General features: G+C 46.7%; 1 protein-coding gene across 1 annotated transcript; it reads left to right on the top strand.

The window, feature by feature from the left end:
- The first annotated feature begins 47,613 nt into the window (after window positions 1-47,613).
- On the top strand, window positions 47,614-66,249 carry NCF4 (neutrophil cytosolic factor 4). Its single transcript, XM_006056976.4, has 10 exons — window positions 47,614-47,828; window positions 53,911-53,995; window positions 54,392-54,545; window positions 57,314-57,384; window positions 60,302-60,429; window positions 61,490-61,547; window positions 62,250-62,348; window positions 64,262-64,392; window positions 64,659-64,724; window positions 65,880-66,249. The coding sequence occupies exons 1-10, from the start codon at window positions 47,797-47,799 to the stop codon at window positions 66,073-66,075; spliced, it is 1,020 nt and encodes a 339-aa protein (XP_006057038.1). The 5' UTR covers window positions 47,614-47,796; the 3' UTR covers window positions 66,076-66,249.
- Window positions 66,250-71,860: the final 5,611 nt, after the last annotated feature.

Raw genomic sequence — 71,860 nt, 5'->3', positions numbered from 1 at the left:
GAGACAGACAGGAGACACCGCCTTCCTTCTGCCTTGAAGGATTTCCTCGTCCACCTTGACAGTAGCTTGTAGGAGTGACCAGAAGGGACAGTGTGCTCCCTTTCTGGATATTTTTCCGCCCTCTCCCTCCTGCAGGCCCATGACAACAGTCGCTCATCCCTCATGACTTAATTCAGGTGTCAACTCTTTCCGGAAGCCCTCTTTAATTGCTCCCCACCCCCAATTGCACTCCATGCTTACGTTCCCTGCATTTACCAGGACAGCTGCTGTGGAGCGATTATCCACTGACTTGTCTGCTCCCACCCTGTCTATGGGCCTGTTGAGATCAGGGACCTTTCAGAGGCAGAGTGGAAATGTAGATGTAGACCTTGATGCCACATCTACCTGGGTTCAAAGCCTGGCTTGGCCGACTTATTAGCTGGGTGACTTTGGGGCAAATTGCTTAGCCTTTGGGAACATCAGTTTCACATCTGGAGAATGAAGATGAGATTTCCATTATAGGGCTGTGTCAAGGCACCTTGATTATATAATCTTTTTCCCTGAGAGATTTTTATCTTTTTCTTCTTCTCCAGCTCCTCTTCCTTTTCCATTATGATTATTTTACTTTTGATTTTCCCTTAGTTTCAGCCCTTTCTGAATATTTTCAAACTGTCTCTCTGACCAGGTGAACAGCAGAATGGGTAACCTGGTGTCCATGGGGGCAGGCTGCAGTGGTGCAAGTGGGGCGAGCTGAGTGAGGTGGGTAAGTATCTGGGAACAGTGATGTCTGCTGCCATCGCCTAGGGGCAGGAAAGGACAGTATTAGCTTGGATTGCCAGCTCATCCTATGTGATGCAGCCAGAGAGTCACCCTCTCTGAGCCTTCACTTCTGGTTGTGTAAGTGGGGGTTCATGTGAGGACTTCCCTGGAGTGTAGTGAGGATGAAATACACACCAATGCAAAGGTCCATATAGTCAAAGCTATGGTCTTTCCAGTGGTCATTTTCAGATGTGACAGTTGGACCATAAGGAACCCTGAGCACCAGAATTGATGCTTTCAAACTGTGATGCTAGAGAAGACTGTTGAGAGTCCCTTGGGCAGCAAGGAGATCAAATCAGTCCATTCTAAAGGAAATCAGTCCGGACTATTCATTGGAAGGACTGATGCTGAAACTGAAGCTCCAATACTTTGGCCACCTGATACGAACAGCTGACTCATTGGAAAAGACCCTGATGCTGGGAAAGATTGAAGGCAGGAGGAGAAGGGGATGACAGGGGATGAGATACTTGGATGGCATCACTGACTTAATGGGCATAAATTTTGAGCAAACTCCGGGAGATAGTGAAGGACAAGGAAGCCTGGCATGCTGCAGTCCATGAGGTCGTGGAGTCAGACACAACTGAGTGACTGAAAAACAACATGGGAAGACCTGATGCAGACAGAGGTCATAGGAATGGAGCGTGTGCTCAATAGCTGCACATGCGCAGACATACTACCAGATGCCTTGCTTTTGTAGTATCCCTGCTAAATTGGAGGATGATGTCATGCACAGAAATAGAAATGTACTCAGCTATTTGCTGGGTTCTAAACAGATTCTTCCGTCAGTGAGCTTTCAGGAACTCCAAATTTCTACCCAAATTCTTAAAATGATTTGCAGACAAGTAAGAAAGGAGACAACTTGGCAAATGAACAACAATAACAAGGAAGGAATTCGGTTTCCCAGGTGGTTCAGCGTCTGCCAATACAGGAGATGTAAGAGATGTGGGTTTGATCCCTGGATTGAGAATATCTCCTGGAGGAGGGCAAGGCAACCCACTCCAGGATTCTTGCCTGGAGAATCCCATGGACAGAGGAGCCTGGCAGGCTACAGTCCATGGAGTCACAAAGAGTCAGAAATGACTGAAGCGACTTAGCACACACACAGAAAGGATACTTCTGTTCTTCTTTCTTTGCCTTTTTAAAATTGAAGTTAAAGTTGATTTACAATGTTGTATTGGTTTCTGGTGTCTGGCAAAGTTCAGTTTTATATATATGTGTGTATATCTGGATAAATTCTTTTGCATATTCTTCTCCATTGTAGTTTATTACAAGATTTTGAATATAGTTCCCTATACTATACAGTAGGACATTGTTCTTTATGTCTAGTAGTTTTCATCTGCTAATCCTAAACTCCTAATTTATCAATCCCCCATCTTTTCCCACTTTGGTAACCATAAATTTGTTTTCTCTGACAGTATGTTTCTGTTTTGTAAATAAGTTCATTTGTATCATCTGTTAAATTCCACATATAAGTGATATGATATGACATTTGTCTCTCTTGGACTCACTTCACTTAGTATGATAATCTGTAGGTCCATCCATGTTGCTGCAAATGGCATTATTTCACTCTTTTTATGGCTGAGTAATAGTCCATCACATATATGTATATATTTATATATCACATCTTCTTTATCTATTTATTTGTCGATGGACATATAGATTGCTTCCATGCCTTGGCTATTGTAAATAGTGCTGCTATGAACATTAGGGTGAATGTATCTGTTTGAATTAGAGTTTTGGGGGAGTTCCATTCTTGTTGTCACAGCTGGTGCCTGGTCTTGCAGGCTGAGAGGTGAGCAGGTAAGGGACCAGAGGCAGGAAGTGACACCCCCACTTGAATTTCCTCAGACCACAAGTGTGGGCTAAGGCCCCCCACTCTTGTTGGGTGAGGAGGGTTGAGAAACATGACCTGGACATGTGAAAGTCAAGTCCCAGTGTTGAGTGACTTTGGAGCAAGAAGGGAGACGGGGGTCCCACCCTCCAGGCTGAGTAGGCTATAACAAGCAGCTCCCTAAAGACTCTAAACTCCAGGGCAAGAGCCCAGTTGAAGTCTTAGATCCATAATTGGTAAAGAAACATCAGTAGGATGAATCAAAAACATGGGCTGGTCCCTGAATTCCCTCTTCTCACTTTCCTCCCTACTCAATGGAAGGAAATGTTCTGCAAATTCTAGACCACCTGGGAACTCAAGGAGGTGCTCTATCCACTTGAGCTCAGTTTCTCTATATGTCAAATGGGCACAGTCTACCCACTTCAGCAGATTCCTGTCTAAGATGCTACGTTAAGGCTCCCGTCCAGGGTGGGGTTTCACACAGGCTCAGCAGGGCTGTTCCTCTCTCTTCTCTCTTACACTATATGGAACCACTTAGCTCTCCAGACTTCTGTCTTCTCTGAAAAGTGGAGGAAGTATGCTGTCCCCGTTCCCACAAAGGGAAGCGTGTGAGCTGCAAAGGCAGTGGTTGGACTCCCCTTCCCCTCAGCCCAGGAAGTGCTGAGTGGGCAGTGCAGAAGGGCAGAGATGTCCCAGGAGCCAACGCTGCTCTGCAGCATGGTCCCTCCTTCCATGGACACCCTCCTGGTCTGTTCCCAGTTCTCCTTGACTCTCAAGCTCTGAAGAAACAAGATCCCTGTCTGGCTCCATCCTCATCTGTTTCCTGAGATTCCTTCAGAGGCTCATGGACTGACCGCCCATCCTGGGCTGAAGAAAGGAGTCTTCTGGGTCTTTCTTTAGGTCCACCTTATGGGCATTAGATGGGACAGACCTGAGAATCTTTCTCTTCATGATGTGAAATCAGTCAGTGGGTCCCTAACAGGTATTCTCTGAGCAAAACACCTAGGAAAATACTTCTGCCCTTAAAGAGGATGCACTTACAATACAGATTAATATATTAATATATCTACCATGGTACTTGAAATATATGTGGATACATGTAACTTTGTACATGCATGTAAATATGTATATATGCCTCCAAGCATTTCTTCACCAACTCTCTATGCCCTACAGTTCAAGCTGCTGTAAAGTCTTTCTTTGACCATCACAGTAAATATCCATATAGACATATACACAAGTAAGAGGTGATAATATTCCTACATGGTGTTAACTCTGGGCATAATTCCAGCCATTTTGCATTTTCCAACTCATCTATCATCTAAATGAGTTTGAGCAAACTCCAGGAGATATTGAAGGACAGGAAAGCCTGGCATGTTGCAGTCCACGGGGTCGTGGAGAGTCGGACATGACTTAGCAACTGAACAACAGCAATCCTCTAAAATTATCATTATTTCCATTTTACAAATGGAAAAACTAAGGCATCAGAGAGGCTAAGTATCTTGCCCAAAGTCACACAGCAGATAAGTAACAGAGCTGGGATTTGAACCCAGGCAGTCTGGCTCCAGACCCTGTGCTCGTCATTCTATAATCTCCTGACACTCACCAGCAGCAGCCTCTGATGTGCACATCATCTGCAGAATCAGCCCCTTCAACCACTCTTCACACACTCTGGAACCTACCTCCCTATTACCTAAAACCCTCCAGCTCACCCCTCACCCCCATCTTTGGGATAGCAGTGAAACCCCTTCAGCAGGTCCTAATGTCCTCCTCTGCCTCCTTTTTAGAAGTGGCTCTTTTGCAACATGCACTTGAGGATCAATATCTCTGTCTTTTTCAGTATGAAGCCTCCTTTATAATGTCAAAATAATTCTTGAACCAAGCATGGTAATAGTTCTACTTTTAGTATCTATTGATTTAGAAAACATCTACCAGCGAAGAGCTACCATGAATTCCGTAATACTTTAAAATATATTTGATGAATTGTGATATGTGATATATTACTTTTTCAGTTTATAAACCAGGCTGGATTCAGAGATAAATTTTCAGACTTATACTAAATCCCTGAACCCAGAGATTCTTATCCCTTAGCTAGGAAATCCCTGTTTTTCTCCACTCTTTCAAAATTTTGCAAGTTCCCAAGGCACATTTGAACATTCTGATAACTTGTCCTGGAGTGACCCTCCCTAATGACCCAGCTAAAGCACCACCTCCTCTGGGGAGCCCTTCCTGACTCATCTCATCACCCCATCATTGCCCAGCAAATAGCTCTGCTCCATTGTCTCTGCACCATGGCTCTTCTTTACCATTGCTCAGTCACATTGGCCCATCGTTATTTGTTTGCAAACACTAGTGTATAATTTGGCCAAGTACAGGAGCCTTGGCATCCATGAGACCCAGTTTTCTGTCTTGGCTGTAGCATCTTCTAGCTTTGTGTACTTGGGCAAGCTTGAGCAAATGCCTTCTCTATTTTTGAGCATCAGATTCTTCACCTGTAAAATGAGGATGCTTGTACCACCTGTCTTCCTAGCATCACCTGACACATTTCTGATAACAGAGCCATTCTTTCCTCTTTTCTTCATCTCTATTTTAAAATAGAGTCCATTCTATGTGGTTTGATGGGGCTGCAGTGGTGGTAGGTGTTCCAGACCTGGACAAAAGGAGGGCTCCATCTCCTACTCACAGTAATTGACTTGAAAGTAGGCATGTGGCTCCAAACAAGCTAATCCAGTCCTGTCTGGAACTTTCTGTAAGAAAATAAGGAGAGATTTTCTTGTCACTCAGGGGTTGCTATGCAGGTAAAATGTGGCTCTAGAGGGGTGGACAACTACCTTACCTATCACACAAAAAGAATCTAAGAAATGGAGCAGAAGATGAAACATTGACTACATCATACAAGTCTCTTGATCCAACCATTCCTGAAGACAGTGAACTCCTGGGTTTCTAATTACAAAAGCCAACAAATCCTTCCCCACCCCTTTCCTTATAAACTTAAATTAGCATAAGTCAAGTTTATTTCCTTTGTACCAAAAAGAATTCTATGGCAGTCTATTACGTTGGTGGTTCTTGATGAACCATGCTTTTTAGTATTCATGCCCCTGAGTTGTCAACGCCTATCGACTATGGGCGGAGCTTGAAAGTGATCAATGAAATGAGATGGAAGTCATGCTGTTCCTATTCTGGGCCTAAGTCTGAAGAAGGCTTGACAGCTTCTGTCCTCTTGGAAGGCCTGAGCGGCCCTGTAAGTTCAGGAGAGACCATGTGGAGATGCCACATGAAGAGGAAGACATCCATATGCCACATAGAGAGATAGAAGCTCAGTTTTCTGGTGTCCCAGCTGAGTCCAGTCCCCTGTCAACCTTCCAGCTGAATGTAGCCACATAAGAGATCACAGGCAAGACCAGATAAATCATCCAGTCTAGTCCTGTTCAGATTACAGTATTTGGAGTGATGATAAAATGATTGCTGTTTTAAGCCACTGTGATTTGGTGTAGCTTATCATATAGCAGTAAATAACAGGAGCACTGACTAATATACTTCTTCACAGGGTTGTTGTTAGAACTAAGTTACTGCATGTAAATTGCTTAGCATAGTGCCTGGCACATAGAAAATGCTCATTAAGTATCAACTATTCCTTTTCTTATCATTGTTATTATTATTGTTACCCAAATTTTGTTGTTATCCAAATGTTTGCTGCCCAAATTAGATTGTGATCTCATTGTATGATATACACTGCTATATCCCTGGGATCCAGCCCAGAACATAACATATGTTTAGCACTCTGTCAATGCTGCTTTCAATGAATGAATGAATGAATGAATGAATGAACAGCAAAAGAAGTGTTCACAAATGCAAAATTCAGTGCATCATGCATAGTTTATCCTTAGCGTGTATTTTTGATCTGTGTATATTTCAGATGGAATTCGATCCACAGTTGTCTAGACCACTGAGGGTCTAGAAGACTTTCCAGGACAGCTGATCTCCTTGTAGTAACTCAGTGATCCAGATTGAGGGAGATTTCAGAAGTCTGTGGCTATACCATCTAGAACATGGCCTCTGATTGGGTAGTATATCAGGTGAACACAGACATGGTGAACACCACATCGGCTCTTAAATTCTTTCCAGTAGAAGGGCACACCATACTTCCTGTTACACTTCATTGGCCAAAGCTAGTCACATGGCCCCATCTAATTTCATATGTGACAGAGGGCTGTTCTCAGGAAGAGGGAATTCCTTAAACCTTCCCCCCCTCCAAGCAGGTGCTTATGCTTTATGGGCAAGATGGTCAACAGCTCTACCACTAGATTAGCCCTGGTATAGTGAAAAACAAAGATAATACTCTGTGCATCTCATTTTACAGAGAGAAAATCAAGACTAATAAGCAAAGTGACTTCCTTAGACCCCCAAGACTGATCAATTTTTAATTTAAAAAATTTAATATATATGAGATAATGCTAGTCTAGCAAAATGTTAAGAGTAATTTTCTGCAGTGGAGACATGGTGTTCAGTAGAATTCCTTCAATTTTTCTGTACATTTGACATTTTCTATAATGTTGGAAATTTAAATTTACTTTTAAAATAGTTAACATTAATACATTTACATTATTCAAAATTCAGAAGGTATCAAAAGTTAAATATTATAAAGTCTTCCTTCTCCCCTGTCCCAGGTTTCCAGGTTCTTTCCCAAAGGGAACCAATGTTATCAGCTTCTTATGATTCCTTCAAGATATATTCTGTGTCTGGGCAACCACAATTGCAAACAGATGCAGTCTTCTCCATTTTTTAAAAAAATTATTATTAGGTAGCAGAGTTTTGCCAAGGGAACACACTAGTCACAGCAAACACCCTCTTCCAACAACACAAGAGACGACTCTACCCATGGACATCACCAGATGGTCAATACCAAAATCAGACAGATTATATTCTTTGCAGCCATAGACGGCGAAGCTCTATACAGTCAGTATAAACAAGACCAGGAGCTGACTGTGACTCAGATCATGAACTCCTTATTGCCAAATTCAGACTTAAATTGAAGAAAGTAGGGAAAACCATTAGACCATCCAGGTATGACCTAAATCAAATCCCTTATGATTATACAGTGAAAGTGACAAATAGATTCAAGGAATTAGATCTGATAAACAGAGTGCCTGAAGAACTATGGACAGAGGTTCGTGACATTGTATGGGAGGTGGTGATCAAGGCCATCCCCAAGAAAAAGAAATGCAAAAAGGCAAAATGGTTGTCTGAGGAGGCCTTACAAATAGCTAAGAAAAGAAGAGAAGCTAAAGACAAAGGAGAAAAGGAAAGATATACCCATCTGAATGCAGAGTTCCAAAGAATAGCAAGGAGAGATAAGAAAGCTTTCCTCAGTGATCAGTGCAAAGAAATAGAAGAAAAAAATAGAATGGGAGACTAGAGATCTCTTCAAGAAAATCAGAGATACCAAGGGAATATTTCATGCAAAGATGGGCACACTAAAGGACAGAAATAGTATGGATCTAACAGAAGTAGAAGATATTAAGAAAAGGTGGCAAGAATACACAGAAGAACTATACAAAGAAGATCTTCATGAACCAAATAACCATGGTGGTGTGATCCCTCACCTAGAGCCAGACATCCTGGAATGCAAAGTCAAGTGGACCTCAGGAAGCATCACTACGAATAAAGCTAGTGGAGGTGATAGAATTCCAGCTGAGCTATTTCATGTCCTAAAAGATGATGCTGTGAAAGTGCTGCACTCAATATGCCAGCAAATTTGGAAAACTTAACAGTGGCCACAGGACTGGAAAAGGTCAGTTTTCATTCCAATCCCAAAGAAAGCTCAAAGTGAAAGTGAAAGTGAAGTCGCTCAGTCTTGTCCGACCCTCAGCGACCCCATGGACTGCAGCCTACCAGGCTCCTCCGTCCATGGGATTTTCCAGGCAAGAGTACTGGAGTGGGATGCCATTGCCTTCTCCAAGAATGCTCAAACTACTGTACAATTACACTCATTTCACACACTAGCAAAGTAATGCTCAAAATTCTCCAAGCGAGGCTTCAACAGTGTGTGAACGGTGAATTTTCAGATGTTCAAGCTGGATTTAGAAAAGGCAGAGGAACCAGAGATCAAATTGCCAACATCCATTGGATCGTCGAAACAGCAAGCGAGTTCCAGAAAAACATCTACTTCTGCTTTATTGACTATGTCAAAGCCTTTGACTGTGTGGATTACAGCAAACTGGAAAATTCTTAAAGAGGTGGGAATACCAGATCACCTTATCTGTGTCCTGAGAAATCTGTATGCAGGTCAAGAAGCAACAGTTAGAACCACACATGGAACAATGGACTCGTTTCAAATTGGGAAAGGAATATGTCAAGGCTATATATTGTCACCCTGCTTATTTAACTTATATGCAGAGTACATCATGTGAAATGCTGGGCTGGATGAAACACAAGTTGGAATCAAGATTTCTGGGAGAAATATCAATAACCTCAGATATGCAGATGGCACCACTCTTATGGCAGAAAGTGAAGAGGAACTGAAGAGCCTCTTGATGAGAATGCAAAAGCTGGCTTAAAATGCAACATTCAAAAAGTGAAGATCGTGACATCTGGTTCCACTACTTCATGGCAAATAGATGGGGAAACAATGGAAACAGTGACAGATTTTATTTTCTTGGGCTCCAGAATCACTGCAGATAGTGACTGTAACCATGAAATTAAAAGACACTTACTCCTTGGAAGAAAAGTTATCACCATATTAAAAAGCAGAGACATTACTTTGCTGACAGTTCTGTCTAGTCAAAGCTATGGTTTTTCCAGTAGTCATGTACTGATATTAGAATTGGACCATAAAGAAAGCTGAGTGCTGAAGAATTGATGCTTTTGAACTGTGGTGTTGAAGAAGACTCTTGTGAGTCCCTTGGACTGCAAAGAGATCAAATTAGTCAATCCCAAAGGAAATCAGTCCTGAATATTCATTGGAAGGACTGATGTTGAGGCTGAAACTCCAATACTTTGGCCACCTGATGTGAAGAACTGACTTATTTGAAAAGACCCTGATGCTGGGAAAAATTAAAGGCAGGAAGAGAAGGGGACAACAGAGGATTAGATGGTTGGATGGCATCACTGACTTGATGGACATGAGTTTGAGCAGACTCCAGGAATTGGTGGTGGACAGGGAAACCTGGCATGCTGCAGTCCATGGGGGTCACAGAGTTGGACACAACTGAGCAACTCAACTGAACCCACTGCACACATAGCTATACATTGACAATGTCTCTTGCACTAGCTAAATGCTTTGTACCCAGTATCACTTTAATCCTCATAGCAAGCCTGTGAGGGAATTGTGATGTCCCCATTTCATGGATGAGAAAACTGAACTACAGAGAAATTAAGTGAATTGTTCCAAATCCCATGAATAATAAGTGGCAGCATTAAGATGCTAATCTAGACTTTCTGACCCCAAATTCCAGGCTATGAGCTGCCACCTGCAGCACAGGCATGGAGGATCAGGGGGATGTTCTGGTATTTTGTACACAAAGATGGCATTGAAACACACTCCTTCTGATGGGACTCAAACCCAGCCATGCCTCAGACTAGGACTTGAACCACAGTTCTTGGCTTAGAGGGGAAGCAAACACACTGTCTTTTAGTTGAAACATCTCGTTTGATCTCAGGACTTACTGGAGCTCAGGTTCTTTTGTCGTGATGCAGAAAGGATTCAGCGTGAGGCAAAGTGATGGACAAAGAGTGAATTTATCAGCATAAGATGCTTGTGAGAGATATAAGCAGGCAGGCGAGGGAGCGCAGCCCTGAGAACAAAGAGGGCTACATTTTTATAATTAAAGAAAAAGTGGGGAGCGAAGAAGACCATCTTCTTTCCCCAAAGGGTAGACGTCAAGGCTTACATCATTAGTTCCTCCTTTGAGCCTATATGGTCTAACCGGAACTGTTGTGATGCTATTTAAATAACTAGTATGTTGGCACAGGGTGGTAACATATACTAACATATGGTGATTCAACTCAGGTTTCAAGGTAATATCCACCTTCCCCTAGTTTTTTCACCTTTCACCTATATTCCTGTATTAACTACATGCAGAAATGCTAGTCTTCAAGGCCCATTAACACCTTGACTTCATGTAACAAGATTCAAACTCCATAGCTCTTGTCTTGTGTTTTAACTATCAGGATTGATGGCTTGAGTGTGCCTGGTGCTTGAATGTGCCTGGTCTTCCTTCAAGGCAGAGTAGATTGTTGCCAGGTTACTGGATTCTTCTCTTCCATGGTCATTAGCTTACAACAATCTCCCAGACTTCCTGCAACTTCTGTCTTCGATCCCCTAGCATGGTATAGAGTTTTCTAAATGAAGCTAGAAATGAGAACAGGTATATCGCTGTGTGAACTAAGTCCCATTCGAGTGTCAATGAGACTCCAGTGCATCCTGCTAATTTTCACTGAGTCTTACCCAAGCAGTGTCTCCTGGGATGGAAATAGATTTACAGCTGTCGCAGTGACTAAGCAGGTATAACCAGAAGCAATTTTGTCTCTTCTGTCCCACCCCAGTGCTATGGGGCTTGTTCCTGCTCTGATCCTGTAAGCAATTGTCTCACTCTTTAGGTAATTAAAAGTGCTTTCATGCTGGTAGACACCCCAGGTATATCAGTTCAGTAACTAGCATGTCGAGTTTTATTTAATGGTTGAAATTCCAAATTTTATTCAGAGATAAAGCTTCAGCCCTCCTCTGGCTGCCAGAGAAGGAGCCTGCAATGGGAAAAGGGAACGGGGCCACATTTCTTGATTCTCTGTATTTCACTCTAATTACTCATCCTCTAGCTTGCTAAGAATTGATGTTAAGAGGGCAGGAGGTTCTTGCCTCTGTGGCACTCTTGGGAAGGGGTGTAGGCTCTTTCTGGGTTTGAAAGTGAAAGTGTTAGTCACTCTGTCAGGTCCCACTCTTTGCAACCCCATGGACTGTAGCCTGCCAGGCTCCTCTGTCCGTAGAATTCTCCAGGCAAGATTACTGGAGTGGGTGACCATTTCCTTCTCCAGAGGATCTTTCCAACCCAGGAATCGAACCTGAATCTCCCACATTGCAGGCAGATTCTTTACCGTCTGAGCCACCAGGGATCAGATGTTTAAAGTTGAGTGTTTCAGGAGACCACTTATGTGGATTCTTTGGAGATTCTCATTGCTAAGAACTTTTCCCTCCTTTGTGGGTGACATTTCTCAGAAAGATCACTGGAGAATCTTCTCTTGATCCCTGGGCATCCACCTTCAGCTTTCCAGCAATTTTCTGCTGAGGTCTCTTCATTTATCTAGGCAGCGGTCAAGTGCAGGATCTGAGACCTTCTTTTGCTAGCTTGTTCTCTTCTGTGATTATGTCTACAGAAGATAAGCTCCCCAGACAGCATGAGACTCTCTGTAGCTAGGAGTACTGTCATTTGTCAGTCAGAGTTACGTACTCTGCTGCCCCTGACCACTTCATCAGACAACAATCTATGAGGCCTTAAGTATCCAGAATACCTGAGTCAGCTTTTTGCTTTGGCCTGCTTGGAGCTTCTCAAGCACTCCCTGGTGGATTAATCTGCAAAGATGGCCACCAACAATTCCTCTCATCTGTATGTACACTCCACCGATCTCAGCAAGAGGTAGTCTTTCCTCCTCTCTTTTGATGGGTGGAGATGACCTCATGACGTATTTGACCAACTGAAAAGGTACTAGTGATTTGTGCAAGTTCTGAAACCTGGACTTCAAGATACTGTGTAGCGTCCACTTTTGCTTTTTTGGGATCCAGTTGCCATGTAGAGAAGCTTAGGCTAGACTTCTGAATGATGAGAAACCAGATGAAAAGAGACAGACCTGTCCAGTCCTCCACCATTCAAGCTAGTCCAGCTTTCAGCTAAATGCAGTCACATGAGTGACCCCAAGGGACATCATGTGGAAGAAGAGCTGCCCAGAAAAACCCAGTTGACCTACAGAATCATGAGACATAATGCATTGTTGCTTTAAACCACTAATCATGACCACAGAAAATTGAAATTAAATTTGGTACTTAGAAGTTGGTGCTGCTAAGACCTAAAAGACATGGCATTGTCTTTGAGACTTCATGGAGGGTGCAGTAGGAGGGTATGGAGGAGATTGTTAGTGAGGCTGCAAGAGCATTGAGAAAATTTCTCCTAGAGGCTGTAGGAAGGTGGACTCCTTCATATAATATCAGAACTTTTAACAACACTCTTATCTACAATAATGCAGATGATAGAAAACTACATCATGTATTTATGGATATTCTAAGAAGATGTTTCAGGCCAAATGTTGAAATGACAGTTAGCTTATTTTACTGATATGTAATAGGTATCTCAAAAGAAAATTAAATTGAAGAAGGAAATTTATAGGTAGAATTTTGAGACAACAGAGGACCCAGAACAATTTCTCTAGTCAGCAAAAAAAATTCTCAAAATAAGAAATAGTCTCAGGGCAAAGATAAAACATAAGGGCCAGTAAAATATGGCCTCAGGATAAAGATCATATCAAAGCTGTAAGATTTCTTTTAAAGGCTTTTAAAACCATTTAAGGTTTTTCTTTATAGACCCTCTCAGATAGACAAAGCTTCCAAAAATCTTAAGGGAGTGTTCCCACACAGCCTGCCATGCTCAAAGGAGAAAGAAATCTATCTTGGATAAAATTATGGGTGGGTCTTTTGGGACACAGAGTAAACACCAATAAGATTCATGTGAAAGTGAAAGTCGCTCAGTCATGTCCAACTCTTTGCAACCCCATGGACTATACAGTCCATGGAATTCTCCAGGCCAGAATACAGGAGTGTGTTGCCTTTGACTTCTCCAGGGGATCTTCCTAACCCAGGGATTGAACCCAGGTCTCTCACATTGCAGGCAGATTCTTTACCAGCTGAGCTATGAGGGAAGCCCGATAAGATTCATGGGAAACATAAAATTTTTAAGGAAAGTGATTGGTGAAAGGATCATTAGGCTGGACTCAAAGAGAGACAATTCAAATTGAAAAGAGGTCTTTGGGATCCCAACTTTCTACAGTTAGGAAGCAACTTGAGAAAGCTGTTCTGCTGCAGAAGAGAGGCCATTTCTTATGGAAAAGATGACTCAGAAGGTGGAGCAAAGAGCCAAGAATAGTGGATTAAGGAATTACTCCCTAGTGAAGCAGCTTTTCCTGCCCTAGAGTAGGGGACAATGGTAACATGTACTCAGCTGGATTTCCAGATTTTCTATGGACCAGTGACTGCTATGTGCTCCCCTTTCCTCCTCGTTTTGTATAGGCCTCATCATTGTATGCTGGGTACATAGGGGCAGAAAACTTGTCTTTTGGTTCATGAATCTCTGAATCAAGAGGAAACTGAACTTGAGGAGTTGCATCTGAGGAGCCTCATTTGTGCCTGGATGATGGAAATAGAGTTTTGCCAAGAAAATGCACTGGTCATAGCAAACACCCTCTTCCAACAACACAAGAGAAGACTCTACACATGGACATCACCAGATGGTCAACACCGAAATGAGATTGATTATATTCTTTACAGCCAAAGATGGAGAATCTCTATACAGTCAAAAAAAAACAAGACCAGGAGCTGACTGTGGCTCAGATCATGAACTCGTTATTGCCAAAATCAGACTTAAATTGAAGAAAGTAGGGAAAACCACTAGACCATTCAGGTATGACCTAAATCAAATCCCTTATGATTCTACAGTGGAAGTGAGAAATAGATTTAAGGGACTAGATCTGATAGAGTACCTGATAAACTATGAACAGAGGTTCATGACATTGTACAGGAGACAGGGATCAAGACCATTCTTATGGAAAAGAAATGCAAAAAGGCAAAATGGCTGTCTGGGGAGGCCTTACAAATAGCTGTGAAAAGAAGAGAAGTGAAAAGCAAAGGAGAAAAGGAAAGATATAAGCATTTGAATGCAGAGTTCCAAAGAATACCAAGAAGAGATAATAAAGCCTTCCTCAGCGATCAATGCAAAGAAATAGAGGAAAACAACAGAATGGGAAAGACTAGAGATCTCTTCAAGAAAATTAGAGATACCAAGGGAACATTTCATGTGAAGATGGGCTCAATAAAGGACAGAAATGGTATGGACCTAACAGAAGCAGAAGATATTAAGAAGAGATGGCAGGAATACTCAGAAGAACTATACAAAAAAGATCTTCACGACAAAGATAATCATGATGGCGTGATCACTCACCTAGAGCCAGACATCCTGGAATGTGAAGTCAAGTGGGCCTTAGAAAGCATAACTACAAACAAAGCTAGGGGAAGTGATGGAATTCCAGTTGAGCTATTTCAAATCCTGAAAGATGATGCTGTGAAAGTGCTGCACTCAATATGTCAGCAAATTTGGAAAACTCAGCAGTGGCCACAGGACTGGAAAAGGTCAGTTTTCATTCCAATCCCAAAGAAAGGCAATGCCAAAGAATGCTCAAACTACCACACAATTGCACTCATCTCACACGCTAGTAAAGTAATGCTCAAATTCTCCAAGCCAGGCTTCAGCAATATGTGAACTGTGAACTTCCTGATGTTCAAGCTGGTTTTAGAAAAGGCAGAGGAACCCGAGATCAAATTGCCAACATCTGCTGGATCATGGAAAAAGCAAGAGAGTTCCAGAAAAACATCTATTTCTGTTTTCTTGACTATGCCAAAGCCTTTGACTGTGTGGATCACAATAAACTGTGGAAAATTCTGAAAGAGATGAGAATACCAGACCACCTGATCTGCCTCTTGAGGAATTTGTATGTAGGTCAGGAAGCAACAGTTAGAACTGGACATGGAACAACAGACTGGTTCCAAATAGGAAAAGGAGTTTGTCAAGGCTGTATACTGTCACCCTGCTTATTTAACTTCTATACAGAGTACATCATGAGAAATGCTGGACTGGAAGAAGCACAAGCTGGAATCAAGATTGCTGGGAGAAATATCAATAACCTCAGATATGCAGATGACACCACCCTTATGGCAGAAAGTGAAGAGGAACTCAAAAGCCTCTTGATGAAGGTGAAAGTGGAGAGTGAAAAAGTTGGCTTAAAGCTCAACATTCAGAAAACGAAGACCATGGCATCTGGTCCCATCACTTCAAGGGAAATAGATGAGGAAACAGTGTCAGACTTTATTTTCTGGACTCCAAAATCACTGTAGATGGTGACTGCAGCCATGAAATTAAAAGACGCTTACTCCTTGGAAGGAAAGTTATGACCAACCTAGATAGCATAATAAAAAGCAGAGACATTACTTTACCAACAAAGGTCCATCTAGTCAAGGCTATGGTTTTTCCTGTGGTCATGTATGGATGTGAGATTTGGACTGTGAAGAAAGCTGAGTGCCGAAGAATTGATGCTTTTGAGCTGTGGTGTTGGAGAAGACTCTTGAGAGTCCCTTGGACTGCAAGGAGATCCAACCAATCCATTCTGAAGGAGATCAGCCCTGGGATTTCTTTGGAAGGAATGATGCTAAAGCTGAAACTCTAGTACTTTGGCCACCTCATGCAAAGAGTTGACTCATTGGAAAAGACTCTGATGCTGGGAGGGATTGGGGGCAGGAGGAGAATGGACGTGAGTCTGAGTGAACTCTGAGAGTTGGTGATGGACAGGGAGGCCTGGCGGCTGGGATTCATGGGGTCACAAAGAGTTGGACATGACTGAGCGACTGAACTGAACTGAACTGATGGAAATGATGAGATCCTGGACCTTGATTTTGCTATCAAACTGAGAAGAGACTTTGGGGATCTTGGGACAGTGAAATGTGTCTTATATGTTTGATATCTGTGGCCAAAGGGCAGACTGGAGTGAATTAACAATAGTTGTGAGTTCTTTGCATTCTCTCTCATCAAAAGTGCAGTGTCTATCATCCTCTTTGAGTTTGGGCTGCTCTGTGACTTGCTTTGACTGATACAATGCAGCAGAAAGCCAGCTACCACATAAAGACATCTGAACACTGTCAGAGAGAGAAGTCCTGGAGGATAAATGACAACAAAGAGTAAGAGAGAGCCCAGCCATTCCACTAATTCCCAGTGGTGCCAGAGGGTGATAGAAAAGCCATTTTAGATCCTCTAACTTGTTGAAGAAACTTAGCCAACACCCCATGGAGCAGAGGTGGGCTGTTCCCACCAAGCTTTGCCCAGTTGCAGAATCATGAGCCAACAAATAGTCATTATTTTAGGACACTAAATGTTGGGCTTAACATAACTCAGTAATAGAAAACTGATACAGGAGTTGTTACAGAAGTGGGATTTGAACCTACACAAATGTTGAATTCACTGACAATATGTGCCTCACTGGATATCATATTTCTATGGCCTGTTGATGCCTATGTACCTTCTGTTTTCTCTCTTCTTGTTTTTTAATGGAAGCATCTGTTACGGTTATCTCACACTGTGTGGGCATGCATGGGCATGCCACTCCTCCCATCAAAATGCAGAATTTATTTCTCCAACCTCTTGACTCTGGGACGTCCTTCTGACTTGCTTTGACCAACAGCATGGGTAGAAATTACACTGTGTGAGTTTCTGAGCCTAGACTTCAAGATGCCTTGTAGTGTCCACCTTTGTTTTCTTAGGATCCAACCATCCTCTAGCAGAGCTTGAGCTAAACCACTGAATGATGAGCGCCTACACAGAGAGACAGAGTCCCAGCCAGTCTCTAGTCCCTCCAGTTCACCCCACCTGCTGTGCCAGACTTGTGGATGAAGCCTCCTCGATTTCCCAGTTACACCTAAATCCCAGCTGAGTGTAGCCATGTGACTAATCCTCAAATGACACCACGTGGAGCAAAAAACCACCCAACCCAAAGAATCATTAGAAATAGCGTGTCATTAAAGATTCAGTTTTGAGATTTTTTTCCCCACAGTAATAGGTAATTGAAGCATACCCCCAATAATTACCCCTCAGGGTTGGGGTACATTCTCCAACACATCCCACTAAAGAAAAGTTTTCAACCTTCAGCTTCTTTGCCTCTCCAACTTTAACCCTCTTGTAGCTCCCAGTGGATGAGAGGCCAAGGGTCACACAACTGTTTTTTTTTTTTTCTCACTTTTTCATTTTTGCAAGACCAGCATAAAGGATCTAGTAAAGGGCTTGGCAAACCATAGTCCAAATCCAGCCTACCACCTCCCCTCTCCAGTTTTACTGAGTTATAGTTTGTTTAATGGCTCATAAGTTATGGCCCATAAAGCCTAAAGTATTTAGTATCTGGCTCTTTAAGAGAAAACTTCTAATCTAGAATCTCTCTTTGGTATGTGGGAACAGTTGGCAGCTCTTGTGTTGGTCCCTGAACTAAAAATCAGATGACAATACTTCAATTTCAGCATACTGTTTCAGATGTTTGACAAATAGAGCATTCAATGGCCAAATAAACTTGAGAAATGTTCAGTGGAAAAAGCAACACGTAAATAAGATTCTTTAATTGCAGCCTTCTCTCCAAAGGGGCAAAAAGAGGCCTCTCATAGGCTGCTATGCTGTTTTTCTAAATATCCTGGAACCTTTTCCACTGGAGGGTCTTATATGATTTGTGTCCCATGTGACACACTTTGGGAACTCCTGCTTTCTGATTCAAAAGATGGTGAACATTCAGAGAAGTGCCAAGAAGCCAGTCTGAATTCTTGATCCTGTGCCTTCATCTTAACCATTTTGCCCTCTTTCCTCCCTAGGGTTTTATCTGGCTGTATGCCCTTCTTGGTCAGAGGCAAGTCTAATTCACACTAGGGTATGACAGACTTAATGGTCTCTGGTGGAGCGGAGGGTAGGGGTTGAAGATCTCACGTTTGAAAGATGACAGGAAAGGACAAAGTTGAATCCAGGGGTGCTCACTTTTTCTTTTTTGTCACCATCAAAGTTGTGATTTGTCAGCCAGCACCTCTCCTGTAACAGTTCTGTAGCTTGCCAGAGTTACTTCTGAACAAGTATCTTTATGATCAGAAGGAATATTTTATGCCAGGAGGAAATTAATCTGCTCAGACTTGCTGCATATCCCCCTGACATGATGGGCTCCTCTGTCAAAGGATGTTTTAACTTCCAGCTTCTTCCTTTGATTGCATTCAAAAGGACCCGACAATGCTGAGCCATCATTTCAGCTCCTAAGAGCTTTTCTCTGCATTTGCCATCATCCCAGGAACTCAAGAAGAATTAACTTGCAGTGGAAAGAGTGGAGAGAGGGAAACTCTCTCCTCTTTGCAAAGCTAATTTTGGTCTGGAGGAAGATTCATGCAGGAAGATTAGAGAATATGTTAAAAAAGAAGCCATGGTTGTGTTTATTTTCAGCCGCATTTGCACACATGACATTTGCAGATGCTCCAATAGTAGGGCCTCAACACATAAAGCTTTGATGAATTATCCTCAAACAACAATCTTTTCTTTGATTGGCATAAAATTTCTATTTCTGATTTATTGAAATGCTGAACAACCAAGAGGCATTTTGAGTGATATACACTGCTCTGCATGTTCAAATTCAGTGAGGCTTATCTATAGTTACACGTATGCAGAACTTTGTGGTCTAAGTAGAATTTAATTGTGGAATTTAGGCTTAACAATGGAGTCACGGGGGTGATTCTTAGGCCTGGGGACCTTCTTTCTGCAAAAATGGATGACCAAGGACTTCCTTGGCTGTCAGTGGTTTAAACTTCACCTTCTCATGTAGGAGGTATGGGTTTGATCCCTGATTGGGGAGCTAAGACCCCACATGCCTCAAGGTCAAAAAACCAAGACAGAAAAAAACCCAGAAGTAATACAGTAACAAATTCAATACAGACTTTCAAAATGGCCCACATTAAAAAAACTAATTTTTAAATTGATTATGGGACAGAGCTGACTCCATGTGTGCGTGTGGTTGGGCTCCTCCTGGGCTGGTCCTGACATTCCTGTCTCAGGCACCCCCGGGAGGTATTTGGTATCTCACTTGCCAAGATTAGAGAAGAAGCCAGGAAAGCCTTGCTGTCCACCGGGTGTGCTATGGTACTTTATAATCGCTCCTCCTGTGAGCTTAACAAGCTGGCACAGGGCGCACATTTGACTCAGCTCTGAGTGCACTGGCCAATTCAACTCTGGAGCCTTCAACACCCAGGACCGACCCAGGCTGCGGTGTCTGCACAGGACAGTTGTCCCCTTTCACTCCAGTGCCATCCTCAGAGGCCAGGTGGAGCAGCTGGTGCCTGGCACTGGGATACAGGGTCACAGCTGGCCCATGCACAAACCTTGCTGGGCCTGAGTCTCCAGCGATGGAGGGGCCTCCTCCCTCCAGGGAAGATGGATGCTCCTTTGGCCAGGAGGACCTCACTGCCTGTGTCACTGCCCAGAGCAGTAAGGGCCTCATGCACACCCCAAAGATGGCACAGGAGTGTTCATGGTACTGGAAACACTGCCATTTGAGCTACTCCAAATCCTGAAAGATGATGCTGTGAAAGTGCTGCACTCAATATGCCAGCAAATTTGGAAAACTCAGCAGTGGCCACAGGACTGGAAAAGGTCAGTTTTCATTCCAATCCCAAAGAAAGGCAATGCCAAAGAATGCTCAAACTACTGCACAATTGCACTCATCTCACACGCTAGTAAAGTAATGCTCAAAATTCTCCAAGCCAGGCTTCAGCAGTATGTGAACCGTGAACTTCCTGATGTTCAAGCCGGTTTTAGAAAAGGCAGAGGAACCCGAGATCAAATTGCCAACATCTGCTGGATCATGGAAAAAGCAAGAGAGTTCCAGAAAAACATCTATTTCTGCTTTCTTGACTATGCCAAAGCCTTTGACTGTGTGGATCTCAATAAACTGTGGAAAATTCTGAAAGAGATGGGAATACCAGACCACCTGATCTGCCTCTTGAGGAATTTGTATGCAGGTCAGGAAGCAACAGTTAGAACTGGACATGGAACAACAGACTGGTTCCAAAGAGGAAAAGGAGTTCATCAAGGCTGTATACTGTCACCCTGCCTATTTAACTTCTATGCAGAGTACATCATGAGAAATGCTGGACTGGAAGAAGCACAAGCTGGAATCAAGATTGCTGGGAGAAATATCAATAACCTCAGATATGCAGATGACACCACCCTTATGGCAGAAAGTGAAGAGGAACTCAAAAGCCTCTTGATGAAAGTGAAAGTGGAGAGTGAAAAAGTTGGCTTAAAGCTCAACATTCCGAAAACGAAGACCATGGCATCCAGTCCCATCACTTCATGGGAAATAGATGGGGAAACAGTGGAAACAGTGTCAGACTTTATTTTTCTGGACTCTAAAATCACTGCAGATGGTGACTGCAGCCATGAAATTAAAAGACGCCTACTCCTTGGAAGAAAAGTTATGACCAACCCAGATAGCATATTCAAAAGCAGAGACATTACTTTGCCAACAAAGGTCCATCTAGTCAAGGCTATGGTTTTCATGTGGTCATGTATGGATGTGAGAGTTGGACTGTGAAGAAGGCTGAGCGCCAAAGAATTGATACTTTTGAACTGTGGTATTGGAGAAGACTCTTGAGAGTCCCTTGGACTGCAAGGAGATCCAACCAATCCATTCTGAAGGAGATCAGCCCTGGGATTTCTTTGGAAGGAATGATGCTAAAGCTGAAACTCCAGTACTTTGGCCACCTCATGCAAAGAGTTGACTCATTGGAAAAGACTCTGATGCTGGGAGGGATTGGGGTCAGGAGGAGAAGGGGATGACAGAGGATGAGATGGCTGGATGGCACCACTGACTCGATGGACGTGAGTCTGAGTGAACTCCGGGAGTTGGTGATGGACAGGGAGGCCTGGCGTGCTGCGATTCATGGGGTCACAAAGAGTCAGACACGACTGAGCGACTGATCTGATCTGATCTGATAGCTACTAGGCAGGCTTCCCTTCATGGGAATCCCTGTCTGGCCTTTCCATCATGTAGGCTGCCATAGCGGGGAAATGTAAACCAAACCCAGTGAGAATGGAAATTAGATACCTTTATTCCCAATTCTCAACCCTCCCATGACCACTATCATATGCGGAAAGAAATCCCAACTCCTTCCCAGGACCCAGGACCTAGAAGCTCTGGTTCTCCGCCTGCCCCGCCTCTGACCTCACCTCCCACCTTGCCCTTCCTCCTTGACTGTGCTCCGGGAACCTTAGTAACACTGCTGGTCCTAGGTAGTGATGCCATGGGTGTTCTTACTGCCAGGCCTCCAGCTCCTCCCTCAATCTGGAATCTTCTTCCCCAGATATCCTACTTTCATAGCACTCTCTAGATCTTCATGGGGGTCTCTGTGCAACTGTTGCCTCATGGGAGAAACCATCCCCGGCCGCCACATCTAGGGAGGCATCCAGTCCTCCCCTCTGCTTCTCTCTCTCCTCACTTTTTTTTTGTTTCTTTAAGGCTCTTCTGCTGCTTGCCTAGGAATTGCCTATTCATATCTCCATCATTTGTCTCCCCCACTGGAAAGAAAACCTCAGCGTTTTGCCCATCCCCAGAACCGGTGCCTAGCAAAACAAACCAGTCAATAAATAGTTAATGAATGGATGGATCCTTGAACTAGAGGAGGTAGCTCAATATACTTTGTGTCCTGGCTGCAGGACAATGGTGTTTCTGAGTGGAGGAAGATGCCTGGAGGGAAAAGCAGGGCTTTGACCCCCAGCCCTCAGGACAGACAGGGAGTGGCTACTCCCACCACTCAGCACTGGGGTGCATCTGATACACTGTGTTCACCACTCCAAAGTTTAATTTAGCTATGCCTTGGCTGCAAGCAAGAGTTGGTAAATTTAGTTGGAGGATTAAGGAACGTATAAGATGCATAGCTCCTTAAAAGGTGCTGGATGTCAGGGGAGAAGCAAAGCCGACGCATCTCAAAGTTGGCCGTGAAAGTGGAGGCGGGAAGCCTTCCAGAGCAGAGCAGGCCAAGGGGCCATGTTTGCTGGATCTTTCAGGGGGCAACGTTTCTGAGTGCGGGTGGTGATGGCAGTCACCCAGTCACTGAGCAACCCAGAACAACCTGCTGACAAGGAGACAGAGAGCTCTGAAGCCACAAGGTGGCCCAGAAACCATAAATTAATGGATGGACAAATGTGACTGGAGGAAGATGCAAAAAAAAAAAAAGCCATCACAAAGGCAAAAGCAAGCAACAAGATGGACAAAAAAATATTTACAACACACATGATAAAACAAGGGTTGATGGATGCTGATTTACAGAGTTTATACCCCGTGAGAAAATGATGAACAATTTGATAGGGAAAAGGGTCCCAGACTTAAAGAGAAGAATAAAAAAGAAAGAAATACAGATGGATAATAAATGTATAAAAATCTGCTCAGACTCATCAGCCATCAAGGAAACACAAATCAAAATGAAATGCCTTTTTCTTTTTATTGGATTGGCAAGAATTTTAAAGTATGATCCTATCCAGCAATAGAAGATAGCAGTGAGGAAAGGAAATGCAAATTTTCCCGGTGGGAGGGAAATTTGGTGATTTCTATCCAAATTAGAAATGCACAAGCCCTTTGACCCAGAAATTCACCATTAGGTAACTACCCTATGGATACTTATGATGGTTCTCTCAACAAAATGTTTGTTTCTGAAGGTTTTTGGCAAAAATAAACTATAAGCAATTTAAATTTTCATTAATGGAAGATACCTATGGGTTAGCCATACTTGTGCATTAGTCATACCTATGGGAGATACCTCGGAGAAGGCAATGGCACCCTACTCCAGTGTTCTTGCCTGGAGAATCCCAGGGATGGGGGAGCCTGGTGGGCTGCCATCTGTAGGGTCGCACAGAGTCGGACACGACTGAAGCGGCTTAGCAGCAGCAGCAGCAGCAGCAGGGAGATACCTATGGGTTGGCCCTACCTGTGGGTTAGCCATAGGTGTGTTAGTCATTCCTATGGGAGATACCTGTGGGTTAGCCATACCTGTGGGTTAGCCATACCTATGGGTTGGCCATACCTGTGGGTTAGCCATACCTGTGGGTTACCCATAGGTGCGTTAGTCATACCTATGGGAGATACCTATGGGTTAATAATGAAATGTACTATGGAGGTTTGCTTTTGTTTTTACCATGTACATCATTTTTATTAAAAAAAATTTTGGGGTATAACCTGAATCCCAGGATGATGAACCCATTTTTGTTTTCTGACTTAAAAAAAAACCCTATTATGTGTAATATAAGATGAAATAGAAAAACCTGCAACTGGTGTTCAGCAAGCTGGACTCCAGACATGCAGTCTGAAAACTGCATCTGAATGACTTTGCCATTTGTTAAGCTATAGGATGACTCTGGGTAAGTTGTTTCTTTCTTTCTTTCTTTCTTTCTTTTGCACCTCACTGGCTTTGTTAAAGGGGAAGAATAATCCTTATTTTGTATTGTGACTTTAGGCAAGTGATTTTACTTCTTGGGGACTTGAGCTCTTTGTCTATAAAATATAGATAATAATAGGTACTTTTGGGATGGTTGTGAGGAGTAAATAAAATAACTCATGTCAACATTTAACACTGATGATGACTGATGATGATAATGAAGATGATGGTAGAAGAGGAGGAGGGACCAAGATGAGGTGGGTAAAATGGAGCGGGGAAAAAAAGAAGGCCAGTTGGAGCCTCCTGAGTGCGGGCACTTTACATGCCTCAGCTCAGCAGTCCCCAGCCTTTTTGACACCAGAGACCAGTTTTATGGAAGATGATTTTTGCATGAATGGAGGGTTGGCAGGGAGTGGGGAGGGGATGGTTTCAGTATGATTCTCAAAAGGAGCATACAACCTAGATCTGTTGCATGCTCAGTTTCACAATAGGGTTCTCATTCTTATGAGAATCTAATGCCACTGCTGATCTGAGAGAAGGCAGAGCTCAGGTGGTAATGCGAGTGATGGGGAGCACCTGTAAATACGATGAGGCTTCACTCACCACCTGCTGCTCACCTCCTACTGTGCAGACTGGTACCAGTCCGTGGTCCGGGGCTTGGGGACACCTGTCTTAGCTAATGCAATTCTTCTAATTATGCCATGAAGTCTACATGTTGTAGATGAGGTAGGTGACCACCTCATCTGTCTTGGATGATCAAGGAGATATGGATGATCAAGGAAATAAAGGTCAATGTCGTGACCAATCTGAGGTCACCCAGAAGCTCCCAGTAGAGCCAGCATTTGAACATTCAACCCTGAAGATGTTTTCGGTTGCAAGCCTCCCCATAGCACCCAACACCATGCTTGGCACATAGTAGGTGATCAATAAATGTATGCTAAATCAGAATTTATTTCCAAGAGAGTTTTTAATCCCTCTAAATGATGCTTTGGGAGTTGCTCTAAGACCTGTGGTCCATTTCTTTGCAAGTCCCCAGTGGTGAAGGTAGTCTGATTATTAAGCTATCAATTCAGCCCCAGACCCACACTTTTCTACATCCCACCTCTGTGGTGCTGGAGCTGAGATTTTGCAAACCCATTTCTGTGCTGCCAGCTGGCTCTTGTAGTGCTCTGCCACTAGCGGATGCAGAGAGAGGCCTCAGGCTTGTGGGGGAAGGAGGGCCTTGGGTTTTCCCTCCTCCTTGCCTTTCCCCTGAGCATCACCCAGCCTCATGTCTGCACCCTAGCAATGGCCCATCATCTTTGTGGCAGCACTTGTTACCATCTCCAGTTTTTCCCAACTCCCAAAAACCAGCCTTATTGTATTCCTTCAGATTCCAGAGCCATCGGGTATTATCCCCTCCTCAGCAGTTAAAATCTCAGCTCTCCAGGGTCCCTCATCTGACTTGCTAGGTTCTCAGACCTGTTGAAACAATTCCCTCTAGTAAATTCTATCTGTTAAAATAACTTGTACTTTTTCATTTTCTGCTGGACCCTGGTTGAGGGCTCCAGTCAAAGGTATACACTTTTTTGTTTGTTTTGGTGGTGCAGGCTCTTTCTTATGGTGTGCAGGCTTCTCTAGTTTTGGGGTGCAGGCTTAGTTGCCCCATGACATGTGGGATCTTGGTTCCCTTCCCAAGGATTGAACCTGCATTCTTTGCATTGGCAGGCAGATTCTTTACCACTAGACCACCAAGGAAGTCCCTGTAATGTATAAGGTAGATTTGATTTGGGGAAGTAACTATTCTTTAGACCCCAGTCTTGGGGGAAAAAAGAAGGAAGAGGAGGAGGAAGAGAATCAGGCTGTCTTTTTTGCATTTTTGTCCATTTTGCATCAGAAGTAACTCTTGACCATGAAGAAATGAGACACATGTTCTCATATGACTTACTGAGCTATCTCCTTCCTCCTGGTTTTGGATTTCTACCTTTACAACCCTGACAGGAAAGGTGTGAACACAGGAGATGAAGGTGGAGCACAGAAAGTCCAGTTTCCTCGTGGCAATGAATAGCACCTTCCCTGGGGTCTGGATCTGTCATCGCCTTCACTGTGTCCTAAGGGGTTGGGAAGAAGGTGCTATGATCCTTTGAATGTTCCGACCCAACCAGGCCCACAAAGTCCTTCCTACTTTTATCCTTGGAATTCAGGCAGAATCAGTGTGAAACTGTCAAAAGACCTCACTAAACCCTAAGGGAGGGCAGCTGAGAAGTAAACACGAAGAGGACATGAATTTAGGCACGTCTTGCTCAGCTCATCATCTGGTGTTTGGAACCTGCTTGCAGCCTGTCACTCAAGAGAATCCACAGAAAGCTGGCTTTTCTTGGGTCCCTCACTAACTACCCTGGTAGCTCAGAGGGTAAAGAATTCTGCCTGCAATGCAGGAGACATGGATTTGATCCCTGGGTCAGGGAAGATTCCCTGGAGAAGGAAATAGAACCCACTCCAGTACTCTTGCCTGGAAAATTCCATGGACAGAGCAACCTGGCGGGTTACAGTCCACGGGGTTGCAAAAAGTTGACACAACTAAGCGACTTACACACAACAAACACTGCAGCCTGTCACTCAAGAGAAACCAGAGAAAGTTTGCTTTATTTGGTCCCTCATTAACTAGCCCTTGGCCTACTTCCCTGGGCCCAGTGCCATTTGCCATCCCCCACCCTGGGGTTTTGATCCCAAGCAAGGGCTCTTGTGTCCAAGATGCAGAAAACCAAACACTCTCAGTGGATATTTGCAGCAAAGGAAGGGTTTATTTCAGGCCTCCAAGCAAGGGAGTAGGAGACAAATCTCAGATCCACTCCAACTTGGTTTATGAGTTGGGGTGTTTTTAAAGGAGAAGAACAAAGAAACTGGGATGAATCATCTTCTTGTGACATTTCTTAATCGTAGCTTTGGGCGTCAGCGTGTCTTCAGGTTACGATTCTCTGGCCAGGTGGTCCATGGCTTGGGGACCTGTTAGCCCATCTTGCCTGGACAAACAACCTGAGTTTGTATGTTAATAATGAAACCAATAAACATCAGTTTTATACCTCAAAGACAACTTCATCAACAACAGCAATTTTATTCATTGACCATCTTCATAATTCAACAGCAGTTTGAATTATCTGACTCTAATTGATTGATTTTCAGTTAGCATAAGATTGAGGTCGGAGGGAATAAGAAAGGGTTTGGAGAGAAAGAGTAAACATGAACTTGAAAAAGGAACTTGGCTTTAGAGGGGACAGTTCCAGGTGATGGGGATGCTGATAATGGTGAGATAATTCATGTATTAACTCAACCACCCCATGAGACACTATTCTGAGCCCCATTCTATAGATAACAAAACTGAGTCACAATGAGGTTACTTAACTTTCTAAAGTCACTCAGCTGAAAGGTAGCATACTAGGATTTGAACCCAATCCATCTGGTTCCATAACCCCTTCTAAGGATGTCACTCTACAGGGGCCCCACCTCACTAGCATACTGCCATTGATAGAAAATTCTTTATATTGACCTGGCATTTCCTTCTAACCCTATACCTGGACTTTCCTTTTAAAGACACACCAGAATGAATCTATATTTCTTCAAAGCTGGCATGAGTCTCTTTCTGAGTTTTCTCCCCTTCTTATACTGCTGGAGTTGATACTGCCTCTTAGCAGTATGACCTTGAACCAGTTACCCACTCACTCTTTGCCGCAGTTTCCTCATCTGTAAAATGGGAACATTGGAATAGCTATCTTATTGGGTACTTTACACATAGAGCCCCTGGAGCAGTGCTGAACACAGAGTAAGCCCTTGATGTAGATAGACTGTTTTTATTGTTCTGTAGCCTCAACTTTCCCACTTCAAATGGGGATGGTATTTAATCTTGCTCCATACAGTGTGGCTATGTGGAGTCAGCCAGGGATTTTGTGATCCTGACTTCTATCTGTCCCTCTCTTCAGACCCTCCCTTGGATGCACAGTCAGCCTCCTACCTGATCTTCCAGCTTTGGTCTTGTCCTGTTCCCACCCATCTTCCCCTTGGCTTTCTTGATGCTCGAGGTAAAAAGTAAATCCCATTCAGTCCCACCCCTGCTCAGATCCCTCCCCAGCTCTTCCTGGGCTTCCAGATACAGTTCAGTCTCCTTCTTTTGACTTTTAAAGCCCTCCTTGGTCTGTCCCCTGCTGACCTCTCCATCTCGCCTCTCCTCTCTCTGCCCTCTTATTCCATTTTCAGCCAAATGACCCAGCTCCCAGGTCTCTGAGCCTCACCTGACTTTGAGCTGCTTCTGCATCCTGCCTGATCCCCCAGGGCCCAGTGCAGGGCCTGGTGCACAGCAGAGGCTCTCAGTCTACAGAGGCGCCCATGGGCTAACACAGAGCGAATGCTCTAAGCCAGTGTGACATTCGTGTCAGTTAATGTCATTATTTTGGGGGGAATCCCATTCAAGATCTGTCACCACAATTGTCTGGTCCACAGCAGTGTCCTGGAGGCTGCCTGATGATCCAGGCATTAACCCTTTAGTCACTGGATTATGAAGAGGCTCTGGAGGTCCATGGGGAGAGTTGGGGGTGGGATGGTAGTACACAGGCACCAAACTGGGATAGAAGTGCCAAAGAATGGATGCTTTTGAACTGTGGTGCAGGACAAGACTCTGGAGAGTCTCTTAGACAGCAAGGAGATCCAACCGGTCCATCCTAAAGGAAATCAGTCCTGAATATTCATTGGAAGGACTGATGCTGAAGCTGAAGCACCAATACTTTGACCACCTGATGCGAAGAACCAAGTCATTGGAAAAGACCCTGATGCTGGGCAAGGTCGAGGGCAGGAGAAGGAGATGACAGAGGATGAGATGGTTGGATGACATCAGTCACTGTCCATGACCCAATGGACATGAGTTTGCGCCAACTCCAGAAGACAGTGAAGGTCAGGGAAGCCTGGTGTGCCATGGGGTCGCAAGGAGTCGGGCACGGCTGAGTGACTGAACAACAAAAGAAGCATGTCAATATTTTGATGATGGCACAGCTGTGCCTGCTTCTCTGGAAAGCTCCTCCCCCGCCCCTCAGGCACCTGCTCCCTCCCCTGTCCCCAGCTCCCCAGCCCTGTTGCTCTGTGGACACCTCCAGCCCCTTACCGTCTGGAGACTTTTATTTTGAAGACTGTATGGCACTAGGGTGACCCATTTTTTTTCTTCCCCAGAGTTTGGCCACAGGGTTTGGAAATCCTTCCTCACCACATGGCACTGTGGACACCCATCTGGCCTGGTTTCTTTAGACTACAAGTCCCTCAGCCCTGAGGTCACACACCCAGGATGGGGGCCAGGGAGCTCCTAGACTGCTCCCTTCCCTCTTCCCCAGCACACACTACACAGACAGCAGGGGGGCATGCAAGCTCGTGATTCACCACCTGAGACCTCCATCCAAATAGGTCTGCAAGCTGGATTAGCCTTTGAGACACAGTTTAGCCACCTCATTTAGGAATGAAGGATGTGAATTGAGATGTCCTTGACTGATGGGAGCCTGTGACCTTGGACCAGGTACTTGGCCTCTCCAGGCCTCTAGGTCCCCTTGGGCCAGGGCAGATGAGTCTCCCAAAGGAAAATCCCCTCCCCTGTATTTGTTGCTTCATGGTCTCCATGGTACTGGGTGCTTATTGGCTGCTCAAATTGGGTCCATTGGAAAACCATCTTTAAATTTGTAAGAGTTAGAAATGTCTGCAGGAGAATCATCAAGAGATGGTTGAGGTCAGCCCTTTGTGGACGGGGCATTACCCCTTGAGAACGTGGAGTATGTCACTCTGGTGGTGGTAGTGGTTTCGTTGCTCAGTTGTGTCTGACTCTTGTGACCCCATGGACTGTAGCCCGCCAGGCTCCTCTGTCCATGGGATTTTCCAGGCAAGAATACTGGAGTGGGTTGCCATTTCCTTCTTCAAGGGGATGTTCCTGACCCAGGGATCGAACCCATGTCTCCCAGATTCTTCACCACTGAGCCACCAGGGAAGCTGACATGTCAATCTGGGGAGTCTTAGTTGCCTTGTATAAAATGTGGGCTGTTGCAGCCTGCAGTGCCGAGGGAGCCAGGTAAAGCGCCAGGCCAATTCATGGCCCCTGCATCTGTGTTCTTCATCACAGGGAGCTCTGAGCCCCAGGCTGGGTGATGAAGCCACAGGCACTCTGAAACGAGAAGGATGGAACTGGAGTCCCAGCTCAGCTCTGTGACTGGGGGCAGTTCATCCCCCTTTCCAAGCTGGAGTTTCCTCATCCATGAAATGAAAGGTGTACAGCAAAGGAAAGACAAAAAATGTATCGCAAATTTTTATAAAGTGGCTGTTATGCTATGCTTCATTCCTGGAGGAGTTGGGAGCAGGTGACCTCTTAGTTCAGGGGAATACTTTGATTAATTTTTGTGAGTTATTAGAAAGAAGTCCCCTGGGCATAGTCTGTGTAAAAGATGCTTATACACACAAAAAGCAATAAACCACTTTGTACGAAAAAAGGTAGCAGCATTGGATTCTCCTCCCTCCTGAGCACGAGCTGTCATTATACAGAAAAAATATAAACAGTATAATCCCACAAGAACAAAGGGACTAGAAAGGGAGCATCAAGAGTCGAGAGATTGCAACACACTTTAGAAGAGGGATTTGTTTGGAATGATGGTAACGTATTTAGAAGGCAGCAGAAACCAGAGTACACAGAAGGGGTCTCCAGTGAGAGAACCCCAGTAAAGTCCAGGACTTAAGGGGTGCAGGTGGAGGGGATGATGGGGTAAGTTAAAAGCCAGCAGGCAAGGGCTTACCCTTGAGCCTCATGAAAGATGTTTATTCTCTGGAGACCATTAAGGGGAGATTCTTGGGGCACCAAGGCCACCAGCATGACGCAGGACAGGGACAAGACCTGGGGATGAAAATGGTATTAATTGGAAATTTGCTTTCCAAATGGTCAGAACATCCTCCTGATCCTACCACCCCCAATCCACCCTTGCCCACTCCTGCATTCCAAGCACAGAAGTTCAGCTGCAAGGCAAGTTACTGGAAAATTTACTAGAGAAGATGACTTATGCATGCTATCTTTGTGAGTATTCCCAACAAGATAGTTGCCTCCTGGCCCAACACCCACATAGACACCTGTCAGTCCACAAGCCATTGCCCACCCTTGCAGAGCTGATCAGAGCCTGATCAGCCTTATCAGCATGTTTGTCTTAAATGCTAGTGAACAACCAAAGAACATCAGACAACTGAAGAAAGCCACCCATGTGAAACAGAGACATCAAACTAAAATGATAAAAGAAATTGAAAGAAACATTGTCCCACTAGATTGCATTCCAGAATGAATCACTGGGGAATCCCTGGCATTTCAATGGTTAGGACTCTGTGCTTTCACAGCCAAGGACCCGTATTTGATCTTTGATTGGAGAATTAAGATCCCACAAGCTGCATGGTGCTGTCAAAAAAAAAAAAAAAGAATCATTGTATCAGAATGACTCCAGTCAAGCCACAGGGCAGGAGCAAAATAAATTGCTGAACTTCACCAGTGGTCTAGTGGCTAATTCTCCATGTTTTCAAAGCAGGGGACCAGGGTTCAATCCCTGGTCAGGAAACTAAATCCCATATACCACAGTGAAGATCCCATGTACCACGAGTAAGACTGGAAGCAGTCAAATAAATACATAGCTTATTGTTGTGTGCCACTGTGATTTTTGTGGCTGTTACACAGCAAAAGCTGACAGATACAATTCATAAAACCAGAATAGGAAGCTGTGACTACTGAACAATCAGAGCACAGGAGAGAATACTTGAAATTAAACCAAAGGTAGCCAAAATAAGAATTTCAGTAGTAGTTTTGGAAAATAAGTCACAGAAATATCTCTAGGGTATAATAGGAAGAATTGGAGATGGAACATATGAAAGGGAAAAACAGACTTAGAAAAACAATTCAGGAGGTCTAACATTTGACTTAGAGGAATTAAAGAATGAGAGAGCAGAGACAATTATCAAAGAAATAATTAAAGAAACTTTCCACAAACCAAAGATCGTGAGTCTCCAGATTGAGTTGGTTTATGTGGAACTAGTAAAGTGAACAAGAAATAATCCATATCACAAACATCATAAGACCAGTGACAAAGAGAAGGTCCCCAAATCTTCCAAACTTAAAAATAGTTTTAATACATTGAAAGTCGCTTACTCCGTGGAAGGAAAGTTATGACCAACCTAGACAGCATATTAAAAAGCAGAGACATTACTTTGTCAACAAAGGTCCGTCTAGTCAAGGCTATGGTTTTTTCAGCTGTCATGTATGGATGTGAGAGTTGGACTATAAAGAAAGCCGAGTGCCAAAGAATTGATGCTTTTGAACTGTGGTGTTGGAGAAGACTCTTGAGAGTCCCTTGGACTGCAAGGAGATCCAACCAGTCCATCCTAAAGGAGATCAGTCCTGGGTGTTTATTGGAAGGACTGATGTTGGAAGCTGAAACTCCAATACTTTGGCCACCTGATGCGAAGAGCTGACTCAATTGAAAAGATCCTGATGCTGGAAAAGATCGAGGGCAGGAGGAGAAGGGGATGACAGAGGATGAGATGGCTGGATGGCATCACTGACTAGATTGACATGGGTTTGGGTGGACTCTGGGAGTTGGTGATGGACAGGGAGGGCTGGCATGCTGTGGTTCATAGGGTTTCAAAGAGTCAGACATGACTGAGCGACTGACTGAACTGAAGTCGTTGCTGACTATCTATTTTATATATAGTAGTATGTTGATCCAAACCTCCTAATTTATCCCTCCTCTCTGCCTTTCCCTTTGGTAACCATAAGTTTGTTTTCTAAGTCTGGGGTCTGTTTTTGTTTTACAAATAAGTTCATTTGTATCACTTTTTTAGATTTCACATATAAGTGATAGCATATGATATTTGTCTTTCTCTGACTTTCTTCAGTTAGTATAATAATCTCTAGGTCCATCAAAAATATAAATATAAGCTTTTTATTTAGAAATATAGAGACACTTAAAGGAAATAATGAAAAGGGTTTAAGTAGTTCATTTGGGGATGAGAAAGACAGGGCAAGGGCTTCGTAATTTTCTTTTTTGTTGTGAAATAAATGTCTACATCTTTTGTTCACATGATGACAGAGGGATGAGAAGTAACAGGTGCAGTCAGAGTCACTGGGTAGGGAGGAGAGTTGGAAAAGAGGGCTCACATATGGGAGAAGATTCCTGCAGGGGGCCATGCGTCCGGCCCAGGACAGAGAGCTGGCGAGGAGCCCCCTACCCCCTCTAGTCAAGCCCATGCCTTCCAACCTTCCCTGGAAGACTGCCACTGTGGTCTGAGGGGAATGAGGGGCAGAACTTGCCCCATATGGGACACAGCATGGCCCAGCGGGGCTGGGGTAGGGATGGAAAGGTGTAGCTGCAGAAGAGTAGAGGAGACGTTTCTCATCCTTGCAGCACCTTTCCTCAGGTGGTACTTAGAGTCAGTAGAAATAGGAGTTGGTCAAGCAGAGAAGCTGTGGACACGACTGGGGACCGACCTACAACATGAACTGGAGTTAGGCGAGGAGGGGAATGAGGCCTGACTTGGGCTGGATGGAGCCTGGCTTGAATGGAAGTGATCTGGGCTCCATGTCCTGAGAGCCAGAAGGATTGGAAGGCTGAGAGTCAGATATATTTAGGGAAGGCCTCCCTGGAGCCAGTGTGGATGATAAACTGCAGGGCTGAGAGAGGAAGACCAGTTAGGCAGCTGTTGAAATAACTCAGGCCAGACAGGAGGGAAGTCTGAATTAAGACCAGACTGGGGACTCCCCTGATGGTCCAGTGGTTAAGAATCTGTCTGCCAATGCAGGAGGCACAGGTTCAATCCCTGGTCCGGGAAGATTCCACTGCCGTGGGGCAATGAAGCAGGTATGCCACAGCTACAGGGCCCGTGCTCTAGAGTCCGGGAGCTGCAAGTACTGAAGCCTGAATGCCCCAGAGTTTGTGCTTCAACAAGAGAAGCTCCACGCACCACAGCTAGAGAGTAGCCTCTGCTCTCTGCAACCAGAGAAAGCCTGCATGCAGCAGTGAAGACCCAGCACTGTCAAACATAATTAAAATTTTAAAACCATAATAAAGTCCAGGCTGTAGGGATGAAGAGGTGGGGGAAGTTGGAGGGAACTTGGGCAGTGAAATACATTCCCAACCAGTAAGATATAGCAGCTAGAGGGGGATGAGAATGCCACAGTGACTCCCAGGTTTCTGGCTTTGGTGAATTCGGAGATGGAATGTGTGAGGAGAGTCCACTGTGAAGAGAGAGGGAGGCCACTTTTGGGGAGCTGGGGGCACCTAGATGGAATGTCCAGGAGGCATTGGGACACACAGGCCTGAAACTCCGGGGAGAGTTGGGGGAACCACTAGTGTGTACACGGTCCTGGAGGCAGGGAGTAGATGAAACCCACAGCCAGAGAGAGCATGAAGGGTGAGTAGGGGGCTGAAGAAGCAGATGGCAAGGAGCCTGGGATGGAGCCCCCCAGACTCATAGGAGGAGATGTCAGAGAGGTGGTGCCAGGGAACAAAGGCAACTTCATGGGCATCAGAAGAGGCCAAAGCTGGAGAACGGGAGCCACATAAGGCTTGGAGTGGACACACCAAACTGGTCACCCTGGCAGGAGGTCCCGTCAGGGATGGGCATAGATCACCAAAGAGTAAGAGGATGGAAGGGCGGTTATGGAATTTCTCAAACCTCATGTTGAAAGCTGTCCCGTTCCTGGGTTGTGTTTCTGGGTGGTGGGGTGCTCTGGGAAGCTCTGGCACATTGTGGGCTCGGAGAGAGGAAGTGCTTCCTTTAGCACAGAAGGTGGAGCCTTGAGGTGGAGGAAACACATACCTCAGTCACCAGGGTCCCAGCCTGGCCCAGGGAGAGGGGAATTCTTGGGATGGGAAGCCCAGTCCCAGTGGTCTCCTTGGCCTGCATCTGATTGCCCCCTTCTTCACATCCTCCTTCCCACCAGCTCCTGTTGGTCCTGCTTTGGACATTGGACTTTGGAGACTCATAGATGAGTATGACACAGTCCTTGATCTAAATGTGTTCATGGTACATAATCCTCAGCAGGAAGAGATGGAAGGCTAGAAGGCGCTCTCACAGAGACCCGCAACTCCCAGGAGCTGGGAGAGAGGCTGCCCAGTCTTCAGAGAAAGTCTTTGACCAGCTTAGGTGATGCAAAGAATTACATGAATGAGGAAAAGCCATAGAATCACAGTGGTGGGAGGGAAATGGGGAGAAGGCATGGAGAGATGCCAGGTTGATCTGCAGAAACATAAGGGAAACGTGCTGTGGGTGCTCGGGCTGGAGGGAGAGCCTGGGTGAGGGAGGCTCCCCTTTTGGTGCCCTTAAGAAAGTCAAGTTCGAGGGGAGAGGGAGGGGCGAGATAGAGGTAGGGTATGAAGAGTACAAAATACTGTAAAGAATCTGCTGCCAGTGCTAGAGACTTGGATTCGATCTCTGGGTCAGGACGATCCCCTGGAGAAGGAAATGGCAACCCACTCCAATATTCTTGCCTGGAAAATCCCATGGACAGACGAGCCTGGCAGACAGTCCATGGGGTCGCAAAGGGTCGGACATGAATTAGTGACTAAATAACAACAACAATATATTGTACAACACAGGGAATATAGCCCATAACTTATAATAACTATAAATGGAGGATAGCTTTTAAAAATCGTGAATCACTATATGGTACACCTGAAACTTATATAATGTCATAAATCAATTCTACCTCAATAAAAAAAAAAAAGTGAAAAGAAATGGAATCATTAAAAAGAAATGTCAATTTCCAACGTGCCAGGCCGTACAAACTACCATCAGAGGAGCCTTTCCTTCCTGGGGCAGAGTTCCATTAGAGGCATTGACACCACGGTGGCACCAAGAAACAGCTGTAGACCCCCCAGGGAGGAGGGGGCCCTGGATCAGGGAGGGCACGCACTTGGGCAGCTGCTCAGCCTCATCTCCACCTGAGCTCACCTCAGCTCTCACTCTGTGCACTGTTACCAGGGAGACTCTTGGCTCCTAAGTCTGGTGCAGGGATCTGCAAAGTACGGGCCGAGGGCCACGTCTATGACCTATTTTTGTAAATAAAGTTGTATTGGAAGTCAGCCACACCCATTCAATTATTTATTGTTTATGACTGCTTTCATGCTGTGACAGCAGAATCCAGCAGTTGTGACCTCCCGAGACCGGCGCCCTGCAAAGCTTAAAATATTTACTATCTGGCCCTTCACAAAACACATTTGCCAACACTGCTCTAATGGATATAGTAGGACACAGGCTTTGTGGCAGCAACGAAGGTCAAAATCTCAGTGGCTTGAACACAACAGAGGTTTATTTCTTTCCCATGAACAATCTGAATGTAAGCTGTGCATTCTGGTCTGAGACCCAAATTCCCTCAGCCATTCATTCTCCACTGCAGGCCTCTCCAGCTAGCAGGAAGGGGAGGAGGAAGGTGGAGGACATGCCTTCTTCCTTTGAGGGTACAGCCTGAAAGTTGTGCCCATAGCTTCCCTTCCCATCCCACTGATGAGCTGTTGGTCACATGGTCACATGTAGCTGCAAGATAGATTGGGAAATGGTACCTTTTCCAGAGGGCCATGAGTCCAGTCCAACTTCTTATGGACTTCATTACCAAAGGAAGAAGAGGAAAATGGATTCTAGAGCATTCTCTAGTCAAGAACAGAGTGAGGAGGGAGAGGAATTTGCATTCCCTGGAGGGTCTTGGAGTAAAATTTGTAACATGCCCAACTTGAGCAGGTGTTTGTAATATAAAATGACTCCTTCCCCCATTTTCTTCCTCAAATATTTATTGAACCCTTGATTAGATCAGGCTCCAGCTGGGTGTTTTTTGTTTGTTTGTTTGTTTGTTTTTACAGATAAGGAAGCTGATGTTCAGAGTGGTTAGGTGAGTTGTCTGAGGGCCTGTCCTTCTGCTCCAGGCATGAGACTCCTCCTGCCTGACCATCCTGCTTCCCTGGAGACATTCTAGCTGGGAGCTAGACTTGTGGCCTGTGAGGCTGCCTGAGTATTGGGGGACAAGCAGACAAATTATTTTAACAGTGAGAATTTAATATAGGGGATTGGTTGAACGGATCTCAGAAGACTGAAAAGACAAAAGGAGCTGCAAGATAGCTGCAAGATAGATTGGGAAATGGTACCTTTTCCAGAGGGCCATGAGTCCAGTCCAACTTCTTATGGACTTCATTACCAAAGGAAGAAGAGGAAAATGGATTCTAGAGCATTCTCTAGTCAAGAACAGAGTGAGGAGGGAGAGGAATTTGCATTCCCTGGAGGGTCTTGGAGTAAAATTTGTAACATGCCCAACTTGAGCAGGTTATCTGAGGTAACCAGATAGTAACTGCTTCCTATAGCCGTGGGAATAGGAGGAAGAGGGTGGGGTTGTCATGACTTAGAAGCCTGGAAGAGGGAGCTGGTGGAGGGAGTGTTGGAGCCCAGCTGGGGCTGGTGTCTTAGAAGCTTGGTGAAGGGTCCTCAGGGAGCTTGGACTCAGAACTTCAGACCTCTGAGGAGGGAGTGGGGAACCTCATCCTGGGAATGTGGAAAGAACTAGAAACTAGAGTCAATGGTTACTGGGACCAGCTATGGCTTCCAGGGCAGCAAGACTGTTGGGTACAGTGAAGACAAATGAAGGAGTACCTTCCTCCTCTCCCTCTAGTAGCCGCTACTGGCAGAAGCTATTGGGAATCAGCTGGCAAAGCAGAAAAGTGGTTTGGAGACCCAACCCCAGCTCCAGAAAGCTGAGCATAGAAGGGTAGATTTGTTTGTTTTGTTTTTTGGCTGTGCCCCATGCAGGATCTTGGTTTCCTGACCAGGGGTCAAACCTGTGCCCCCTGCAGTGGAAGTGTGGAGTCTTAACCTCTGGACCACCAGGGAAGTCCTCAGAAGGGTAAGTTTGGAGCTGAGAAGAGATAATAACTAACCCAGAGGCTATAGCTGCACTTAGACCCCTGGTCTTTACAGATGGAACCCCCATCTCTGAGCCAGCATGGACCTGGAACCTCGAACATCTGCCTCTTAATACACTGGCTGCCAGGAATGCAAAATGGTGCAACCACTTTAAAGTTAAATATGCAGGTATTAAACCACCCAGCATCCCCCTCTTAAATATTTACCAAAGAGAAATGAAAACTCATGTCCACACAAACACTTGTGCTTGAATGTTTGTAGCAACTTTGTTTTAATAACCCCAGACTTGGAAACAGCCCCAGTGTCCATCAACTTGTGAATAGATGCCAAATTATGGTATGTTCCTACTATAGACTACTACTTAGTGATAAGAAGAATAATTACGGATATACACTTCAACACTGATGAATTATACCCCGTGAAAGGAGCCAGGCACAGAAGACCGCATGCTCTGTAATTAAGTCCATTCATATGAAATTTGAGAAATGGCAAAGAGGAATGATAGCACACAGATCAGCGGTTGCAGGGCCTGGGGTGGGGCGTGATCCTTTGGGGGTTTTTCAGGGATAATGGAAATCTCCTGTATTGTAATGCAGTGGCTACGTAATTGTCAAAACTCATTGAATTATACACTCGAACTTGGGGAGTGTTTTGTTTGTTTGTTTGGTTGTGCTGGGTCTTCGCTGCAGCTTGAGGGCTCTCTAGTTGAAGCACATAGGTCTAGTTGCTGCTCGGCATGTGTGATCTTAGTTCCCCGACCAGGGATCAAACCTGAGTCCCCTGCATTATAAGGCAGATTCTTAACTACTGGACCACCAGGAAAGTCCCTAAGTTGGTGATTTTTATTATATGTAAATTATACCTCAATAAAGCCAGTTCTTAAAATGCTGTTAGAATGGGGCACATAGTCTATTTACTTCTAATACCACCTCCTGGGAGCCTCTGTTTGAGCAGCAGACAAAGGGATCTTTTTAAAACATTAATCAGATTACATCATTCTTTATTTAAACACTCTCATGGATTCTCTTTCCTGTCTGAATGAAATCCAGAGGATTACCGGGGTCTACAAGTCCCTCTGCGTTGCTTACTGACACCAACACTAGGGGGGCTGGAGCAGCAGGACAAATGGAAGCCCGGGTATGTGTGTTTAAATTCTTAGGACTGCTAATAAGACAGTTCTGTTCTGCCTTGAAATTCTTTTGACTGCAGAGCGAGCCAACAAACTGCTAATAAGACAGTTCTGTTCTTCTGCCTTGACCTTCATGGGGCTGGAAGGCCAGGTTCACAGAATTCTTAGAGTCCTTGCAGTTCTGTGCCAGAGGTGATGGCATGGAAGGCAGACCCTAAGCCACAGTTTGCCCCACCCCCTTGAGCTTTCCATCCAGGCTCCAGCCGACATTGAAGATACCTGCCAAGCCCCTGGAGACATCTATGTTTGTAATCCCCTAGAGGCTGAAGACAGCATTGGGTATAGAATCAGGGAAACTGGATTCTTAACATATATCTCCTGATTTCTCCCCAACCTGTGCTTTGCTCTGAATCCCTGAGTGTATATGTGGGCATGCATGCATGTGTGGGCATGTCTCCATGTGTGCATGGGTGCACCTATCTGTGTATGTTCACTTGTGTGCAGGTGCATATGGGTGCATGTGTGTGCTTGTGTGTATGCACACATGTATACATGTGTACTTCAGCAGTGGTATGAGTTCCATGAAGGCAACTACTGTGCCAGATTCATCTCCATATCCTTTCCACCTGTATAGAAGAGATGCTAAATGCTTGAGAAGTGAATATATGAATGAATTAGCCAGTCCAGCACATTTATTGACAGTGTGGGTTTGAAATCAGCCAGATTTAAGGTCAAAATCTTACTTCATCACTCATCCAGTAAGTAACTTTGGTTCAGTCTCCTAATCCCATAGAGCCTTGGTTTCCTTATCTCGAGAGCAGGGGGAAAATAATGACATATTATAGGGGTTGGAATGAGGATTAAGTAACAGTAATCAGAGCCAACATGTATTGAGCTGGACTTTGAGCCAAACACTGTAGTTAGGGCATTGAAAGTGCTAACTCACATACTCTTGCAATTTTGTGGTGGAGGGTTGGTTAAACAGTAAACTCTGAGTATCTTAGCCATTATCATATTTGTGATCAAAGGAGAGGAGATTCCGGATCCTTAAGCCTCATGCGGCTTCTTCTCACGAATCCTGCTCAGATTCTGGATGATGAGGCCGTCTGGAGATTTGGCTGTGGAGTTCAGCAAGCAGCGCTTTGCCAAGCTGCTGCTGCTGCTGCTACTAAGTTGTTTCAGTCGTGTCCGACTCTGTGAGACCCCATAGACTGCAGCCCACCAGGCTCCCCTGTCCCTGGGATTCTCCAGGCAAGAACACTGGAGTGGGTTGCCATTTCCTTCTCCAATGCATGAAAGTGAAAAGTGAAAGTAAAGTCGCTCAGTCGTATCCGACTCTTAGCGACCCCACGGACTGCTGCCCGCCAGGCTCCTCCGTCTCACTATTTGACCCTCTTGTTGGACCAGTCCTTTCTCTTGTGACTTATGACGTTTCCTCCTCCAGGTGGCGCTGCAGAGTGGGAACTGGGCTTCTAGGTCGCAGCGTCCCCTGGTGGTCAATTTCCATCAATGAGTTTGATTAGGCACAGAGCGGTTTTCACAACTCAAGTGCAGTGACAGTGGATGACATATATGGGGGAAAAATAGAATTTGATGTAATAAGTTTTAAGTCAGAGGAGAGTGAACTGTGCAGGGGAGATAGACCAAGAAGGGACCAAGCCATATCATGGAAATCAATGATGTCCATCAATTACTGGCCATCTTCCATGTGCCAGGCTTTATACTGAGTTGGCATTCACCAACTTATTTAACCCATCTACAGAAGGTTTCATGAGAACAATGGCTTTCATTGAAGCTTGGCACAGAGTAGGTGTCTGGGACATAGTAAGTGCTCACTACATTTTGAGAAATGAATAAGGCAATAATCCTATGAAACAGGTATAATCATCTCCATTTAGAAAAATGAACAAGGAAACTGATCGTCAGAGAGGTTACATAACTCAGGTGTGTCAGAGCCAGGGCACCTAAGTTCCAGACCCAGCTCTGCTGCATGCTGAGACATCACAGAGGAGGGCAGGGCCCTTCTGCCTTCAGGGAGCTTGCTGTCTAGTTGGCTTCATCCACACCCTCCTTGTCTTCAAATGCTGCTTCCTGGGGCCTGCCAGGTGGCTATTTATGGCTTAGGGAGGAGGTCAGTGAGGTTCCCCTCATAAATTACAAAGAGAGACACATGTGGGTCAGTTGGGGAATTCAGTACGTGAGGGATCCCCAGGAACCTTGCTCAGTCTAATCTGGGATTTTCCTTCTCTTCCTTAGGAGAGTCATTATTCCAGGCGGTGGACACTTGCTGACTTCCTGTAAGATGAGCTCCAGGGCCATCTCCCAGTCTTGCCCCAGCCCCTGACCATCATCATGCTCCTGTTTCTGCCACTGGAGCTCTTAGCCCTGATAAACAGCTACTCAGAGGTGGGTTTCTTCATTTTATCTTGCAGACCTGCAGCACTTGAATGAGAAAGGTTTGAAAACTGCTATGCATTTTGTGACATTAAGATCTAGTCCTAAAAAAAAAAAAAAAAAAAAATCTAGCCCTCATTGAGGACTGGCAGCCCTCAGATATGTTCTGAGAGTATTGAACCTTTCCTTGGAGATGTGGTTATGAATGGGTATTAGTGCATGCATGCATGCATGCTAAGTCGCATCAGTCCTGTCCGACTCTTTGCAACCCTAGGGACTGTAGCCTGCAGGCTCCTTTGTCCATGGAATTCTTCAGGCAAGAATACTGGAGTGGATTTCCATTTCCTCCTCCAGGGGATCTTCCTGACCCTAAGATGGAACCTTCCGAATTGCAAGCAGATTCTTTACTGCTGAGCCTCTGGAGAAGCCTATTGAATGGATATTAGTAAACCTTCATAATGCAGCAATGCCCCTTCTCTGGGTGGCCCCTGGTTTATTTTTTTTTAATATACAGCTTCAGTGTCTTCCATTTTCTTTCTTATTTATTTATTTATGACTGTGCTGGGTCTTCATTGCTGTGCGAGGGCTTTGTCTAGTTGCAGCGAGGAGGGGCTGCTCTTCTTGTGGTGTTTGGGCTTCTCGTTGTGGAGGCTTCTTGTTGCAGAGCACGGGCTCTAGTGGGTGGGGCTTTAGTAGCTGCGGCTCTAGAACTCAGGCTTCGTAGTTGCCGCACCCAGGCTTAGTTGCCTCACACCATGTGGGATCTTCCCGGACCAGGGATTGAACCCGTGTCCCCTGCATTGGCAGTTGGATTCCTAACCACTGGACCACCAGAAAAGACCCTAGCATTTGTTTTTGAGTCCTTGAGCCTCTATTTTTCAGCATTCTCTTTGGCACCTTACTGTCAGAATGTCACTTTATTGTCATTGCTTCCTACTGACACTCGCAGTTTTCTTCCTCCTGACCTCTTGGCTTCAAACCTCTGACATGTTAGGTTTGGGTGTACATTCAAAGTAACCTGGTGGGAAGGGAGGGCCTGCAAACTTGTTTCTGTGAATAAAACATGTGAGCGTTACTGCCTGGACCGGAAGCTACCAATATGAACAGTTGAATAGCTTGTGTGTGAGTTTTTCCCACAGGCTGTGGAGAGGGGAGGTTATCACAAGTCAATTCTCAAGATGCAAGAAGTCACTTAAGGCATTTCTTTGTACCTACTCAGAAAGACTCAATACAACTGTGCTGCTTGGAACGTGTGAAGGGTTTGGCTTCTCTTCCTGGCAATTCCTCTGCCTCATTCTCTCACCACAGCAGCAGCGGCGGCAGCAGCAGCAGCGGGAGACCAGTGGCGGGGGTGAGGGACACAGGAATCACAGCAGGACCGGGGCCACTGCTGACAGAGTGTCTGGCCTCAAATTACACTGTATCAGAGCTTGGGCATAAAATTAGCAGCAGTGTTCTGTGTATGAGGAGCCAGAGAAAATAGCCAGATTCAGCAGAATTATGGGCAGAAGAAAGGGAGAGAAGGAGTTGGGGAGGGGAAAAGCTGGCCCACGGCAGGCCTTCAGCCCTTCCCTGGACAATCCTGGACCGCTGCCCCGAGGCAGAGGCAGCTGCCCAGTGGCTGAGTCAGGTCCCCAGGAGGCTTTTTGGAGTGGAGGGAGCTGGGGATGGGAAAGGAAGATCTTGAGAAACCCAGAAAGGTGAAACTGAGGGTTTATCCTACCCTACACACACACACACACACACACACACACACACACACACACAAAACAGAACACACAACACACACACATACACACTGAAAACTTGGCACAAGATGTAGATATTCCCATATTTAGGCACTTTTCATGCATTTTTTCTCATTAAGTTTTACTACAACCCTATTTGGTAAGCCTGTTTCACAGATAAAAGGATGCCCAAGTTCATGTGCTATGGATATATTCATGTTTATGCTCAGTTCATGCCCACTCAGATTCCAGCATTTCAATATAGCCTCTCTGCAGCCGCTGTGGAGAAGAGGATGGAGGTTCCTTAAATGACTAAAAATGGAGTTACCATGTGATCCAGCAACCCCACTCCTGGGCGTATATCTGGAAAAGATGAAAACTCTAACTCGAAAAAATACAATCATCCCAATATTCATAGCAACAGTATTTACAATAGCCAGACATGAAAGCAACCTAAATGTCCACTGACAAATGAATGGATAAAGATGTGAGATATATATATATATATATATATATATATATCTCCGCCCCCGCCCCCACACACACATACACAATGGAATATTGCATGCGTGCTCAGTTGCTCAGTTGTGTGTGACTCTTTGCAACACTATGGACTGTAGTCCCCCAGGCTCCTCTGTCCATGAGATTCTCCAAGCAAGAATATTTCCTCCTCCAGAGGATCTTCCTGACCCAGAGATCAAACCTACGCCTTCTGCATCTCCTTCATTGGCAGGCGGATTCTTTACCACTGAGCCACCTGGGGGAACACAATGGAATATTATTGCTCAGTGATAAAAATAATGAAATAATGCCATTTTCAGCAACATGGATGGACCTAGAGATTATTATACTAAGTGAAGTAAGTTAGAGAAAGACAAGTATCATGTGATATGGCTTATGTTTGGAATCTAAAATAATGATACAATGACCTTATTTACAAAACAGAAATAGACTCACAGACACAGAAAACAAATTTATGGTTACCAAAGGGGGAAAGGGGTGTAAATTAGAAGAGTGGGATTAACAGATACAGGCGCATGTGTGCCAAGTCACTTCAGTCATGTCTGACTCTTTGAGACCCTGTGGACTGTATTCTGCCAGGCTCCTCTGTCTGTGGGATTCTCCAGGCAAGAATACTAGAGTGGGTTTCCTTGCCCTCCTCCAGGGGATCTTCTTGACTCAGGGATCAAACCCAAGTGTCTTATGTCTCCTGTATTGGCAGGTGGATTCTTTACCACTAGTACCACCTGGGAAGCCCAGCAGATATACTCTACTGTATATAAATCAGATCAAGAACAAGGACCTACTGTATAACACAGGAAACTGTATTCAGTACCTTGTAATAATCTATAGTGGAAAAAGCCTGAAAAAGAATACATATATATGGATATTTACATATATATATATATAAAATATATCTGGATCACTTTCTATACCAGAAACAAGCACAATATTGTAAATAAATTATGCTTCAGTAATAAATAAATATATCCTCTCAAACTTACAATGTCACTACTGTACACATTGCATATTCTTAATATATATAATATAAATACCCTCACACTTGTCTACACAGACTCATATATGTTTATAAACATGTTTGTATATATGTTTTCAACTAAGTGCATATGGTGATACAATCGCATGCCAGTGCTAGGTCATACTTCCTTGCTAAAATCGTTGTCACTTCTGTTTTTCCTGATCAGCTGCAAGCCAGCGTCCTCCCGGTCCCCAGCCACAGCTAGGTGCTTGCACCTCTTGGAACTCACAGGCACCTGCCACACGTAACCCTGTCCTGTTTCTGCTCGTTTAGTTTCATCCTCCGGATGGGGAACCCTGAGTCACCATGACTGGGACAGAGTCATTGCCTGTATTATTTCTAGTTCTTTGGGTGTGAATTCTTTGGTATGCTGAGTCCATAAGCTATTTTTCATAGTGGAGAGGTTCTTTCCACAATTTGCATTTTTGGTCTATAAGTCTACAGGGAAGTTTTGTTATTGCCTTGCAAGCTCATGGCATCCAAAGTATTTTGATGTTAATACTTCAGCTTGGGATGTCTATACTGCGTGGGTAGCTTAGACCTGGGTCTGACACCAGTGCATATTTTAGGTTTGAGGCTCTGATCTTGTATATGTATCTCTCATTTTGCCCATGTCCTGGGAGAGCATCTCAACTCCTGCAGTGATCCCAGGCTGATAGCGGAGATGTTCTATTCTTTTAATCAGTTCTGACACCCAGCTTCAAACTGGGAGTGCAGATTTGATTTCCTGCCAGCAGAGCAGGACTTAGAGCCTGAACCTAGTCTGAGACTGGTGGTTAGTCCCTGATGGCTCAGACAGTAAAGAATCTGCCTGCAATGCAGAAGAACTGGGTTTGATGCCTGGGTCAGGAAAAACTCCTGGAGAAGTGAATGGCAACCCACTCCAGTATTTTTGCTTAGAGAATTTCATGGCCAGAGGAGCCTGGCAGGCTACAGTCCATGGGGTCACAAAGAGTCGGACACGACTGAGTGACTAACACTTTTCACACTTTCAGTCCCTGATTAGGCATTAAGATCTTAGCCCTATGAGCCCATTTCTACCCCTGGTTTTCCCACTGGGTGTGGGGTGCCTCTCACTGGTATAGGTTCCCTTCTCTTAGAATCTGAAAATTACATTTTCTTGCTTTTGAGCTGGACTTGATATGTTAAAATACTTAAAAATATACTATCTCGCAGCTTTTATATGCCTGGAGTAGGATGGGAAATTTTGACTTGTGTTCACCCTGTCATGTTTATCTCTGTATTCCAAATGCCCTGTTTGATAAATAGTTGGTTGGGTACATCCCTCCATTTTTCTCCTTTCTTGTCTTCTGTTCTGTCCTCCAATGTTGTTCCTGCTTCCCAAGGAGTCCATAAAGAATTTTGGTTTCTGAAGAGCCCTTGACCCTGGCCAGGCTGCAGGAAGGGAGACAGATCCTCATTGGGTCAGGGCTGTAGTGCTGGGCCCAGAGCATATTGCCTCCTGGGGATTTGGGCTCTGCCCTGAACTCTATGTGGGGCAGAAGGTCCCTTGAGTTGGCTGGATGGAGTGGGGACGAGGTTCACAGGAAGGGCTTGAGGCTGCCAGCTGCCCTTCATTTGTGAGCCAGACAGCCCTTGGGATCCTAAGAATGACTCTTATCCCCAGTCTCTGTGTCTGGGAAACAACAAAAGAACTACACTGGGAGAGCCTGATTCCAGGCTCCACTGGGCTGGCTCTGTCCCTACAGAGCCTCGTCCCAGCCCTGCGGGTCCTAATTCAGCTTGGGTTTGGGACAGAGGGCCAGAAGGGCCCATTCTGTGATGCCAGAAGGCATGTCTTCCCCATCATCCATACCCTCTTCCTGCTGCTTTCTACTTTGCATCTGTGATGCATGAGTGAGTGTGAATGTGTGTGTGTGTGTGTGTGTGTGTGACAAGTGGGTGTGGCTCTCTTGGGAGAGCTCCCTTCAGAATTCTATAGCCATACAGGTTAGAGGGGCCACAAAATCATGTTCATTCCCTGAATATTGGGTGAGCACTTGCAACGTGCTAGGAAGACAGTTGTCAGACATATAAAAATACAAACAAATATGGAGTTACAATAGTTCTCAATGCTCTAAAGCAAATGTACAGGGATCTGGGAGAGAATAACAGAGAGAGGGTGACATATTTAGAGTTCAGGTTCCTGGAAGATCTCCCGGAAGAGGTGACTTCCAAGATGAGCCCTAAAAGAGACAGGGAAGAGCATTCCAGCAGAAACAGCCTGAATGAAGGCTAAGAGGGGAAGACATCTTGGAACATTCTAGAAATGGACTAGAGGCCAGTGTGGGAAGGAAACAGCCCGGGAGAGGGGGCTGGGGAAGCCAGTAGGGTGTTCAGAACTTTGGAGGCAGACAGGACTAGAAGTTTGGACTTTCTCCTAGTGCAGGGTGAAGCAGTTAAAATTTAAGCAGGGAAGAGTATGCTCAGATTTGTAATGTGATGCTCACTCTGGTTGGCAGCCCTGTAGGGAGAAATGGCTGTGCCAGGCCCAAGTAGGCTTGGGGATCTAAGCGTGAGAGAAGTGCAGCCCAGAATTCCAGGAAAGGGGGAATAGAGAAGGATAAACCAACCCTCACATTCTAATATGACACAAGTGCCTGTGAGCACTAACTTTGTTGGGGGTACCAGGAAGGCTTCCTGGAGGAGGTGGCATCTGAGAGAGGACTTTGAGAAGGAAGGTGAGGTGGAGGCCTGCACTCCCAGCCTAGGGAATAGGTTGGGTAAAGTCTCGACAGTAAGGGGGTGCAGACTGGGTGTGATGAGTCAGTGGATGTGAAGTGACTCCCCAAGGATGTAAGCCCACTCTGGTGGCTGAGTCAGCACTGAGGCCCAGTCTCTGATGGAGAGCAGGTCTCTGATACCCAGTCAAGATCTGGCACCAAGAACTGACATTGAGGAAGTCCCCAAATGCCCCTGCCAAATCAGTGTACCCCAAATACCCAGAGTCAGAGAGTGTGTACTTCCCCAGCTGTGGTACATTTGCATGGTGGGGAAGAGGAAGTATGGGCCACAGCCAGCCCCAGAGGGCCTGGAGGAGGAGCCTCTTCTAGAGCCGAGAGAAGCTTAGCTGGGGGCCTCCCCAGAGGCAGCTCCTGGGGACTTCTGGGACCACAGCCAAGACGAGGCTAGGTGGAGGGAAGTGAGAGGTGACCTTGGTCTGGGCCCAGTCGTGAAAACCTCCGCCACCCCTGCCCTGGACTGACAGCCATGGCCAGGGCACAGCAGCTTCGGGCTGAGAGGTGAGTGCATGGACGCTGCCCGCCCGGGGCTTCCTCACTGTTCCCGGCAGGCCTTGCAGGGCAGAGGCCCACCCTCCTGCAGCCGCTTATCAATGTCAAAAGTTGAGAGGTTGGAGTTGAGTCAGACCCCAAATACTCAGAAATACAGACTCTGAGAACTTTTTAAAGGAAACTCCTAGTAGTGGCTCACTTCCCTCAGGCACGGGTGAAGACACTGAGGCTCAGAGAGGGGAGTGACTTTCCCAGGGTCACGGAGGAGTGGGTGGTGGAGTCTGGACGGGAACTCAGGTGTCTGGGGCCCAGGGGATCTCACTACTCCACAGTGTTGAGTAATGGCTTTTCATCTTCTGTTCAGATGGAAGCACAGAATCTGGCTGTTTTCCAGGGCTTGGCTCAAATGTCAACTCCTTCAAGAAACCTTCCTTAACAGCCCCCTCCAAACACTTGCCCTGTTTCCTTCTTCTGTGTAGTCCTTACTTCTCTGGCATAATAGTCTGTACGCACTCATCTGTTTTCTTTGTCACTGGCTCCGCAATTAGAAGGAAGTTCCCATAGGGTATTTATCTCTTTTGATCATTGCTATATCCCAGGTCCATCTAGTCAAAGCTATGGTCTTTTCAGTAGTCATGTGCAGATGTAAGACATGGACCGTAAAAAGTGCTGAGTGCCAAAGAATTGATGCTTTTTCATTGTGGTGCTGAGAAGACTCTTGGGGGTCCCTTGGACAGCAAGGAGATCAAAACAGTCAATCCTAGAGGAAATCAACCCTGAATATTCACTGGAAGGACTGATGCTGAAGCTGAATCCACTACCTTGGCCATCTGATGTGAAGGGCCGACTGATTGGAAAAGCCCCTGATGCTGGGAAAGATTAAGGGCAGGAGAAGAAAGGAGTGGCAGAGGATGAGATGGTTCGATAGCATCACCGACTCAATGGACATGAACTTGAGCAAACTCTGGGAGATAACGGAGGACAGGGAAGTCTGGTGTGCTGCAGTCCATGGGGTCGCAAAGAGTCGACATGACTTAGCAAGTGAACAGCAAATGTCCCAGGATTTGAACAATGCCAGTACTAAGTACTTAGCAAATGCGGCTGAGTGAGTGAGTAAATGAACGAATAACAGATGGATGGATGAATCTTTGAGCTGGAAAATGTCTTTAGATCATTCGGGACCAACACTGTCATTGTATGGATGAGAAAACTGAGCCCCAAGAAGAATAAAATATTCACTCAGGGTCACATGGAGTGAGTGGCAAGGCTGGGGCTCCGAGCATAGCCTTGCCAGGGCCTCACCTCGTTTCTCAGGAGACATTCTCTGAGTTTCCTCGGTAGGTCAGCCTGTGCTCTGAGCTGTGGGGGGACCTGAGCACATAGGGCTTGGTTCCTGCCTTTCTGGATCAGAGCCGCAGATGACATCAGAAAGAGTGTGGTAAAAGCATGGAAGTGGCTCAGAGGGTCACCGGGGATGTGTCAGGCTGGTCTGGCTGAAGTGGGCAGCAGAGGGCCCCTGGGGGACTCTGCGGCTAGAAGTGGGAGCCGGGATGGAATTCCTGAATGTCAAATGTCAGAAGGAAGGTGTGTGTGTGTATGTGTTGCAGGAGGGATATCAAATGCAAATGCTTGGAGGGTGATTCAGGAATGCCCTTCCAGGGATTTTCCTAGCAGTTCAGTGGTTAAGACTCTGCACTTCCACTGCAGGAGGTATGGGTTAGATCTCTGCTCAGAGATCTAAGATCCCACATGCCGCGCAGTGCGGCCAAAAAAAGAAAAAGAATGGTCTTCAAGAGCCACAGAGGGTGGTGCTGGGGGCTGGGGTGAGGTTCAGGAAGGCAGGAGCCAAGCCCTATGTCCTCAGGTCCCCCCACAGATTCCAGCTCCTCCAGCCCCCAAGTCCTCAGTGGAGGCTGGGCCTGGCATGTAAACCTGAACCTTCCGGAAATAGCTGCTGTTTGAGGTTGGCGCACCTCCTGTTTCTCAGGGCACATGGGTCAGAGAGATGATGCCCAGAGCCGACTCCTCCCTCCTAGTCCTGGTCCCCTGGAAGCCGTGCTTGCCCCTCTATGGAGGAAAGGTGCCCTTCCCCCCTCTTTCATGGGGCTGTGGAGCCGCACCTGGGGTCTCTGTCTCCCTGTACCTGGATGCCTATTTAAAAGTGAGGTCTGGATGCCTGAGGCCGAAGTGGAGGATGTAATGGGAGGGCAGCAGATTTCCGGTAGCAGGACTTTCTAAGGCGTGAGGCATCTGAAGGTGGAAAGGGCTGCTGTGGGGGCATTGAGTGCACTTTCCACAAGCGTGTTTTGAGCGCCTACTGTGTGTAGGAGGCAGGAACCCTGAACTAGCTGCTGCCCCAGGGTCTTTCCACCTGTCACCCAGCTCCTCCTGTTCTGGCCTCCCAAATGGACTTTTCATGAACAATATCAATCTATGGGCTCTGAGTGGACTTCAGTTCAGAGAGGTTCTGGCTGAGGTCACCAGGGGGCAACTCTTCTAGGGGGACTTGCTGCCCATTTTTTTGCACCCCTGCTTTTGCCTGGTGCAACAACTCCTTGGTTCAGCTCCCCGGCCCCGCCTCGCAGGCAGCCAGGCTGTTCCCACGTGGCCCACAGTGGCTGCTTTTGTTGTTGTTTAGTTGCTAAGTCGTGTCCGACTCTTTGCAACCCCAAGGACTATAGTCCATCAGGCTCCTCTGTCCATGGGATGTCAAGCAAGAATGCTGGAGTAGGTTGCCATTTCCTCCTCCAGGGGATCTTCCCAACCCAGGGATCTAACCCACGTCTCCCTTGTCTCCTTCAAGTCTTCTACACTGCAGGTGAATTCTTTACTGTTGAGCCACAGTGTCAGCCCACAGTGGACTTGCTGTAAAACAGACACAGAGAGTGGGCTTGCACCTCCCTGAGCACCTACTATGTGCCAGTGCTGTTCTGGGCACTGGGGATACAGCAGTGAGCAGGGTCCCCGCTCCTGTGGGGCTTCTCCAGCTACGCTTGTTACAGATGTGACCTCCAAACCCTCCCGGGATATGAATACCTCCTTGGGCCCCATCTTGGAGTGGTGGAGGGGTCAGAGGTCAGAGCGGGAATTCAGGTCTTCATCTTTCACCTGTGCCCTCCCCTCTGTGACACACAGGTCTCCCAACATAACCCTTCTTTGCCCCACCACCCCAAGGCGGGGCACAAGCACCCTTCATGAGTAGGCTCTGCTGCTCTCCCTGGCCTCATCCCTTGTAACTTACCCCTTCTTGCATAGTTGAGGCCTCTGCACCCACTCTTTCTCTTGCCTGTTGTCCTGGGTCGACTCCTCTTTACCTGGTGCCATTTCTTCTGGAAGGCCCTCCCTGATCATCCTCAGTCTGAGCACACCTTGCCCTCCCTGCAGGTACAGCATCCTCGCTTCTCCCTCTGATAACTTCACCCCCATCTGAGAAGTGCCGGCTTGGCGAGCTTTCTTGCCTGCTGCACTACTGATTCTTCGAGGGACTAATGGCTGGGCTCCTGCTGTAGCTTGAGACGTTGTGGACTTTTCCTTCACAGCTTCTATGATTACTGAAATTATATAATTATTTATCCAACTCCTCCAATCAACCATGAAACCCAGGAAGGCAGAGGCCACATCCTAGAGTTCTTAGGACAATATCTGAGTTACAGTAGCTGCTAACAATATTATTACTGTTGTTATTATTTTAGATGGGAGAGTGATGCTGCGAGGGGCTGGGATTTATCTGAGTTTAATACAGCCAGCTGTTGGGAGCTTCAAACCAGGGCCAGTGTAGCAGTGACTGGGAAAAAATTCTGGAGCCAAATCCCAGTTTTTTTACTTATTGGGACAAGTTTGTTAACCTCTGTGCCTCAGTCTGGAAAAAGGTGACACTGTCTTAGAAGGGCCCCTGGTGCTCCGTGCACTTAAGACATCGTCAGCTGTAGTTACCATTGCCTGTTTCCCTGCAAAGGGCCGTTGCTGCCTCTCCCGTTCCTTCCTGCCCCACCGGCCTCCTACTGAAGGTGAAATAGTCAGGAAATTCACCGTCTCAGGGGAGAAAGTGGAGGAGGAAGTTTCTCCCAAGGATGTTTGCTACCACAGGACCCTGTGTGGAAAGTGAGTGGGGAGGCTGCTAGCTTGGGAGTGGTAGGGATTTCCTGTGCCTGCCCACCGCCAGCCTGAGTCACCTCCTGGGCCAGCCTCCAGAGTCCTGAGTTAGATCCCTGCAGTCCAGGTCACTTGGGGCCCAGCGGGGTTCCAGCTGGCTCTGAGGTTCAGGCAGCCCTGCCCCCCTCTCCCACTCTGTTTCCCAACTGCTGCAACAGGAACACGATTGCTGATGGCTTCTAATTTCTTCATCTGTCTACAAGCAGCTGGACTGGGTGACCCTAGCTGCTCCTCCTCCCCCGCCTTGGTGTTCCGTTTTCTCTTCCTCCATCCGTCCCTCTCAATCCCCTCCTCTGCTCACAGATTGCTCTTCCCTGGGGGTTTTAACCACTAGTCACAGGGCAGAAGGTTCTTACCACTCCCAATCCAGCTGGGACCCCCTTCAACTCCACTCCCTGCAGGACTCCAGAGCCACACACCAACTTTTGCAGGACCATGACCTGGGTGCCCCAGGGGCCTCTCAGATTAGCACATCCCAAAATGTGTCCATCAACCCTGCTCCCCTTCCACCCATCCTGGTCACTATACGGGTAATATGTGGGCGTCACTCTTGACACTGCCCTTTCTTTCACCTCTATATCCAAACAGTCCCCAAACCCTGCTGGTTGTAACTCTGGAATGACTCATAAATTAGCAGTGTATCTGTTGGAAATGCAGAAGGCTGCAGAGAACAGAGGAACTGATAGTGGCTGAAACAAACAGAGGTTTATGCTTTCACATAATGAGAAGTTCAGAGGTAGGCCACAACTGGTTCTGCCGCTCAGTGACTTCAGGACCAGAGTCCCAGAGATTCCTGTGATCATTCCCATGTTTTTGCCTCGTGAATGCAATGTGGCTGCTGCAAGTCCAGATGTCACATCTGCTTTCCAGGCAGGCAGTTGGGGAAAGAGGAGGAGACCCTGCTAGCTTTGTCCATCTCTCTGGATCTTGAAGCAAACCCTCTCCCAGAGGCTCCTACAGCAGATTTCCTCTTAGGTCTCTTTGGTCACATAGGTCACATGGCTGCTCCTAGCTGCAAGTGGGTCTGGGAAACAGCAATGGGATTATTATGTTTGGCTCAGGCCAAGTGATCTATCACCTTGGGGCTAGGCTTTGTCATCGTGAAAAGAACTGGAGCTTGATTAGTTAGGAAGAAGCAGAGGGCACAAAAATGGCACAGTGTCTGTTATCAGGTATCCCTCCTGTCTGTCTTCTCTTCTTATCCCCACTGTCTGGCTCAGGCCCACCTCATCTCTCAGCTGGACTATTTCAGGGCCTCCCAGTGGCGCTCTGTCCCCCAGTCTCTGCCCTCCTTTTTCTCTCCACACAACTGCCCGAGTTGGCCTCCTAAAGCCAGAGCCCTGTTGTGTTTTCGCTCTCTTCTGAAGCTGTCCATGGCTCCCCCTTGCTTATAAAATTCCTTAGCTCAGCTCTGGAGACCCTCCTCAGCCTGGCCTCATCTGCCTATTCAGACTCTGATCACACCGGACTCCAACCACAATAGACTTGGTCCTCAGAGCCTTAGCACCTGCATTCACTCTGCCAGGAAGGAGGGCAGGCATTCCCCTGCTCTGGTCCTACCCGGTGGACTCCTATTCATCCTTCTAGACCTGGCTCAAATGTCAGCTCCTCTGTGAGGATTTTCCCTGGGTGTAATCAGCCATACTCTCAGGGAAGCAGGTGACCCAGGGCCTAGAACAGGGTGTAATAGGCAGGGGTGCTTGATGCTCTGCTCCTGAATGAATAATGCAGCCCCACAGAGATTTGCTAGATTCTAGTATGGTTGTTGACATGTGGCTCCGACTCCAGACGCCTGGTCTGTGTCACAGCCTGGCATGTGAAGGGTGTTGAACAGAGAGTGCTGGGTACATGGGTTCACTTGGCTCAGGGCCTTGCACCTTGCAGCCCCTCAACACTTCAGGATGATAACCAGCATTTCTTCTCCTCCCACCACCCTCAGCGACTTCGACCAGCTTCCTGACGACATTGCCATCTCAGCCAACATCGCTGACATTGAGGAGAAGAGAGGCTTCACCAGCCACTTTGTAAGAGAGACCCCTGCACCCTCACCCTCTGACCTCTGAGCCTCCAATGCTTTCCTCTCCTAAGTTCTATCCTGGTGGGTCTCACCAGGGCAATTCTACCCTCCAGGGGACACTTGGCAGTAAATATCTGGAGACAGTTTTAGTGACCACAACCTGGGGTGGGGCATCCACTGCATGGCATCCAGGGATTCTGGTTCATGTCATGTGGTGCCCATGACAGGGAAATACCTCACCCCCAAAGTGATACTGAGGTCGAGAAATTATTATCTAACCCTAGGGCCTCTGGACCTCCACCATCCTCTACCTCTGGCCTGTGAGGCCACCCCTCCCCCCGCCCCCGGTCTGCAAAGCCCCAATCCCTGGCTTGCTAGCTCAGCCTGTGGTTTTTGTCCTTAGGTTTTTGTCATCGAGGTAAAGACGAAAGGGGGGTCCAAGTACCTCATCTACCGCCGCTACCGCCAGTTCTACGCCTTACAGAGCAAGCTGGAGGAGCGCTTCGGGCGGGAGAGCAAGACCAGCCCCTTAACCTGTATCCTCCCCACGCTCCCAGGTAGGCAGCGACTGGCTGCCCCAGGTCGGAGCCCACCAGCTCATCTCTCCTCCCAGCTCTCTGGGTGCTGTTCGGTGCTTCTGTTTTAGCATAAACCGTTCTATTTTAGTGAAAACTGTTTATTTAATCCATGCCTCCCTCCTGCCAGTCACAGGCTGCCGCCTCTGGCTCTCTGGCCTCGGAACCCTTAACCTCTGAGCCCTTGACCTCCTGTGCTCTATGACCTGCACAGCTGCCCCGCTTTAGCCATCCACCACCAGGTTTGAGCGCATCAGCCCCGGCCTCTCCTCCTGGACACAGGGATCCCTGTGTTCCCCATGTTAAACACAGACTCATCTTCCAGCCCCTCAAGGGGAACTGCCCTGTAACTCCTCAGTCCCCCGTGGGTGCTCCTCCTTCCCTGCTCTGCTGGGACACCGTGGGGGCACACCCACTGCTGCTTTTGGATGGCCTCTACCCCCTGCCTCCTGGCCTTCCACCCCTACCCGATCCTAGCACGCACCTTGGAACGGTGCAAACTTCTCGGCTTCTCAAGGCCAGCCTTCGTGAGCCCAGCAGGAGAGAACCCTGCCGGAGTGGGGTGTAGGGTTCATGGGGTGGTCTTGGCTGTGCCTGCCCCACCCCACAGGCTGCAAAATACTCCCTGACCTTCCCTTCTTCAAGCTTCAAACCCCATCTCCAGCTGGGCTTCTTCTCTGCCTCAGCCAGTGCCTGAGGTTCCCAGCCAGCAGCCAGCCCCAGGGAGGAAACTCACCGGTTCCCTCACCCACCCTTTCCCCATCTCTGGGTGGCAGGGAGGAGGGGCCCCTCCTGCTCTCAGCTGATCTCTCCTCCCTGACAGCTTGTCCCTTGCGACCCCTGTAGATTCACCTTCTCCTTCATCTACTGACTGTCTGCCAAGCTTCACCATGGGTGGGCTTGGTCCTCTTTCATCTTTAAGCAAAAATGTATCCTAAGTGAGCATTCTAGCCAGAAGCCTCTGTTAGCCCCAAGGGCCCTCAAAGATCTCTCCTTCCTTCCACAATAAATCTTGACTTGCTGTCTGACCTTCTCATCTTCCATCCTCTGCTCAACTCACCAGCCGGGTTTCAGCTCTTCCTGCTCTATGAGTTCCTCTGGGGACAGTGGCCCATGACCTGATCCATGGGTACAACTGAGGCCTCATCTTCCTCATCCCACTTCTTCCTCTGGGATGCTCTCTCCAAATTTCTGTGATGCCAGCCTCTCCCAATTCCCTTCCTGTCTCCCGTGGCTCCTCCATCTCCTTACAGAGTCACCTCCTCTGGTGCTCCTGGGAAGGTGGGCACCCATCGTCCTCACTTTTGTCTTCTCACTCCCCTCCCTTCCTCCTCTCTGCCGCCCCACACAGGTAATTTGACCTGCATGCCTATGACTTTAGTTGCCCTTTCAGTTCAGTTCAGTTCAGTTGCTCAGTCATGTCCGACTCTTTATGACCCCATGAATTGTGGCACGTCAGGCCTCCCTGTCCATCACCAACTCCCAGGGTTCACTTAAACTCATGTCCATTGAGTCGGTAATGCCATCCAGCCATCTCATCCTCTGTCGTCCCCTTCTCCTCCTGCCCCCAATCCCTCCCAGCATCAGAGTCTTTTCCAATGAGTCAACTCTTCACATGAGGTGGCCAAAGTACTGGAGTTTCAGCTTTAGCATCATTCCTTCCAAAGAAATCCCAGGGCTGATCTCCTTCAGAATGGACTGGTTGGATCTCCTTGCAGTCCAAGGGACTCTCAAGAGTCTTCTCCAACACCACAGTTCAAAAGCATCAATTCTTCGGCATTCAGCCTTCTGCACAGTCCAACTCTCACATCCATATATGACCACTGAAAAAACCATAGCCTTGACTAGATAGACCTTTGTTGGCAAAGTAATGTCTCTGCTTTTGAACATGCTGTCTAGGTTGGTCATAACTTTCCTTCCAAGGAGTAAGCGTCTTTTAATTTAGTTGCCCTTTACTTGCTACTAATCCCCCAGTTTCTCACTACCCCAGGCCTCAGATGCTGCCCTCCTGCCACTCCCAGACACCAGTGTGCCTCAGGGGCAGTGGCCAGCAGGAGCCAGACCTATCTCACATTTGCCTTCTGGGGGGCTCTCTGAGTGGGTGATTCAGAGCCCCCTGAAGTTCCCAGAGAGGACATTTGTCTTTGATCAGCATCATCAGTTTCCCTTTCCCCACAAACACTCTGTCTTGCTTTCGAGGAAGGATTCACCGATCCACTCCTCAAATATTTACTAGTTTGGCCCTTGTTCTACACCATGGCTCTTTAACCTGGGTGGCATATTGGAAGTACCTTGAGGTTAAAAGATTGTTGATGCCCATGTTCCACCCCCAGAGATTCTGATTTAAATTCTTCTGGGGTGAGTCCTGAGCAATGAGATTTTACACACTCCTTGGGCAACATGAATGCACAGCCAGACTTGAGGACCACAGTTCTAGGTGATGAGACTGTAGCTGTGAGCAATGCAAAGATCCTGTTTTCTTGGAGCTAAGAATCGTGTGTGTGTGTGTGTGTGTCTGTGTGCGTGCGTAGGAAAAGGCAATAGATAAACAGTTAAAACAAGAAAAGTATCAGCTGATGATCGTATAACAGAGAATGCACATTGGATGGCGGCCCCCAGAGCACTGTGGGCCAATGAGCGGGAGGAGCGCTGAGCTAGTGGGAAGGGTTCCTGCCTCCAGTGGGCAGCTCCTGGCCCAGAGACAATGCTCTTGGGCCAGATTCCCAGGACAGCTCTTTGCGTTTTCTCAGCCAAAGTCTACATGGGTGTGAAACAGGAGATCGCCGAGATGCGAATACCTGCCCTCAACGCCTACATGAAGGTAAGGCGGGGCTAGGCCACGTGGCTCCTGGGAGGGGACAGCGTGCTGAGCACAGGGAGGGGCCCAGGTGGAACCCTGAGAGTGGCTTTGGGAACGGGGGCTGGCTCTCCTGCTCTGATGGCCCTCATCTTCAATCCTTAAAGACCAGGTCTGGGGAGAGAAACAGGACATATTCTCAGGGTTCCAGGGGATGGGGCAGGAGCAGTGGAGAAGATTCAGGAAGACACACCTTGAACTGACTAATGGCTGTTCTGAGCCTCCTGGTAGAGAGGAGAATAGGATCCAATGCCTGCCCCAAGGTCCCCACTGTCTCATGGGAATACAGACAGATGAAGAACGGCCTGTATAACAGGGACATGGCAAACCAGGCCCCCAGCTTTCTCATATAACACTTACATATGAACAGGACACAGGCTGGATTTAAGTGGTATCCATGGGCCTTGGACAGATGCCCGTATGTATTCCCCAACCTGTATACTGTCTGCGTCCTCAGGAGATGGGAGCACAGAGGAAGGAGCATCTTACAGACAGACACAAGGCTGGTTAGGAAAGCCTTACACCAATTAAAGCCGTGCAAGAAATGGATAGCGTTCCTAGGGTAGTGGGCACCCCATCACTAGAGGTATACAAGACATGGCTTGATGGCAACCTTAGGAAACTGGAGAAGGCAACCCTCTTCAGAGCCAAGAGGCATCCTCAGAGACAGTGAGACCACCCTTTCCTCTCTACTCTTACTGGAAAAGAGCGCCGAGCTAGGAGTCTCTTTGGTCTGGGCTCTGTCATTCTCTGTGTGATTTAGGGTTAATTGCTCATCCTATCTAGGTCTCAGTTTTCTTGCCTATGAAATGAGAATGTGCCCCCAACTTTCTGATTTCACAGGAGGGGACTGATGTTGAGAAAAGGACAGAAAAGTGCTTTGTAAACTGTGAACCTGCCTCCAGAATGTGAGACAGCATGACTCCTAATGGAGTGAGGGGGCAGGAGGAGTGCGGAGGGGGAAGCAGAAGGGAGCAGGAGGCTGGCTTGCCCTCCCCAGCGGCTGCAGGACTCCTGGGCTCTGGGTGGAGAACAGGTAGGGTAGGAAGGCACCTGGGCTCCAGCACTGGTGGCGTCTCCCCTCCAGGGGGCGCTGTGACAGCTGCTCCTTTAGGGTGGCTGGCTCCTCTAGTCTCCTCCAGCAGGGCTGGAAGGAGCCAGAGCAAGGAGGCGTGTGGAGCTGGAGCTCTTTGTTCTTCACCTGGTCTTGGCAACCAGCAGCCTGGAGAATCTCATCTCTACCTGTCTGTCCGAGTGGGTTTCTTGAAACCAAAAGGTCAATCAGTGTATTGGTAACCCCACCCTGGGCTTGGAACATTCAGAGATGGGGAGCTCATTACCACTCTGCCTGACCCAGGCTGCTCATCCATTGTTGGACAGCTGTTAGAAAAGCCCGGCTTCCTGTGACTTCTACTCACTGGTTTCACCTCTGTCCTCATTAAGAATAGGGTTCATGTGATAACGACAATTGCCTGGAACCAGGTGGTGTACAACTAGGAGGCTCTTGATATATCCATGCATTTGTTGGAAAAATGGCTTATTTAATTCTCTCAATAACCTGTGAGTTCAGTACTCTTATCCCTATTTTAAAGTGAGGAAATGCAGGCACAGAAAGGTAGAGTCGCTCCCTTGGTGTCACAGAACATTTAGTAAGTAGGATGGGGTTTGAACACACATCTCTGTGACTCCAGGATTTTGCTCTATCCACTGTACTGTGTTGGAATAAAAGTAATAGCAACAATGATAACATTCAGCTTGGATGGGGTCCTTGCTAGATGCCTGTTCTAAGTGTTTTGCACAAATTCACTTATCTAGTCCTTCCACAATCCTACAAGGGAGGTACCCTCACCCTCATTGTATTAATGAATACACAGAGGCATCCTTGCCAAGGTCACCTAGATGAGTGGCAGATTCTGTCCCAGGCACAGCCTGGCTCTATCTGTGCCCTTGAGCTCATCTCTGGGCTGCTGTCTCCCATCCTCCCCATAGAGCAACTGTGCCTTTTCTAGGCTCTGAGTTTGCAGTCCCTCTGGTGTGGAGTTCCCGGCCTCCCTCCATCCTGCCGTCCCCATGGGGTTTTCTGGGGGGGCTCTGGGTGCCTCTGGAGCTGTAGCACCCAAAGCCAACTACAGTGCTCCTGGGGACCTGTGCAGTGGGCAGCTTGGAGGGATGACCCTGCCAGGTTCTGGGTGCTCTGCATCTTCGCAGCTTGAGGGTCATTGCATCATGGGTGTTGCAACCAGCATCAGATAATCAATCTCAACCCTACCACTTCCTAGCTCTGCCCACTGACCTGGGCACTTTCCCACTCTGATCATATAATATGACATACAGTATCAGGAAGCGTCATTTAGGTGGTAATGTCACCAAGTGTTGTTAATGTGGTTTATCTGGGAGGTGCTTCCCCCACCATTGTCTCATTCTGACCTAAGGGATGAGCTTTGGTGGCAGATGGCTCTGGGTGACCAGCTCTGTCGCTCACTAGGCTGTGCGGCCCTGGGCAGGCCCCTTCACCTCTCTGACCCTCACTCCCAGGTTATTGTGAGAGGGAGCGAGGTCACACGGTGTGTTGCTCAGTGCAGCGCCTGAATAGTCACCACCATATCATGTCATGTGCTGTGTCTGGAGGGCTGTGGGTCTTTTCCAAACGAGCTCTTCTCAAGTTAGGTGGTCCCTCCTGACCTTGAACCCGGGGGGTAGATCTTGTGACATGTTTCATTTACCCTGTTGAAATTTCAAAATATATCTTGTTTCTTTATCAGGCAAAGAATGCATTAATGGCCGGGGAATAGTGTGTGCGGGGGGAATGGGGATGGAGCTACGGGGCTGGGATGCCAAGACTGCTGACCCCCGACCTGTCCTGCCTTCTCGGCAAACGCAGCACCTCCTCAGCCTGCCCATCTGGGTGCTGATGGACGAGGACGTTCGCATCTTCTTCTACCAGTCGTCCTACGACGCCGAGCAGGTGCCTCAGGCGCTCCGGCGGCTCCGCCCGCGCACCCGGCGAGTGTAAGTGATGGGGCCCCGTGCTCACAACGGCCCTGGGCTACTTGCTGCTGACCGGGTAGGCTGTCCTGGAGGCCCCTGCCGCGAAGGCACTCTTTCCCCTGAAAGAAGGCAAGGTATATAAACTGGTTCTCTTGTCTGAGTCCTCCAGGGTGGTTTGGGTTGTTAGGTAAGCTTGGAAAATCAAGCGTAGGGCCTGGACGGACAGAAAGTGGGTGTGTTTTGATGTATGACACGACTGGCCAGAGGACAGGGGCTGTGACGAGAAAAGCTTGTTGCCATGGCAACCACTGGCGATGGCCCGAGGGCTTTGGGTGCTTGGGGCTGGGAGAGTGGGGAAGGGAGGAGGAATGATTCTGTCTGCAAACATTCTTCCCATCATCGCCTGGGACGCCTTGTTCCTGATTAGTTTTAGTTCCATGGGGCCGGCTGTGGCTCCTGGTGTATCACACTGGCCACCAGGGGGCGCTGCTGCTCACTCCCTTATTCTAAAGGGCCCACAGCTCCCTCTGGCCCCTTCTAAGCAGGGGGTAAAAAAATCGCTGAAAATTCAAGCCGATGAAATAGAGCTGCTGCTGCTGCTAAGAATCGCAGGACAAGGCTCCTGAGCCCCGCCTGCCCATCCAGCTCCTCCCTCCATTCCGGCCAGTGTCTCCTAGTGTCCTCTCCAAGTCGTGCATGGCCATTTCCCACAGGCACCCAGGCAGGTGTGGCCTGAATTCCAGCTGTGCCCCACAGCAACCCTGGGTCCTGGAGTGGAGCTCAGCACTTTCTGAAGCCCATTTCCTCAGCCGGAAGATTAGGGGTTGAGTGTGGGGAGTAACGGGAAAGAGTTGGCAAGCTATGGCCCTAAGCAAATGTTTATCTGAGCCTCTGCTTTCTGGTCCACAGAGGTGGGGGGGGGGGGGGGGAGGGGTGCAGTCCCTCCTCCAGGGCGATAAGGGCTGTGGGCAGCGTGCTGGCACAGAGGAGCAATTGTAGCTGCATCTTTAACTTCTCTGCTGAGGCCCTCCTCTGGGCACAGAAGCAGAAGGGATGACAAGCCCCTCTTCTCTCTCCACAGAAAAAGCGAGTCCCCACAAGCTGCTGGCATTGACCGCATGGCAGCTCCACGAGCAGAGGTACCCTCCCACCTCACCACTGGGCAGCAGCCTGGCTCCACCTCCAGCCCCTGAGCCCATCCTGCTGGTGCCCACTGTGTGCCTAGGGCGGGGGTTGGGTACAGGGCCGGGGAGGGGAGGGGAGTGGAGGGGAGGGGAGTGGAGGGGAGGGCCCACAGCCTCAGCCTCAGACATGTCAGAACCCCGAGCCAGACCAGGGGAGGACCTGTGATGAGCACACAGAGGCAGAGGGTACCAGCCAGCCAGCATTCATTCAGCAAGCTCAGCCCCGCCTTGGGTACCAAAGCTTCAGAGGTGACTTAGACCAGGCCCTGTCCTCAAGGGGTTCACAGCTCCCCAGGGACACACTCTTAAACATGGGCATTTCAAAACCAATGTGGTCAATGCCCTGGGGACTATGGGGGCACAGGAGTCCCCAGTGAGGCCTGGGGGATGGGGAAGTTACCAAGTCCGGGGAGTTTGAACCCTTCCCTCTTGCTCATGCCCCCAGGCTTGGAAAGAGCAGCTGCTCTGGAGTCAGGGAGACCTAGGTTCTAAACCTGGCTTCTCCCTAACAAATAGAGTGGAGCATCAGAAAGTCACTCATCCTCCCTGAGCCTCAGGTTTCTCATCTGTTAAATGCGACACTGGAGTATGTAAAGCACTGTAGTAGGAACTTGGTGAATGTTTCTTCCCTCCTTCCTTACCATTTCCTTCTCCCAGGCCCTGTTTGATTTCACTGGGAACAGCAAACATGAGCTGAATTTCAAAGTTGGAGATGTGATCTTCCTTCTCAGTCGGATCAATAAAGACTGGCTGGAGGTAAGTTTGGAGGTGAGCATGGAGGTGAGACTGAAAATGAGGAGGAAGTGAGGTTGCAGGTAAGTTGGAGGTGAAGTCGTTTTGATTCTATGAGGGATCAGAGAAAGAGGAGGGATCTGAGAAGGCCCCAGGGAAAAAGTGCTGTCCAAAGGTGTAGATCGGGGAAGCCTGAGGAAATGTTGTGTATGTGACTAGAGCAGAAGATTCTGGCACCTACACTTGCCTCTGACCCCATCAGTGGTCACATTAGAAAGTCAGTTAACCCTCTGAGTTTCATTCCTTGTTCTGTAACAGGGTCTCTCAGCCTGTTCACTCTGACATGTGGGAGCAGGCAGTTTTCTGTTGGGGGATGCCCTGTGCACTGTGGGGTGTTTAATGGTGACCTTGGCGTCCATCTGCTAGATGCCAGTAGCACCCCTCCAGCTGCAGCAATCAAGAGCGTCCCCAGACCTCTGGCCCCAGAAGGCAGAATCACGCCCAGTGGAGACATGCTGTCTATAATCGGGTAAAGTTACTCACCACTCAGGGAGTGAGTGAAAGTGAGGAGGGAGACTGACTTGAACTCCAGCATCTGACGTCACATCCTAGCTGTTTTTAGCTAGCTTTGTGACTTTGGGAAACTTACTCAACCCCGTGGTTTCCTCTCCCGTAAATGGAGATAACCCTGGCTGTTTCTTCATAGGTTTCTGGGAAGGGTTGAATGAGACGCAGCTGTTCAGGGCTCGGCCCATATAGGGCCTGGGTATGTGGCATCTTGGCCATGCTTTGTCCCTGCCAGCAGCAAGCATGGCCCTTACACAGGCTCAGAGCACAACTGGAGATGGAGGGGGTATCACTGAGTGGGAAGTCCTGGCCTCGTGCAGCCTTTTGGATTAAGTCCTCTTGTTATGAAAGATACCCTTTTCTTGGGGCTCCTGAAGCGGTGTGTGAAGGAGCTTATGGAACAGGTCCCAAGGCAGGGCCAGCCGCCAGGGGTCCGGAAACCATTGAGGGAAGGGGAGGGTCCCTGGCACCCAGGGGCTGGAGAGGAGTATGGGCCAACTGTTCATCTCACAACTTGGTTTGATTTTTACCCCAGTCCCTCAGCTCTGTCTCGGGTACTCACGAGCTCTGACAGCTGAAGGGTATTGCTGGGTCATTCTCCAGAACAGGAAATGTTTGTTGACTTCTTGTTTTCTACAAGGTTTTGTGGGTCAGTATGCTAAATGACTTCTGGCTTCAGATGGACGGGAGGGTTAGGGAAAGAGCAAGAGTACTACCTCAGCCTCAGTTTATATGTCTGTAAAAGAGGCTGGAACAGTATGTCTTCCATGGGGTTATGAAGATTAAGAGAACAGGTGACAAAGCACAGCAATGGCTAGGTCTTGGCTGGAGTTAATAAAGAGGCCTGGCTGGAGGGAGAGTTCTGGTTGTTTGGTCTAGAGCAGGCGGTGTCCATGGTTGGATGAATGAATGAATGGGCTGCGCCTCTAACCCTCTCCCTCCCCTATCCCGTTTTCCTCCTGGACACCTACCATCATATGACTGCCTGTAAAGTTCACCTGTTTACCTGTGCCTTGTCTGGAGCACAGTGGAAGCTCCAGGGGGGAGAGCAGGGATTTCCATCCCTTCTGAGTGCCCAGAGCCTACCCCTTAGCTGGCACTCAAGAATTAGTCAAATGAATGACTGAGTGAGTGAATAAATGAATGAGATGAAAGCAGGTTTCCAGATAAATTCAGGTCTTGACTTGTTCAAAAATGGATGTCTTGGGGTGAACAGCTTGGTGACCTTGTCCACTTTTTCTCTTTCTTCTGCATAAGGGGGCCCAGACCTTGTCAGCCTTTCCCCATCATTATAAAGGGGCAGGACCCCGAGACATGGCCCTGCTGCCTCTCCCAGCACCCACAGGGCAGTGTCTTCTTTCTTCCCTCAGGGCACTGTCCGGGGAACCACAGGCATCTTCCCAGTGTCCTTTGTGAAAATCCTCAAGGACTTCCCAGAGGAGGAAGACCCCACCAACTGGCTACGCTGCTACTACTATGAGGACACCATCAGCACCATCAAGTTGGTGGCCCGCTGGGAGGGAGGGATCTGTCCAGCCTCCCTGGCCCTCCCCAACCCCACCCCACCTCTGGGCTCCAAGACTAAAACCTGATCACATGTCCCCCGACCAAACACACATACCTGAAAGCCTGCAGTGGCTCCCACCATCCTCCAGATAAGTCATACCCCGTCACAAGACTTCAAGGTCCAGTGTGACCTGGCCAGCTTCATTTCCTTGTCCCCTTCCTGGCTGGCTGCCTCCTTACTCCTGCCCACTCTCTCCTTAGGGACATTGCAGTGGAGGAGGACCTCAGCAGCACCCCACTCTTCAAGGACTTGCTGGAGCTCATGAGGTGAGGGGCTAGGGTGGGAGTTTCGAGGTTTGTCAGACACCCTGCAGGAGAGAACAGAGGGAGGAACACAGCACATTCAAGGGCTGGGTGTTTTGTATCTATTTCATCTTTTTGTTTTGCTCACCACATTAGAGATGGGGGGAGGGTGGCTGCAGAGAGGTAAAGGGGCTTGAGGTTTGTGGGCCTGGATTTGCTGAAGTTTTTCTAAGTCAAAACCTTGGACTTGAACCCTTCTCCATCAGGGAACCACCACCTCCCAAGACCCAGTTATGAACAGTTGCTTTACAGAATGGAAATGGCATTGTTATATTCCTGACTTTTGAATTATTTTACAAGTAATATCTATTCATTATTTTTTAAAAAGAATGTCAGAAGTCATGGAAAAGTATAAAGAACTGAAATCACCTCATATTTTACTCCTCTCATTATCTGATGTGCATTCATATTTCTTCAGCTCACACCCCACCCACACCCCACTCCCCATAATTTTATTATTTAGTTGGCTACAGAGCATTGTTCTGTGGCTGCACCATAACTAAAGCAGCCATCCCCTTTTGTTGGCATTTAAGTTATCTTCCACTTTTTTACTATACTACTGTGAATAGTGCTGCGATTCGCCTATTTGATGTCTTGCCTGATTATTTCCTTAGGATGATTTTCTAGAAGTGAGGTTTGGGGATCAAGGTGTTTGCAAGTCAGATAGAGCTTCTGACCCATTCTGTCAGATTTACCTGTGGAAAGTTTGAATGGCTATTCACCCGTCTACCTGTACCCAGATCAGACACTTCCAGTCCTTCATGAGTTCTTTGTGGCCACACACAGGGCTGTCTCAGGGGCTTTATCCTCCTCTACTCTGTGCTCAATAAAACCCACTTCTCTTCCCCATGACAGTTCTTAAGTCTTCAGCACATTATAAGACATTTCAAGCTGTTCCACAAATTTATTGTGAAAGTCCCATTTTCCCCTGGAGGTCTCAGTTTCCCCATCTGTACAATGGGAGATTAGACCACTCAGATGATAGAACCAGTGTCCAGCTCTGACCTCTTCCAATTCTTAGATCCCGGCCCTAAATCTCCCTCCATCCCCTCTCCCTGCTCCCACACCTAGGCCTAAAGGCTGCTGGACCTTTCCCCAATTCTGATCTCTCCCACCCAGGCGGGAGTTCCAGAGAGAGGACATTGCCCTCAACTACCAGGATGCTGAGGGGGACCTGGTTCGGCTGCTGTCAGATGAGGACGTGAGGCTCATGGTGAAGCGGGCCCGAGGTCTCCCCTCCCAGAAGCGTCTCTTCCCCTGGAAGCTGCACGTCACGCAGGAGGACAACTACAAGGTCTACAACACGGTCCCCTGAGTCAGTGGTGTCCCTGGGGCAGTGAGGGGACTCCTGGCAAAGAGCCCTCTGAGGGCATTAGGACCAAGAAGGGCTGGGTGTGTGGGACAGACTTCCTGGTTCTGAGTTGGACAGACCTGCTGACCTTGGCTTGTACATTTGGTCTCTAAATTAAATAAACCATTTCATCTCAAAGGGGCAGGCTGAGGAAGAGAATGTCTTTGGAGGAAAGAGAGGAGAGGAAGTAAAAACCCATTCATGAGTATCACTGAGGGATCATTTATATACAGAAGAGGGCCCTGGCTTTGTGCCTCTAATTCAGCCACCTGTTTCCTCGCTTTGTTCCCTTGTGTGGGGAAACCCAGTGACACTCCTGTCCCTTCTGGTCACTCCCTTTTAACCCCTTTCCAAGGAGTAACCACTTGCCTCATGGAAGTCATCTTTGCCTGGGTACCGTCTGGGTCAGGCCAACACCAAGTCCTCTGTGTGACCAAGGTCAAGGGCTTCCTCTGCCCTCTTATTCCTGCTGCTCTGCAGAAGGGCAGAGACCTGAGTTGTGGTGTTGGTGGTCTTCATTGTAAGTAAGCGGTGAAGGGAGGGCGGACTCTGGCCCCTCTGGGGAGGAAGAGGAAGCAGAATGGAAGGATCTCCCTCTGTGAGCTGAAGCCTTTTCTCTCCTAAGCAGCCAAAATATCAATAGGTATCACCTTCAGTAAGACTGCAGGAGGAGCTTGGCAGACCCCTCTTCTCAGTGAAACAAACATTTAACTGATCAAAAAGTACTAAAAACCAACCATTGAAAGTTGAGAGGCCCTACTGCTGCAGCACAATGAGACCCTAGATAGCACACTTTTTGAAGAATCATGAGCCTAATAAGAAGCAGTGGGTTCTCCAATGACCCTCCCATACTACTACCCACCCCTGCTGAAAAAAAAAAAAATCACATGATAAGACCTGGGGTCAGAACCCACAGCCTCTGGGAGGTTGTTCTGGAATGCAGAAGCAGTGCTACTGTTAGAAAGCTTAGGCCCAGGGAGGCCGTGGCATAAAGAGGTTGGACCAGGGTCTCTTGTGCTAGATCAAGGCCTAAGGGGAAAAGGATGAGGTGATTCCGAGAGAGTGGTATCCCTGCCTCTAAGCAGAAGAAAGTCCCCTCTGGAGTGAAGTGTTCCCAGTTAGGCTGACTGGAGCCACTTGAATTAAAATGCAATAAAATCTCCTAGTCAAAGATCACTGAATCTCTGTGAGTGACAATAGGCAGTGAGAATAAATGGTAGCTTTAGACCCCCAGGGTCTGCAGATTATTGAAGTGCATGGCTAAAGTGTTCAAAGAAACAAAGGATGAAATCATAAAAATGAATGACCTAAAGTGAATGACCAGGCAGATTTGCAAAAGAAAAATGGTGTATGCATAGGTGTATGTGTATGTACATCTGTTGAGGCAGAAAAGACAGTGGATGAGTTAAATAGTATCAAAACATTACACACGGGTGATGAGAAAATTAGTGAATTGCAAGATAAAACCAGAAATTACCCAGAATATAACACAGAGACAAGTAGTTGGGAGAGTATAAAGATGGAATTAAGAGATGTAACCAGTAGAATGAGATTTTTTAAAAAATTAGAATCTCAGTATGAGAAAATACAGAGAATGGCAAAGAGGTGATGTTTAAATAGATGGCAGATATAGTATTTCAAAACTGATGAAAAACTTAAATCTATGGGTACAAGAAACATGTATGGATAAGCAGGATGAATAAAAAATGGTCATAACTGGCTGCTGCTGCTGCTGCTGCTAAGGCTACAATAGATCAAAACTACAGAACATGGAAGCCAAAGAGAATATGTTAAAAGCAGTTAGAGAAAGTGGCAATTACTATCAAATGACAATTAGAATGAGAAGCAGCCTTTTCAATTGCACCAATGGAAGACAAAACCATTATAATTGTATCTTCAGATTTTTAGAGAAAATAACTTTCAATCTAGAACTTTATGGTCAGTAAAGTCATCTTTCAGTAATGAAGGTGAGAGGACTTCCCTGGTCGTCCAGTGGTTAAGAATCAGCCGGCAAATGCAGGAGACATGGGTTCAATCCTGGTCTGGGAACTAAGATCCTACATGAAACAGGGATAACTAAGCCTGTGAGCCACAACTACTGAAGTCCAGGTGCTCTGGAGACTATACTTCACAACAAGAAAAGCCACCACTTGCCACAATGAGAGAAAAGTCCACACAGCAATGAAGTGCTCATGTGCTGAAACAAAGACCCACTGCAGCCAAAAATAAATAAAAATAATGAAAGTGTGTGTGTTAGTTGCTCAGTCGTGTCTGACTCTTTGTGACCCTATGAACTATAGCCTGCCAAGCTTCTCTGTCCATGGAATTCTCCAGGCAAGAATACTGGAGTGGATTGCCATTCTCTCCTCCAGGGGATCTTTCTGACCTAGGAATCAAACCCAGGTCTCCTGCATGGCAGGCAGGTTTTTTACTGTCTGAGTCACCAGGGAGGCAATGAATGTGAAATGAAATCAAGTATGGATACAAGTGGAAAATCTGTCATCAAGATACCTGAACTATGCTGTATATTAGAAATTAGCCCAACATTGTAAATCAACTTACTTCAACAAAGAAAAAAGATACCTGAACTAAAAGTATCTTTAAAATATACACTTCAAGAATAAGTAAAATGGCCCTTGAGGGATAGTCTGAGATGCAAGAGCAAATGATAAACAAAAAGGTGAACATAATTTTTGGACTTGTATTGACTTAGCTAAACTGCAACTGTATTTCCTAGAATTTTCTTCACTGCGTGAATCCAGGTTAGCATGAGCCAAAAGAGACATTTTGCAAGAGACATTTAGAAAGCGATTGTGAAGCAGCAGCCAACCTCTTTTTAGTTTAGATAAGAAGTGTCCACTATTGTGCAAACCAGACAGCATGAGTAACGAGAGGAATATCATCTGACTGATTAGCAACCACTTTGCGCCCGTGGTGCATACTCAGCGCAGGCATTCTGGACGAGAAAAAAAAACACACACAACAAACCAGACTGGTGAGATGTTATCATCCTTCCTGGAAAACTGTTATGCACACCCGCTTCCTGAATTTCTAATGAAAAGCAGTGTTTCAGTTTTAATTTCTCCCTAGTGGGATTTATGCATTACAATCCACAAACAAAGACTTTTTGAGCAAGGGTAAACACACATTTTTTTTCCTGACTGTGCTTGCTGCAATCACAAAGCCTAAGACTCTGACACTCTTGAAAGAGTTCAGTCTTAAGAATGTCATTTACAGAACTTCCAACGTTTAAGATGATGCTGATAAATCAGCATTGACAAACGCTGATGCAGACTCTGTCTATGTTGATGTCAGTTCTTCCCCCTGATCCACAGGGATCCATGGGTTTAATGCAATTAGAAAATACACTCCAATAATATTTTTGTTGTTTAGAGTTTCACAAACCTATTCTAGAATTGATATGAGAAGAGTAAAGGACTTGGAATAGTCAGTACTCCTGAAGAGAATAAAGTGATGAGGCATGCCCTCTGGATAGCAAAACTTATTTTAAAGCAACGGAAAAGAAAATGGTGTGGTATTTGGGCAGGAATTGACAGTCTGGCAATGGAGCAGAACAGAGAGCTCAGGAACATCATGCATAAATGGTATTTGATATATGATAGAAGTAACTTTGCAGATCTGTGGGCTTCCCAGGTGGCTCAGTGGTAAAGAATCTGCTTGCCAATGCAGGAGATGCAGGTTCAATCCCTGGGTCTGGAAGATCCCCTGGAGAAGGAAATGGTAACCCACTCCAGTATTCTTGCCTGGGAAATCCCATGGACAGAGGAGCCTGGAGGGCTACAGACCATGGGGTTGCAAAGAGTCTGGCATGGCTTAGCGACTAAACAGCAACAAAGTTTTGGGAGATGTGGTCTTCCCCGATAGCTCAGTTGGTAAAGAATCCACCTGCAACGCAGGAGACCCCGGTTTGATTCCTGGGTCGGGAAGATCCCCTGGAGAAGGGAAAGGCTACCCACTCTAGTATTCTTGGGCTTCCCTTGTGGCTCACCTGGTAAAGAATCTGCCTGCAATGCAGGAGACCTGGCTTCGATCCCTGGGTTGGGAAGATCCCCTGGAGAAGGGAAAGGCTACCCACTCTAGTATTCAGGCCTAGAGAATTTCATGGACTGTATAGTCCATAGGGTCACAAAGAGTCAGACACAACTGAGCGACTTTCACTTTCACTTTCACATGGGAAAGGAGGAAGAAAATCAAAGAACAGTACCTCGGCAAATTGTTCAACCATATGGAACTCAAAACGAATGAGACTGAATCCCTAAGTCAAACAATTCCCAAAGGCAGTTTTAGATGTATTAGGTTGTAGGAAGGAAAAACAATACTTAGAGAAAATACACCTAATATTCCCTACCTAATCTTGGAGTGGGAAAGAAATTCTTAAACAAGACAAAAATAAATATTAATACATTTGACTACGTTAAACATACAAAGTTCTGTTTACCAAAAGATGTAAGAGAACAAATAAGCCAAAAGCTAAAAGAATATGTTTGCAAGATATATAACTGACAAAAGATTAGAATATATAAAGAATTCCCACATATAGAAAAGAAAAATACAAACAATTCTATTTAAAATGAACAACAAAGACAAATATATTTTCCACCAGGGAGGAGCAAATAAATGGCCAATGAATAATGAAAAGATGCTCAGTAATAATAAGAGGGATGTAAATTAATTCACCCTCTTTGGAAAACCATTTTCCATTGTTATGTAAAGTTGAACATTCATGTAGTTTATAATCCAACAGCGAACTCTTGCACAGGACCGGGATACAGCAGCTCTCTTTGCAATAACCCCCAACAATGTTATCCAGCTGAGCTCTCATCCAGAGAACTGTAGATTCATTCATTGATTCGAACACAGTGGTGAAACACACATGGCAACATGAAAGAGTTTCAGAAACATAACCAAATGGAAAAAATTAAGTCTCAGAAGATAGGCTCCTATTTTTATTTTTTTTTATTTATTTTATTTATTTTTTGGAGGTTTATTATTTATTCTTATTTATTTTTTAATAAATTTATTTATTTTAATTGGAGGTTAATTACTTTACAATATTATATTGGTTTTGCCATACATCAACATGAATCTGCCACAGGTATACACGTGTTCCCCATCCTGAACCCTGCTCCCTCCTCCCTCCCTGTACCATCCCTCTGGGTCGTCTCAGTGCACCAGCCCCAGAATGGCATTGAAACATGTATAATATCATATATGAAACGAATTGCCAATCCAGGTTCGATGCATGCTACAGGATGTGCTTGGGGCTGGTGTGCTGAGGCTTCTATTTTTATGAAGCTCAACAACTATGAAGAAAAAAATAGCAAACACAAAATTTTGGATAGGAGTTGCTTCCAGGAGGAAAGGAGGGAATACATAGGGGAGAAAGACAGTTAGGTAAAAATGATGGGTAATGTGTTGCAGGACTCAGGTGTAAGTGGTGGGTTCACAACTGTTTGTTATACTTTGTAGCTTATATACATGTTACACATATTCTTTTCTAAATATCACTAAGACATTAAAGGTATCCTAGAGATTAAAATTTTAGGATCAGATCAGATCAGTCACTCAGTCGTGTCCGACTCTTTGTGACTCCATGAATCGCAGCACGCCAGGCCTCCCTGTCCACCACCAACTCCTGGAGTTCACTCAGACTCATGTCCATCGAGTCAGTGATGCTATCCAGCCATCTCATCCTCTGTTGTCCCCTTCTCCTCCTGCCCCCAATCCC

The sequence above is a fragment of the Bubalus bubalis genome, chromosome 4, assembly GCF_019923935.1.
Source record: "Bubalus bubalis isolate 160015118507 breed Murrah chromosome 4, NDDB_SH_1, whole genome shotgun sequence".
Classification (NCBI taxonomy): domain Eukaryota; kingdom Metazoa; phylum Chordata; class Mammalia; order Artiodactyla; family Bovidae; genus Bubalus; species Bubalus bubalis.
The sequence above is the reverse complement of the archived record's forward strand: the minus strand, read 5'-3'. Positions and strand labels throughout refer to the sequence as shown.

Bases quoted from the DNA above. Each gene is read 5' to 3' on its own strand.
- NCF4 (XM_006056976.4), top strand. From the start codon at position 47,797: ATGGCCAGGGCACAGCAGCTTCGGGCTGAGAG. The intron at 57,385-60,301 runs GTAAGGCGGGGC...CGGCAAACGCAG, and splicing joins CCCTCAACGCCTACATGAAG to CACCTCCTCAGCCTGCCCAT. The intron at 62,349-64,261 runs GTAAGTTTGGAG...TTCTTCCCTCAG, and splicing joins TCAATAAAGACTGGCTGGAG to GGCACTGTCCGGGGAACCAC.